General features: G+C 40.4%; 2 protein-coding genes and 1 long non-coding RNA gene across 6 annotated transcripts; 1 reads left to right on the top strand and 2 right to left on the bottom strand.

Moving 5' to 3' along the window:
* Positions 1 to 488: 488 nt before the first annotated feature.
* Positions 489 to 6,667, bottom strand: atox1 (antioxidant 1 copper chaperone). Its single transcript, XM_034118114.1, has 4 exons — positions 6,425 to 6,667; positions 4,293 to 4,368; positions 2,103 to 2,250; positions 489 to 1,169 (listed from the first exon to the last, which is right to left on the bottom strand). The coding sequence occupies exons 1-3, from the start codon at positions 6,428 to 6,430 to the stop codon at positions 2,126 to 2,128; spliced, it is 207 nt and encodes a 68-aa protein (XP_033974005.1). The 5' UTR covers positions 6,431 to 6,667; the 3' UTR covers positions 489 to 1,169; positions 2,103 to 2,125.
* Positions 6,668 to 8,192: 1,525 nt separating this feature from the next.
* slc36a1 (solute carrier family 36 member 1) lies at positions 8,193 to 50,313 on the top strand. Of its 3 annotated transcripts, none has more exons than XM_034117903.1 (12): positions 8,193 to 8,347; positions 17,352 to 17,433; positions 21,621 to 21,735; positions 24,946 to 25,036; positions 26,239 to 26,327; positions 27,189 to 27,278; positions 28,219 to 28,303; positions 34,385 to 34,612; positions 38,227 to 38,325; positions 39,600 to 39,766; positions 45,523 to 45,692; positions 48,040 to 50,313. In XM_034117903.1, the coding sequence occupies exons 2-12, from the start codon at positions 17,400 to 17,402 to the stop codon at positions 48,312 to 48,314; spliced, it is 1,443 nt and encodes a 480-aa protein (XP_033973794.1). In that variant the 5' UTR covers positions 8,193 to 8,347; positions 17,352 to 17,399; the 3' UTR covers positions 48,315 to 50,313. The 3 variants fall into 3 exon arrangements, with proteins under 3 accessions (XP_033973794.1, XP_033973798.1, XP_033973805.1); XM_034117907.1 differs by having other exon boundaries at positions 8,211 to 8,340; XM_034117914.1 differs by lacking the exon at positions 17,352 to 17,433 and having other exon boundaries at positions 8,211 to 8,340.
* Positions 50,314 to 51,443: 1,130 nt separating this feature from the next.
* Positions 51,444 to 56,047, bottom strand: LOC117472634. 2 transcript variants are annotated; one of them, XR_004554947.1, is made up of 3 exons: positions 56,008 to 56,047; positions 53,060 to 53,100; positions 51,444 to 52,659 (listed from the first exon to the last, which is right to left on the bottom strand). It is a non-coding gene; the product is annotated as an uncharacterized LOC117472634 (long non-coding RNA). The 2 variants fall into 2 exon arrangements; XR_004554948.1 differs by lacking the exon at positions 56,008 to 56,047 and adding an exon at positions 53,786 to 53,823.
* Between the last annotated feature and the right edge of the window lie 4,901 nt (positions 56,048 to 60,948).

The raw sequence follows: 60,948 nt of genomic DNA, 5'->3' as shown, positions 1-60,948 counted from the left end.
AAGAGGGACCAATGAAAACGTTGTCATGTTGCCGTTGTTCAGCATGGAAACATTCATTAGCTAACAATGACATTATTGTTCTATTAATATAAAGGGAGGTCAGGTACTCTTTAAAACAGCTGCTAGTTATGGGTACTTTTTACTCAAGTACATTTCAAAGCCCTCTTTACTTTGACTTGAGTAAAGAAGTTTAGTCAGTACTTCTACTTTCACCAGAGTATTTTTAAACACGAGTATCTGTACTTCTACTTGAGTAAAGGATGTGTGTACTTTGGCCTTCTCTGACCGCTGTACTCAGACCTCACACTAAAGGAAAACTTGATAAACTGAACTGCAATATAACTCTGTTACAAGTAAAACTCCTCAAAAAAGTCCCCTGAATGTTTCAAAACAAAAGTGCACAGTGTAATCACACAGCGCCTCCTGGTGGTTAAAGCATCAACTTATTATTTATTTTACAAACTTAAGAATAAAAACAGTACACACAGTGAGGCAGAAGTGACTTTATTTCCCCAGCATAAAGGCAGTTACTAAAGGTGAGGAAAGATGTCTTTATTACACAAAACAGAGTGAATTACGACTTCAGGTGGTTCATATAAAACCAAGGTGTGTTAGTAAGCAACATGATGGATACTGTATGACCTGTGTTAAGTGGACAGGAAGCAGTTTGTCCAGCATATGACTGAGTTTTCCTCGTAGTACACACGCCTTTCTATCATTTTAAATCCAATAAATGCAATAACACTGAAGGAAACAGAGGCGATAATTTGCATTAAGTTTTACAATCCAGGGAATGTGACTTCAGTGTGAAGGAAGTCCGTTAGTGTTTGTTTGTAGCTTAAAAAAAACAAAACAGAAAAATGGCATAAATTGACTTGATGTTTTTCCTTTTGCAATTAACTCACCAACATATCCTGCTATTTATCAAATATCTGAACAGTAACACAACACATACATCATTACAGCTAGCTTAAGGACATTTCTGTATATTGTAAATATCATTCCAGGAAACTACGGATTATCGTGCTGCAAATAAAGAGGGCTGACTTCATGACTTTGTAAACTCTGAGGTGACGTGGGGGTTTTTGTGCACATTAGCTTTTAGGGGGGGGGGTCCGTTAGACTTTTTCCAGCATAGATCTTCACTTTGCATCAGCAGACAGGATTTCCTAAAGAAAAACACACATGGAGGAAGTGAGCCGACATATTCAAGTTACATTTGTTAATTCATAGCAGATCAAATCCAAGTGAAAATAATTCGAAAATACCTTCTTGGAATCATGTTCACATATCCAGAATTGAATGTCTTATTTTCTGTTTATCTTGTGTATCCTGAGTGTGTAAAGTGCTACACAAATAAAGCTTTATTAGTACTATTATGTTCTCGAGTGAGGGAACAATGGAGCGTGAGATGGGCCGGAGAGTCGGAGCAGTGGGAGCGGTACTGCAGTCTCTTTACCGCACCGTGTGACGAAAAGAGAGCTGAGCCAGAAGGCAAAGCTCTCTGTCTACCGGGACATTCCCGTTCCTACCCTCACCTATGGTCATGAAGGATGGGTCATGAAGGATGGGTCATTACCGAGAGAACGAGATCGGGGATACAATCGGCCGTGATGGGTTTCCTCCGCAGGGTGGCTGGCGTCTCCCTTAGGGATAAGGTGAGAAGTTCAGTCATCCGGGAGGGACTCGGAGTTGAACCGCTCCAGTTGAGGTGGTTCGGGCACCTAGTAAGGATGCCACCTGGGCGCCTCTCTAAGGAGGTGTTTGAGGCACGTCCAGCTGGGAGGAGACCGAGGGGTAGACCTAGGACCAGGAGGAGGGATTATATCTCTCCGCTGGCCTGGGAGCGCCTTGGGACCCCCCAGTCAGAGCTGGTTGATGAGGGGAGAGGAACGTTTGGGGCTCTCTGCTGGAACTGATACCTCCGCGACCCGACCACGGATAAGATGGATGGATGGATGGATGGTACTATTATATCTTATATCTGGTAAAAGTAATTCTTGCAGGATTCTTTGAGTTTATGGAGATCATAAGCATGCATCAGTGGGAAAATAAACGTCACTCAGTGTGGACTTTAACACTTTTTATCCCCGTCATGTCACCTGTTCTTCGTGCAGCACGTCCTTCATTTGGTGCCGTTGTACTTGACGTCCTTCCCGCATTTCTTCAGAGTCTCAGTGAGAAAATCCACGTCTTTGTCGGACTCGATCCAAACCAGTTTGTTGGGCAGATCGATCTCAAACTTCACATCTGAGAGGACACAGAGGACACTGGTTTAATTTCATAAAGAAAGGGAACTCTAGCAACGCAAGGAGTCCCCAAAAGACGCTCTAACTCTGATGTTGCTTTTGTTTATATTTGATATAACTGTTTTCATTTTTTCATTTTATTTTTGATTGTTAATTCTCTTTTACCCCTTTTTTAACTATTGTATTATAAAGTCTGTACACACTTCTGCTTCTTTGACACAATACATTTTATCTATCTATCTATCTACCTACGTCATATTTCTGACCTTAACAGTGTGAGAGGATTTGAAGGAGGGAATGTGTTTAACAAAACAAGGTGTGTGTGTGTGTGTGTGTGTGTGTGTGTGTGTGTGTGTGTGTGTGTGTGTGTGTGTGTGTGTGTGTGTGTGTGTGTGTGTGGCTTGTAGAAAAACAGACGCTCCATTCATTTAAATGACTCAGCATCAGGTGACATGCTGCAGGAGAGATACACCCTTTAAAATATTTAAAACTAAACTTGAACTGGATTCTCCAAGAGAGGAAGCGATAGGTTCTTCTTCATGCTTCTATTAAATGATTTAACCTTATACAATATTGATCAAAGACTGTGAGGACATGTGTATTAAAGAGGCCTTATTCTGCTTTCTGTGGTGTTCTGCATCATGTAGAGTGTTATATACTGTATCTTTGTGTGCATGTAAATGGTCTGCAAAGACTAAAATCCCCTTTTTAGAAACTGATATTCTGTAATTGGAGTCTGAGAGGAAGACGCAGTGGAAATGAATTGCACATTTCTCAATAACACTTCCTCTTTTATAATCTGCAGTAGGGCTGCACGGTATTGGAAAAAACTGACATTGCGATATATTTTCTTCACCTGCGATAAGAAAAAATACAGGAATTGAAGAAAAGACAGTTTTTTTTGTCCGCAAACCATCCTTACTTGAACTTTAATGCTATACAATTGGTATTTTTCTAACTATATTTAACCGGATGAAGGATTTTAGTCACGGACGTCTGGATCTTAAGTTATCAGAGCAACAAGCTGAGCTAGCTCGGTTAGCAGCGCCGAACTGCCCTGGAGAAACACATGAAACTACTTTATTTTGCTTTGGAGATTTGGTTGTGATTGGTGGTTTGCTGTCACTCACTCAAGGACCCCTGACATGAGAGCCGCGCCAGTTTTCCTTTTGTAGCAAGCAGCAAAAGAATTGTAACATGACGTGTTTGAGTTCTTTTGCCTACTTAATATCGCACGTCCTAAAAAATAAATAAAATGCGATGTGCCTCTGCCTCCTTACTTGGTCGGGCCGCTCAATTGTCAGCTTCACAGACTATCGCGCATGCGCATATCGCGATTATCGTCACGACACGATATATCGTGCAGCACCATTCTGCACAGCTCTCCACTTTAAGATGTACTGGATTTTGTAATATATTCACTGTACTTAGTTTAAGATTTATGAATATTTAAACTCTGTGTGAATAATTATCTGTTTTAATCTCTTTATAATAGTTATGCACGCACGTAACACGTACATTAATCTTCTCTGTTTGCACAATATCTTTGACCTGCACACATACATGTAAATATATTTAACAATCCATACTTAAATATGTATATAGGTTCATTTAATTCAGCTACTTACCTGTATATCATTTTATCTTTAATTGTATTAATCTTGTGTGGATCTGTACTGTACTTTCGCTCTCACTCTGTTGCCGCTTAAACTCCTGAATCTCCTCACAGGGTCCATCTTTTATTTTCTTATCTTATAACACGTGTGTATTTTTATGTGTAAACCTACTTGACAATAAACCTGATTCTGATTGTGTTGGGATGATCACACCGTTGGCCATCGGGAGCAACTCAGGGTTAAGTATCTTGCCCGAGGACACATCGACATGTTGGCTGCACCTTCTGGTTGAAAGACGACCGCACTCCCTCACAGCCACAGTCACCCATTGCCTTTTCTACACTGTAGCTGCTGATCACATGACAATAAAGCCTTGAATCTTGAATCTATTGATCATATTCAGGGTCTCAGATTGAGTTCATCTCACCTCCCAGTTTGTTGAGGATCCGGGTCACGGCTCCTGAACATCCCTCACAGGTCATCGCCACCTCGAACTCGTGCTTCTGTTGGACACAGAATACATAATGAGCTGTAATTATGATTAATTAAATAAAATATAATAACTATTCCGAAAGTCCCCAAAATGAAAGTGATGGTAACGGTGTATAAATGTACAAAAAAAACAACAGTTATTTTACACATTTATTTATGTATATTATATATTTGTCTTTGGTGTTTTTAATTTGTTTTATTTCCTATTATTATTATTTTATTTCTTTCTTTCTTATTTTTATTCATTTTTTTTAATATATATTTATTTATTTATATTTTTGCATTTTTTTTAAATATATTAAAGTTTTTTTGTATCCGTTTTCTATGTTTGGACTATTTTAAATCGCACTTATTTTCTTAATTTTTTTACCTTCTTGGATTTATAACCACCATTACAATTACATGCATTACATCTCTATATAAACATTACCTGACACTAAAAAACCCTTAAAAATATTCTATAATTTAAACGGGATCTGCTTTAAGATCTGCTTGAAAGGAACTTGTGCATACTGATTTAAATTAAATGGCTTGAATAAACTGTATGAACATATCTTAGTGCTCTTTCATGTGATATAAACAATGTCTAAATTGTCCCACACTTCCACACAGTAGCTTAGGCCGCGTCCACACGGAGACGATATCAGTTGTATCCGCTAAAGTTCTTTATCGTATAGACGGTTCGTCCACACGAAGCCGACACGGAGCCGCGGCTTCGGAGCCCGAAAACATTACACTTTGATAACGGCTCCCAAATAAATGTGATGTCTACACGAGTATTAAGATTAGGATGACCCTTTATTGATCCCCCATTCAGTTTTTAACGGAAGTGATTGTTTACTGATCCTGATTCATGATATAATAGTTTAATTTGTTGTTGTTTTCTTTAACTGTGTTTATGTACGCTCCATAGACACCAAGGCAAATTCCTCGTATCTGTTTCTGCTTTCTGACATCAATACGAGTATCATTACCATTAATGTCATGTTACATTTAAATGAACTGAGATACTACTTTGAACTTTATGTGCTGCTCAATTCCCACCATTTACGAATCAAGCTGATGACTGGAATCGATGTTTGCCTCAATGAAAGTGATTGTTTACTGATCAGCTAGATAAACAACAACAGGAGATTGCATTATGTGAGATATCAGATGTCATGATATCTATAATGAAGAGAAATTAGATATCAATATGAGTATTATTACCATTAATCTCATGTTACATTTACTGACCTGAGGTACTACTTCTGACTACATGTTCTGTGCAATTAACATCATTGATCAATTATTCTAACTGTGGTTGTTTACCAATCAGCAGTATTGGTAGCAGTATTCAGATGCTTTACTTGAGAAAAACTACAAATACTATGGTCTTAAAATGCTTCACTACAAGTAAAAGTCTTGATTTAAAAAGGTCAAAAGTATTAGCATCATAATATACTAGAAGTACTTATTCTGCACAATGGCCCATTTCGTTATAATATAGAGTATTATCAGCTAGATTGACTTCAAGTATCAAAAGTACCCATAGGGCTGAATAGATATTATATTTTCATGGTTATTATATTATCCTGTTTTTTACACGTGGGAGCATTTCAGTATTGTAGTTTGTCAACGTGGACAAAATACAGATTACAGTATACTGCATTACTCAATATCAGCATACCATGTGTTTATAAGTAACTGTGAGAGTTAAAATAAATATAGTGTAGTAAAAGTATAAAGTAGTATTACATGGAAATACTCAAGTAAAGCACAAATACGTCAAAGTAGGACTAAAGTACAATACTCGAGTACATGTACTTTTCACCACTGCTAACCAATGTAACATTAGACGGTATTAATACTAGTACTGTCATATTACATTTCTCTATATTGAAATATCATGACATCTGATCACATAATGCAATCTCCTGTTCAAAGACTATAATCGATGTTTCCCTCTGTTTCAATGGAAGTGTTTTCTGATCAGCTGACAGAGAGCAGTCTGAGAGCTACAGCTACTGAGCAATGCGGAAAGGAACATCTGATTTAATTTGAGACATTAGGATGTTCTTAACTCACCGTCATGTTGGAGGAGAAGTTATGCAACCCGTGTGTCAGCTGTGGACTTTCCTCTGTGGAGATGTGGCAATAAGTTATTGAGAAAACCTGCAGATATGATCTCCGTTAGCCGGTGTGAAGCTAAGTGTGAAGAGAACCGGAAACAGCGTCGGGGGCGGGGCTTAGTTCATTCCTGAGAGAGACCCTAATGATGTAAATAAAGGCAAATAATTCGAACTGGGTAGTTTATTTAGCCCCCCAAAAAGTATACGCTGGTTTACAGGCGTTTCTTTCCCAATTCAAGTCAATGGGAAAAAGTATTTTTGAGCCAACATGACGTCACATGAGTTGTAGTACCACCGTTTGGCCGCTACGTTAATAAAAAAAATCAGCTTAAACTTTCCGGTATGAAAAATGCACATATTTGCATTTTAAAAACAACGAAAAGAACACAGGAATATTGATTTACTTGAAAAGTAATAATGTTCTTTTATAGAGACAATGTTAAGTATAATAAATACAAACTAACGGATTGAAATTAAAAAGACATACAGAACGCTTTGTTTTATTTTGAAGGGGAATCTCGTTTAACTTTTATTTCGGCTAACTTGACGCAATGAAACCTATCCTTCCGATCATTTGACTTTTATTTTAACACACATTTCAAACCCTTTGTGTTGTTCAGACGTATTTCATGCAGTTACTTGATCAAATTATATCGGAAGAATCGAAAATAAACGAATGAGAAACTGCGTAGATCTAAATCAGTGTATTCCGGCTGCCCGGGAACACAAATCAAGCGCACCCAAACGCACGTATTTCCAAAATAAAAGCCCTAGTTATTTTACCATAGAATCAAAACTGTCTTATCAAAATCGTTTACAAAGTTTAATTTTGTTTTTGCTTATTTGCCATTATTCAGTTATACGTTTCCTGGACCATCCGTCACTCATTATTTATATATATTTTATATATAACTATTCCTGATATATGTTAGCTTACACAACACACTATATTTTTACAGTTTCAGTTCTGTGTACATTTGTGCCAAAATATAAAGATATTGTCAGTGTTGTCAGTACTTGTACTTCACTACAATTCAGAGTTAAATACATAACTAATCACAACATGTCATATCTATTTTTTCTGAAATGGACCAACATGCACAATGACTACTTTTACTTTTGGTACTTTAAGTATTTCTGGTATTTCCACTTTTACTCAAGTACAAGATCTGAGTACTTCTACTTTTACTCAAGTACAAGATCTGAGTAATTCTACTTTTACTCAAGTACAAGATCTGAGTACTTCTACTTTTACTCAAGTACAATATCTGAGTACTTCTACTTTTACTCAAGTACAAGATCAGGGTACTTCTACTCAAGTACAAGATCTGGGTACTTCTACTTTCACTCGAGTAGGCTACAAGATCTGAGTACTTCTACTTTTACTCGAGTAAAATGTCGAAGTACTTCTACCTTTACTTGAGTACAAGATCTGAGTACTTCTACTTTTACTCAAGTAAGATCTGAGTACTTCTACTTTTACTTGAGTACAATATCTGAGTACTTCTACCTTTACTTGAGTACAATATTTGAGTAGGCTACTTCTACTTTTACTCAAGTAAGATCTTGAGTAGGCCTACTTCTACTTTTACTCAAGTACAATATCTGAGATACTTCTACCGCCTCTGTATGTTTTTAACACGCTAACGGTTTTCCGTTATTATTATCCGTATCTATGGCAACAAGACGTCGAACGCACACCTCCCCTCGGGTCACGTGACCTGCTCTGCTGCTGGCTCGCGGACAAACAACCGACTCCTCCTGCTCTTCAATCTGTAATTCAGCCAGCGGCATGATAGGTAAATCAGAGGTCTGTGGCGAGGATAACCTCCATTAAAACCAGCCGGATACCCGCACAGAGATTACAAAGAGGTACGAGGTAGGTTGTTGTTTATTGTTGTTTATTTCGAACCTTTTCCGTGGCGTGTTTACGGTCTCAAAGATGGCATCGCAGAATGAAGCTAATGTTAGCCACATAGCTAAGCTGCTAGGTCGGGAAATCAAAACAAACTGGTGTTTCATTGCTACATTATTGGTTGTTTTTAGCTTTGTTGTTGCTTAAAGAGGACACATCCTGCTCCTTTTCAGGTTCACACAAGTATTCAGTGCCTCTGACATGTCTCCATGCTTTAATGTTCAAAATGCTCTTTATTTGTCTCATACTGCCTGTGCTGCAGCACCTCTTTTTACCCTCTGTCTGAAACCAGTTTGGTTTGCCTTTGCAGACCATTTACATCCACACAAACCTTTATAACACACTACAGAAACGGGAACACCAAAAAAAGCATAAAACGCTCCTTTAAGTCACCCTGGTAATTGCCATTTTTAGCTCACATCTTCCTTTCCTGCTACTTCGGGAGTCTTTGTCGGAGCTAACCAGAAATGAAATGTGTGCTCAGCCCTATTTACCTGCCTTTTAGCTCAATACATACATCATAAGCTCATTAAATAGTGTTTCTACTGATGTTTGCTTTATCAAGCTGTCCATTAAGAAGGCAGAGACACATCTCCTGGTCAAAGATTATAGTGAAACAATTATGAGATCTTCTGTTTCGGTGTGTGTGTGTGTGTGTGTGTGTGTGTGTGTGTGTGTGTGTGTGTGTGTGTGTGTGTGTGTGTGTGTGTGTGTGTGTGTGTGTGTGTGTGTGTGTGTGTGTGTGTGTGTGTGTGTGTGTGTGTGTGTGTGTGTGTGTGTGTGTGTGTGTGTGGTGTGTGTGTGTGTGTGTGTGTGTGTGTGTGTGTGTGTTTTAAGTAACTAAGTACAAGTAACTACTTAAGTGCAATCTTTAGCTACTTGTACTTTACTTGAGTATTTCCATTTTACGGTACTTTGTACTTCTACTCCTCTACAGTTCAGAGGTAAATGGTGTACTTTTACTCCACTACATGTATTTAATACCTTTAGTTACTTTACAGATCTGGATGAATGATGTGAAATATAATCAAGTGTTAAATCAGAGATAAGATAAGATAAGATGAGATGGTACTTTATTGATCCCAATTTGGGAAATTGTTTTTGTTGCAGCAGCATAAAAGACAAGGCATTTTACAATAAAACAAAACTACAAAATAAACAAGAATAGAAAGAGAAGTAAAATAAAATAGAAAATATACATGCAGATATTATACAAATATATATATATATATATATTCAAAAATATATGGAATATGGAGTATTACATATTAAACAGATTATATATATATATGAGTGAAATGTACAACGTGGTTTTATTTCTAGAGAAACTATGGAGCAGAGAGTTCTCTTCCAGCCAGAGGTGATTTGTTGTACAGAGTTATTGCAGTGGGCAGGAATGTTTTCCAGTATCTGTCCTTGTGACAGCAGTCTGTTGGAGAAGGAGCTCCGCTGACTGTCCAGCTGCAGGTGGAGAGGATGGGTGGGGTTATCTGACTGTCCAGCTGCAGGTGGAGAGGATGGGTGGGGTTATCTGTCTGTCCAGCTGCAGGTGGAGAGGATGGGTGGGGTTATCTGTCTGTCCAGCTGCAGGTGGAGAGGGGGGGTGGGGGTTATCTGTCTGTCCAGCTGCAGGTGGAGAGGGGGGGTGGGGTTATCTGTCTGTCCAGCTGCAGGTGGAGAGGGGGGGGTGGGGGGTTATCTGTCTGTCCAGCTGCAGGTGGAGAGGGGGGGGTGGGGGTTATCTGTCTGTCCAGCTGCAGGTGGAGAGGGGGGGGTGGGGTTATCTGTCTGTCCAGCTGCAGGTGGAGAGGGGGGGGTGGGGTTATCTGTCTGTCCAGCTGCAGGTGGAGAGGGGGGGTGGGGTTATCTGTCTGTCCAGCTGCAGGTGGAGAGGGGGGGTGGGGGTTATCTGTCTGTCCAGCTGCAGGTGGAGAGGATGGGTGGGGTTATCTGTCTGTCCAGCTGCAGGTGGAGAGGGGGGGTGGGGTTATCCATGATGGACAACAGCCTGTTCAGTGTCCTCCTCTCCACCACAGCTTTAAAGGGGTCCAGCTTGATGCTGAGGACAGACCCAGCTTTCCTGATCAGTTTATTCATTTCTTTAAATCAGACTTTAGTTCCACCTGGAGTAAATCCACAAGCTACCCTGCAGTATACAAAGTCATTCAAACTAGCTGCACCTTTTACCAGCTTTGAGAACACTTTCATGATCAATCATTATAAAACATATCATATATATTATTCTGAAATGGACCAATCTGCACAATGACTACTTTTACTGTCGCTACTTTCACTATATTTTTATGAGAATACTTTTCTACTTTCACTTGAGTAACATTTTGAATGAAGGACTTTTGCTGAAACAGAGTATTCCTACACTCTGGTACTTCTACTTTTACTCAAGTACAAGATCTGAGTACTTCTACTTTTACTCAAGTACAAGACCTGAGTACTTCTACTTTTACTCAAGTACAAGACCTGAGTACTTCTACATTTACTCAAGAACAAGATCTGAGTACTTCTACTTTTACTCAAGTACAAGATCTGAAGGATATTCTCTTGTTTCCATTAGAGGCAGTTGAGGTGTTCAGTTTGACCTCACCCTGTGCAAACATGTGCTGTGTGTTATCTTATCAGTAAACATTGGAAATTTCCGCCAAACTCAGGGTTAGAATGACATTAAGACCCTTTAATGTAAACGTCACTATTTGCATCTTATTTGTTTTGTATGCCTTGAACTCAAATATCTTTTTGCATTATTTAATAAGGGGGCCGTTGCTGAGAGAACACTACAAAGCATACTTTCCCCAAACTTCGCACGACATTTTGTATGTAATAAATACGTATATAAGCTTAGAAACTGAAAGTATTAATCAATAATACATTTATCCAGATGGTCAATCCACAGGAAATGAATCTACAGTTATTTTAAATATTGATTGATCGCATTCAATAAAGAAAAATGCTATTTCTTTCTGATTCTAGACGGTCAAATGTGAGGAATTACAGTTTAATCACGTTGTAAATTAAATATTTTAAGCATTTTATACTGTTGGTTAAACAAAATAAGCAGCATGAAAGCAACACTTTTTCCATTACTTTCTGAATTGCAAAATGGTTTAATTTAAATATAATGCTTTAGTTTAAAGTCATATTTACTGAATAATAATCACTAGCTGCCGCTCCGATAAACATCCATCATCATACAAGAAAGAAATGCAACATTTCAGCAAGAAAATAGGCCTCTACAATAGTTAAACAAATCCAGTAAAAATAGGCTAAACTCAAATGAAAGAATAAACAATTTAGGTTACACTATAGATTAAGGTTCACATATCCACCGGCAACTAGTTGTTCTTTAACATATTAGAGTCAAACTACTAGCTTATTGGTTATGAACAAGACTTCACTTTGAAATGGGGAACATATTCTGAGTTAGAAAAACGTCATTTTGACACAATTAACACTTTTAGTTTCATGTCTTGTTACATAAGAATATATTTGTTAGGTGATATTATGAGAGAATGCCTTATTAGGCCCATATTGAGCATATTAAGACCCAAACTCATGTACAACAACGTCCCTAATTACAATAAATAAGCACTAATTAGAGGGTTATTAAGGACAAACTCTTAACTAGAACTTGTAGAATATGGTCTTGTAGAATAAGGCATTAATATGCGTTTTATAACGACTAATAAAGAGCCAATATACTGCTAATATACATGTTAATTAACAACTAGTTGATGGCGAATATATGTGCTTTAAAATAAAGTGTTACCACAACTTAGATTGTCTTTCTTTCATTTTGGTTTTATTATAACTTAACGTTTAAAAACCACGTCTCGACCACGTCTTGTTGTCCATCTCTGTGTTTCCTGAAAGGCTGTCTTTTACAGACGCTTGACTACAAATGTTCCTTTTTCACCCAAAACAAAAGACTGGCTCTAACAATAACCTTTCAATTTGAGATTTTTCCCATCTATGTTTTTGATAAATAATTGGACATGGCATTCAGGGTCGCCAAAGCTCCACATCTCAACAGCTTTTTGTTTCAGTTTATGTGCCGGTCATCATGCGGCCAGCTGTTTTCATTTCCTCTTTGCATGGTTAGTCTGCACATGCCCCGACACATTGAGAAATCTGCTGAGTGGCTCATCATTTAGAGCAGGGGTGGGGAGCCTCCGGGCCGTATACGGTCCGCGAGACCATTTGATACGGCCCTCGAGGTAATTTATAAACACACGCAATAAAATTAAAAATTAAAATCTAGACCGCAATAGAATTAAACAAGTGACTGATTGTTTTTCCTGGCCAAGGTCAGGTTCCTTGAACACAACACGAGCGTAACGTGTCATCACGTGGTATATCTCACGTCACGTCTTCAATATTAAACGAGACTGTCATTGATAGGCGTGTGGTGCAGTGGATTGTGCGTTGGTGTTGGGATCAGGGGGTCACAGGTTCAAACCCCACTGCAGTCAGCATGTCGTTGTGTCCCTGAGACACTTCACCCCAAAGTGCTCCTGTGGGGATTGTCCACAGTATTGAGTATGTAAGTCGCTTTGGATAAAAGCGTCTAACAAGTGACATGTCATGTAATGTAATGATAGCAGCGAACTTAATATGGCGAGTATTAAAAAGAGAAAGGTGGATGCAGAATGTCGGACTCTCCAGGAGGAATGGACGGATGATTATGTTCACCTGGTTTTGCTGTGTTAGTTTCTGTTGTGTTTGAGTTTAGTATCCAGTGTTCCTCAGTTTGTTGCATTTAAGTTTTCATTACATTCCTGGAATTCAAGGTACCTGCTATGAGTGTCTGCATGTTGGTCCGTACGCCTTTTACAGACTCTCCAAAGCATAACATGAAAACATTGAACATAAAACAGAAAGATATCTGGATTAAGAGGTTGCTTTTTCTCTGCACAGCATGAAAGAAAGGCGAAATGAATGCATTTTTTTAAGCAGAGGTTGAGTTCAATCATTTCTACGGCCCTCGGAGGATGTTGTGAAAATTAAAATGGCCCTTGAGAGGAAAAAGGTTCCCCACCCCTGCTCTAGACCCTTCTTTAAAATAAATCACCTTTTTCTTGATGCTCACTGAACCTCTTCTGAACCACGCTCATCCTGAGAGCAGCTGCCAGGAGAAATACTTGTGTTTCACTGTTGTTATACACACGAGTGACCTTGTAGTTGTTCTGTAAAATATCCCAAGATGCAGTAGCACTGATAAAAGCAGAGTAAACGCCTGAACCTTGAACTCAAAAACACCCGTAAACGTTTTGTTTAGCTGGAAGTCTCAAGTCCATGCTTTCCTGTAAAAGAAACTGTCCACTTTCACGAGATGTCAACACCGAACAGTGACAGTGTGACCGGAAGATAAGGGGGAAGTTAGATAAGATAAAGTCATGACGGTTACATTTTGGTTCCTAAAAATGTGGGCGAATGTTTGCAATGACTCAGGGGGTGGACAGCAAAGCCTCGTGCAAACCCTCGAAATAAAACCTAATAAAAAATAAGGAAAACTGTCTTTAGTTGCAGCCCTCACTTTGGTATTTAATGATTTAACAATGTCAAGTGTACCACCATATATTTATCAAGAGTTTGTGCAAAGTCTCAAGGTTCAGAAAATGTGTTTCAAGCTTAGAAATGTGCTTGAGTTTTACATTTACTGTCCATGCGATCAACACACATTTTCACTATTAGGAATAATGTTAATAAAATCCTGTGGTTATGTTGGTTTTTGTGTCTCCTCACCCTAGCAGAATTGGAGCTAACTTAGCACTAAATAAGCACAATTATACAATCAAAGTTAATATATGAACAGCTGGTAAAATATGCATTGATTGCTTAGGATTACATTTATGGTAACAAACTAAATGGTGTATGTGAAATATTTAGTTTTGCATTTTTCTGCACGAGCCCTTTATATCACCGTCTCCAATTTACTATGACATTGAAATGAATTCCTCTGGATTATGGGTCACTGATGGAAAGATGCGGCATGCTTTTTATTTCTTTAACAGCCAGATCAGAAGTCCTTTTATACGTCCCACAGCGTGGATATATTTGAACATTGTAATTATTGTCTTATATCATTTATTTAAAGGTAGGGTAGGTAAGTTTGAGAAACCGGCTGGAGATACACTTTTTGTTATATTCCATGGAATGCTCTTAACATCCCGATAGCAATGAATATCTGAAGTGCTTTGACAAAAAATCCATTAAAAAATATCATCTGTGGAAGCTGTGGTACTGTAAAAAGCACGACCAATCATCTGAGCCGGCCCGGCTAAAATAACTGGATGGCCTACCTGCCTGTCAGCCTTCCATCTGTGCACAAACTTATCTGGTGTCCTCATTGGTCATGTGCGCGTTCGTGTGTGTTGGAGGAGGGGCTCTGTGAGGAAGTGGCAGATTTTCTCCGGTTGTGTATTTTCAAATTCTAGCTCACTCGACCTGGTTTCTCAAATTTACCTACCCCACCTTTAAACAAGCCGTTGTAAAATTGACGTCATAACCGACCGCAGCTGCTCAGACAGGTTTTTATAGAAATAGATCAGGACAAAAAGAGAGAGAATCTTTTTTCCTGAAACTTTCAGAGTCTCTTTCCACAGAGGGGACACATGTTGATGAAGAAGAGACATGAAGAAGAGGGGACACATGTTGATGAAGAAGAGACATGAAGAAGAGGGGACACATGTTGATGTAGAAGAGACATGAAGAAGAGGGGACACATGTTGATGTAGAAGAGACATGAAGAAGAGGGGACACATGTTGATGTAGAAGAGACATGAAGAAGAGGGGACACATGTTGATGTAGAAGAGACATGAAGAAGATGGGACACATGTTGATGTAGAAGAGACATGAAGAAGAGGGTACACATGTTGATGTAGAAGAGACATGAAGAAGAGGGGACACATGTTGATGTAGAAGAGACATGAAGAAGAGGGGACACATGTTGATGTAGAAGAGACATGAAGAAGAGGGGACACATGTTGATGTAGAAGAGACATGAAGAAGAGGGGACACATGTTGATGTAGAAGAGACATGAAGAAGAGGGGACACATGTTGATGTAGAAGAGACATGAAGAAGAGGGGGACACATGTTGATGTAGAAGAGACATGAAGAAGAGGGGACACATGTTGATGTAGAAGAGACATGAAGAAGAGGGGACACATGTTGATGTAGAAGAGACATGAAGAAGAGGGGACACATGTTGATGTAGAAGAGACATGAAGAAGAGGGGACACATGTTGATGTAGAAGAGACATGAAGAAGAGGGTACACATGTTGATGTAGAAGAGACATGAAGAAGAGGGGACACATGTTGATGTAGAAGAGACATGAAGAAGAGGGGACACATGTTGATGTAGAAGAGACATGAAGAAGAGGGGACACATGTTGATGTAGAAGAGACATGAAGAAGAGGGGACACATGTTGATGTAGAAGAGACATGAAGAAGAGGGGGACACATGTTGATGTAGAAGAGACATGAAGAAGAGGGGACACATGTTGATGTAGAAGAGACATGAAGAAGAGGGGACACATGTTGATGTAGAAGAGACATGAAGAAGAGGGGACACATGTTGATGTAGAAGAGACATGAAGAAGAGGGTACACATGTTGATGTAGAAGAGACATGAAGAAGAGGGGACACATGTTGATGTAGAAGAGACATGAAGAAGAGGGGACACATGTTGATGTAGAAGAGACATGAAGAAGAGGGGACACATGTTGATGTAGAAGAGACATGAAGAAGAGGGTACACATGTTGATGTAGAAGAGACATGAAGAAGAGGGTACACATGTTGATGTAGAAGAGACATGAAGAAGAGGGGACACATGTTGATGTAGAAGAGACATGAAGAAGAGGGGACACATGTTGATGTAGAAGAGACATGGAGAAGAGGGGACACATGTTGATGAAGAAGAGGGGACACATGTTGATGAAGAAGAGACATGAAGAAGAGGGGACACATGTTGATGTAGAAGAGACATGAAGAAGAGGGGACACATGTTGATGTAGAAGAGACATGAAGAAGAGGGGACACATGTTGATGTAGAAGAGACATGAAGAAGAGGGGACACATGTTGATGTAGAAGAGACATGAAGAAGAGGGGACACATGTTGATGTAGAAGAGACATGAAGAAGAGGGGACACATGTTGATGTAGAAGAGACATGAAGAAGAGGGGACACATGTTGATGAAGAAGAGACATGAAGAAGAGGGGACACATGGAGAAGAGGGGACACATGTTGATGAAGAAGAGACATGAAGAAGAGGGGACACATGTTGATGTAGAAGAGACATGAAGAAGAGGGGACACATGGAGAAGAGAGGACACATGTTGATGAAGAAGAGACATGAAGAAGAGGGGACACATGGAGAAGAGGGGACACATGTTGATGTAGAAGAGACATGGAGAAGAGGGGACACATGTTGATGTAGAAGAGACATGAAGAAGAGGGGACACATGGAGAAGAGGGGACACATGTTGATGAAGAAGAGACATGAAGAAGAGGGGACACATGTTGATGAAGAAGAGACATGGAGAAGAGGGGACACATGTTGATGTAGAAGAGACATGAAGAAGAGGGGACACATGGAGAAGAGGGGACACATGTTGATGAAGAAGAGACATGAAGAAGAGGGGACACATGTTGATGTAGAAGAGACATGGAGAAGAGGGGACACATGTTGATGAAGAAGAGACATGAAGAAGAGGATTTTGCATGATAGGTGACCTTTAAGTAAAGAGTCAACCAAACGTACCTGAGCTTATTGCTACTTGTGGATATATGAATGTTTGGTTTCGACAGAACTACAACAGCGTTACAGAAAATTTGACTTTTTTCTAGTCACTCTTCCCCCTGTGAACTTCTTCATCTCTGACGATATCGATTCCTACTGACCACTCTTTAATTGAACTGATATCTTGTTCTTCTTTCTGTTCTGCTAGTTGTCGATGCTGGACTCCCTGATTCCCCGGTATTAGGATCTGAGAGACATGATGGCCTCCAGCGACGTGGACACTAGAGAAGGTAAAGAAATCAAATGACATTCTCTTTTTGGGTCACTAATGGCGCGTTTCCACTACTCGGCCTCGCTCGGTATGGCTAGGCCTCGTTAGGACTGGCTCACTTTATGGCGCATTTCCATTACAATTTAGGAACTGGGGTAGTATCTATGGTAACGCAGTGTAGGCGGAGCCGTGACGTCATCTTCAATGAGAACCCCAGAAAAACAACACAGCCGTTAGCTGTTAGCACTCAGAGCTCACAGCTCCTTATATATGTTCAGAAACTAGACAAAAGTTAAACAAGTACAAACCACAGACTGCCTGTGTCATGGTGAATACAGTCACTGCTTTTATTTATGTCTGTATAGGCCGTTGTTGTGAGTGTGGACGGTCGGAGCATATACTGCGTTAGCTTAGCCAATCTCCATCTAGAAAGCACGCATTTTAAAAGGTTTTTCGCCTGCCGTCTGTCTGCAGACTTGTCAAAGCATTAATTCATGGTTTTTACTAACCGGTATCAGTATGTTGTTACTTCGGCATCATTTTGAAACGTGTATTACAATTAAATCACGGACAAATATGTCCATCTTGTTGTAGTTGTAGCCCCCTTGCCAGCGATTCTCTCTCTAGTTTAGCATACTCAGCCCGACTCAGCCTCGTTGTCTCTGGCCCTAGACCCACGATTTTATGAGGCCAGAAAAACTGACTTGGTGAGAGGAACATAAATGATGGATAATTGGAATATACTGTACTTTGGTTATAGCTAATGCAGTATAATATATTTCACTTTATATAATGTAATGTATTGTAAAGTGGGATCATATGTAATCCCCAATAGAAGGTAGACAGCTTGGGGGTTGTTTGGATCCGCTGGCGTCTTGTTTGGCCGGAGATCTGAACAGTAACATTAAATATTCAACATGTTGTGATAAAGGCACCGTCTGTATGATCTGTGGTTGGTTTTGAATTAGCTTTGCATCGCTGTTTTGCATTTCTCTGTAGTCTCATGTTGTTCTTTTTGTGTCTCTTTGTAGTACTTTAGAGTTTCTTAGCAATTGTTTATATATTCCTCTGTCGTAATTTTGTGTTTCTTTGTCGTTAGTTTTAGTCTGTGGTAGGGCTGTGCGATTATGACAAAAATCATAATCACGATTATTTGGGTCAATAATAAATTATTAAATACGATTATTCATTGACTTTGAAAACATCCATTTATTGAACTTTAAAACAAATACAAATAATAATTTGAACAGTATCTTTTTAACTGTTGATTACCCTGAACGTATCATTCAACTGAAAAACTTTAAATAAATAATATCAAAATAATAAATACCAATAAACAAGATCAACAAATATTTTGGAGCGCACTTCCACAAGCTACTAAACATATATAAATATGATAAATACAAATAAATTAGATCAAATATGTTGCACTGTCACAACCAAGCAAAGCAAAATAATCGTTTTTTTCGATTATGTTGTTTTCGTAATTGTGGCAGGTCAAAATCGTAATTGCGATTAAAATACGATTAATTGCACAGCCCTAGTCTGTGGTTGGTTCCTCTGTGTTTGTTCAAAGGTTTGCACGTGATTTGAAACTAATGTAAACTCCACTGAAGCCTGCAAAGTATTAAAGTGTCAGATTATTAAACACGTCTACACACCAACCCAAGCACCGCTGCACGGCTTCTTATCTTTTTAAAGGTGTTTTCTTTCCTATTTCAAACTTATAAACAGACAAACTAAATAATTGCTATCATGTGTTAGTCAGCTGGTTTGCAAGAGATATTTAAGATGGAATTTCTGTCAAATTAGGGACTGTGCCTTTTAATAGCTGTGGGGATTTGGTGCAAAGCTAAAAAATGTTGACTAAATAAACGTTACTGTAAGGCATGAAGTGACTGAGTTGTATTTTTAAAAATCAGCTCTGATTGTAGTTCTTATCTTTAGACAGACATATACATTACTCACATTTATGATATGGTTGGGTTATAGTGTTCTTAATCGTCGTTTACATTTGCTCTCTGTTGCAAAGTGCACTACGTTTGTTTTATGACCGTGACAGTGACACTCCTTCATCAAACATCAGGAGGAGATTGTTTATTTAGCGACAATAAACTGCACTGACCTCAACTTACACAAACTCACCTCTTCAAACTGGCTTTTACATTACATTACTTGTTAGACGCTTTTATCCAAAGCGACTTACGTACTCAATACTGTGGGCAATCACCACCGGAGTCTCCCCTGATCCCAACACCAACGCGCTACCCACTGCGCCACACGCCTCCCTCCTTTTAATGTGTGATTGCTGTTTTATTGCTCGATTTTAATGTGACTTTTACTATATTTATTTGTTGTCCGTTTTTACTCCCTCTGTAAAGCGACTTTGAGCACCTGTAAAAGGTTTTCCAAATACATTTATTATTATTATTATTTATTATAAACGTCTTGAACCCTAAGCAATGTAATATCTTTTAAATTCTACACATGTTTTTATTAATTTCAAGGTTTTCTTAAAGGGCCCATGTCATGCTTTTCTGGTTATCACCCGTCCCCTTGTGTTGTGTAGCTTCTGCATGTAAACGGTCTGCAGAGTCACAAACCCTCAGAGTACACCCTGTAGCGAGTAAAACTCTAACACAGAAAAGACCTGTCTATGCTGCCCCAGAACGCCTCGTTGGACATTTCTCTTTTTCTTCCTGGGTACAGTGACGTTACGTTACACACACACACACACTCAATCTTTTCTCAGCTGCAGCTCCTCCGATTTCTCCTGCCTGAGACGGCGGGACTCGGCGAGGCGGTGTGTGAGCAAACACACAGACTCCCAGCCAGGCTGCGGGTGTGTGTGCTCGGGCTGGGTTTCGCTGTGTCTCGCTGTCTCTCAGACGGCCACTGGGCTCACAGGGAGGGGGGGGGGCAGGAGCTCCAACAAGCCGTTTAGGACAGAGAGTGAATACACATACTATACAGAGATGCTGAATGAGAAAAAGTGAGTTTGGAAAATTGCACAATATAAATCTATTCTATTAGACCTCAACAATGGAATTATGATCAGTAGAAATGGCCATTACATTGGACCTTTAAACCCTTTTGTATTGCCGTTCAGTCTTTCGAAGTTTAAGGAAGAGGTGAACAGAGATCAGAACAAAAGTGCATTTTGTTTTTTCTGAGATTGAAGTCCAAATTCAGCGAAAAAAGTCAAATCTGAGAAAAAAGTCCGAATTCAGACAAATCTATGGCCGCACAATTAGCATTTTCACTGTGTGAGGAAGCGCACACACTCCCTCACCAACATTTTGGCTTAACTATTTGTTTGTTAAGAAAGGTAGTACATGTACACAGTTGTCTTTATTTCAGTTAAAGATAAAAACAGTTTAATTAAATAAAGTGCATCTAAATGAATTTGTCAGTCTTTAAAACTATTTACATGACATGTCACTTGTTAGACGCTTTTATCCAAAGGGACTTACATACTCAATACTGTGGACAATCCCCACAGGAACAATTTGGGGTGAAGTGTCTCAGGGACACAACGACATGCTGACTGCAGTGGGGTTTGAACCTGTGACCCCCTGATCCCCCTGATCCGATCACCAATGCACTAACCCACTGCGCCACACGCCTCCCTTAAAACACACAATCACAAAGTATAAGAAGAATGTGTGTTTGTTCCTTGCTGGTGAACGCAGCACCAGGCATGACGTTTTGTGTTCCTGTAAAAGAATATGGAAGGCTAAGAAATAAAACGCCTGTTTATTTTTGAAAGAAGACCCTCTCTCCACGTATCGTTTTGTCACCTGCACCTCACGTTGTAACACACTGCATTCAGATACTTGTTGGTTCTTCCACCTGCTGCAAACAAACCTGAATTAAGACAGTGTTAAAAAAGCAGACTAACAACTGCAGGAAACATTTGGTTCAACCCTAATTTATGGTCATCATTCATGTGGATAAAGTCCAATACAAGTCTAACAATATTGATTCATAAAGCTAAATTCTCAGTCCGTATGCAAGTGTGTGCAGAGGCTTGGGAATTAAGTAAATGTGGTAATATCATGAGGAATGTTTGAACAAAGTGGTAAAGAGAGAAGATGTTATCGTCATGACGTTCCCACATATTATCAGTGCTGTGCGACAAAAGGCCTCACTCACTTTCTAATCTTTGCCCGTCTCTTCTCCCCTCTTTCTTTCTTTTGACTTCAGGTACTTTGTTTTCAGACCAGAATCCCTCAGAAATGGACGCTCTGTGTCCCTCTCCTCCCGGACCGACCCGACCCCAACGCCTCTACGAGAGGATCGGAGGACGGGAAGGAACCTCGTAAGTATTTTAAAATCTAATAGTGTTGTGCAGGGATTTTGTAGGCGACCAGGAAGATAGCATCTCCCTGGTTCCCTCGACAAAAAGCCAATAGGATTTATGATACTGACACGTTTAGTTCATTACCTTACATGTTACATTACATGTCACTTGTTAGACGCTTTTATCCAAAGCGACTTACATACTCAATACTGTGGGCAATCCCCACAGGAGCAATTTGGGGTGAAGTGTATTGCCCAGGGACACAACGACATGCTGACTGCAGTGGGGTTTGAACCTGTGCTCCCCTGATCCGAACACCAACGCACAACCCACTGCACCACACGCCTCCCAGTTCAGCAGAATAATCTCCACACATTAACACCACTTTATGATTTCTGAAGTAAAAAGCTCACATTAGGCTATAAAGGAACTACAGCACGGTCACATGACTTCACGTCACCACCGCTAAGCTAAAGGTGGCTAATGTTGGGTTATAAAGGAACTACAGCACGGTCACATGACTTCACGTCACCAACGCTAAGCTAAAGGTGGCTAATGTTGGGCTATAAAGGAACTACAGCACGGTCACATGACTTCACGTCACCACCGCTAAGCTAAAGGTGGCTAATGTTGGGTTATAAAGGAACTACAGCACGGTCACATGACTTCACGTCACCAACGCTAAGCTAAAGGTGGCTAATGTTGGGCTATAAAGGAACTACAGCACGGTCACATGACTTCACGTCACCACCGCTAAGCTAAAGGTGGCTAATGTTGGGTTATAAAGGAACTACAGCACGGTCACATGACTTCACGTCACCAACGCTAAGCTAAAGGTGGCTAATGTTGGGCTATAAAGGAACTACAGCACGGTCACATGACTTCACGTCACCACCGCTAAGCTAAAGGAGGCTAATGTTGGGCTATAAAGGAACTACAGCACGGTCACATGACTTCACGTCACCACCACTAAGCTAAAGGTGGCTAATGTTGGGCTATAAAGGAACTACAGCACGGTCACATGACTTCACGTCACCACCGCTAAGCTAAAGGAGGCTAATGTTGGGCTATAAAGGAACTACAGCACGGTCACATGACTTCACGTCACCACCGCTAAGCTAAAGGCGGCTAATGTTGGGCTATAAAGGAACTACAGCACGGTCACATGACTTCACGTCACCACCGCTAAGCTAAAGGTGGCTAATGTTGGGCTATAAAGGAACTACAGCACGGTCACATGACTTCACGTCACCACCGCTAAGCTAAAGGAGGCTAATGTTGGGCTATAAAGGAACTACAGCACGGTCACATGACTTCACGTCACCACCGCTAAGCTAAAGGTGGCTAATGTTGGGCTATAAAGGAACTACAGCACGGTCACATGACTTCACGTCACCACCGCTAAGCTAAAGGTGGCTAATGTTGGGCTCTAAAGGAACTACAGCACGGTCACATGACTTCACGTCACCACCGCTAAGCTAAAGGAGGCTAATGTTGGGCTATAAAGGAACTACAGCACGGTCACATGACTTCACGTCACCACCGCTAAGCTAAAGGTGGCTAATGTTGGGCTATAAAGGAACTACAGCACGGTCACATGACTTCACGTCACCACCGCTAAGCTAAAGGTGGCTAATGTTGGGCTATAAAGGAACTACAGCACGGTCACATGACTTCACGTCACCACCGCTAAGCTAAAGGTGGCTAATGTTGGGCTATAAAGGAACTACAGCACGGTCACATGACTTCACGTCACCACCGCTAAGCTAAAGGTGGCTAATGTTGGGCTATAAAGGAACTACAGCACGGTCACATGACTTCACGTCACCACCGCTAAGCTAAAGGAGGCTAATGTTGGGCTATAAAGGACTACAGCACGGTCACATGACTTCACGTCACCACCGCTAAGCTAAAGGTGGCTAATGTTGGGCTATAAAGGAACTACAGCACGGTCACATGACTTCACGTCACCACCGCTAAGCTAAAGGTGGCTAATGTTGGGCTATAAAGGAACTACAGCACGGTCACATGACTTCACGTCACCACCGCTAAGCTAAAGGAGGCTAATGTTGGGCTATAAAGGAACTACAGCACGGTCACATGACTTCACGTCACCACCGCTAAGCTAAAGGAGGCTAATGTTGGGCTCTAAAGGAACTACAGCACGGTCACATGACTTCACGTCACCACCGCTAAGCTAAAGGTGGCTAATGTTGGGCTATAAAGGAACTACAGCACGGTCACATGACTTCACGTCACCACCGCTAAGCTAAAGGTGGCTAATGTTGGGCTATAAAGGAACTACAGCACGGTCACATGACTTCACGTCACCACCACTAAGCTAAAGGTGGCTAATGTTGGGCTATAAACTAACTACAGCACGGTCACATGACTTCACGTCACCACCGCTAAGCTAAAGGTGGCTAATGTTGGGCGTGATGAAGTTTACTCGTCTCATTTAGACACTTGTTAGCAACCTCTGTTTTTAAATTCACCAGTGGGGTATTTACTGACGTATTTTATGTCGTAGAACAAAACGTTAAAATGTCTTCATCTTGTTTTGACCACAGACCTTATTTCAGGATAACAACCAAATCCACATTCTGAAAACCATTGACATTGAGAATGGAAACCGAACTGTTAAAGTGCCGAGTCATTTCTGGGTTTTAGGACCTCCTGCACTCTATATGCACTAAACAGCCATTATTCTAGTTGAAATGAATACGATACGATAATACTTTAATGGTCAGATCAAGCCTGAAATGCTCCTTGCATCACAGCAGCTCCATGTGTAACATCAACATGGACACATATCAAGACACAACACATGAAAAACTAACAACAAACATTTAACATAACAGCAGGATCAGTGAGAGAAAAGCTGCTCAAAGAGCCTTCAGCGTGCATCTGATCTGGATTCAGCTCTGTGTTTACTGAGAGCACAAAGGATGCTTCAGGCTGACTTTATTTAATCTCCCATTAGATGCTAGCAGTTCATATTCTCTGTTCAGAACATGCGTTGGGTCCCAGATGATGTTGTTGGACAGCCTTACTAGGTTATTATGGTCTGCTGAGTCATAGAGTCTCTGACAGGGTGGACCAACAATCTTTGAGCAGATTTTTAACAGGTGGAGCAGTTTTGATTTTAATATAATATTAAATTATAATAATTATAATAATTTAATATATTTGGCCTGTTTCTAACGCAGATGTCTCTTTCCTCCCCAGTTTTTGCCAGACTCTGATCCACCTGTTGAAAGGGAACATCGGTACGGGGCTGCTGGGTTTGCCTCTGGCGGTGAAGAACGCCGGCCTGGTGGTGAGTACACTCAGATTGTATTATCTCATAATTACACGGGGTCACATGACGGGTCTGGAGACACATAATTAGATTCTGCTGAGCGTCCTGTCAGATGTTCACGGCCTCATGCAGACATCAGGCTTTGTTCGTCAGCTTCATATTTGTGGGAGGAAAGTACATTTGGAAATCGTTTATATTGGCTATACTTTTTGGCCTTTTACATTCAGCTTCTGTCCTGTTTTTATGGGGTTTGTTTTTTAGATATCTTAAAAGGAGTGAGATGTCTTTTGAATTAAAGACATCAGGAACAATTCATTTCCTGGATAGGCTTGGAAAATCCGTTATGAGGGAAGTTAATTGTACTTGAAATGTCTTTCTGATGTTCCAGCAGCATTGCCTCCACCCTGCTTCACAGCATCATGTAGAGAGCTGTGTCTGCGGTGTGAAAAAACATAATTACACGTTGCACCAAAGTGAAACATTGCTTGGTCCAAATTAAGATTAAAATTAGAGAGGACTTTTTACCCTTATAAACATCCTTTATCCTTTTTTTATCCTTATCTTAAAAATTCTAAAAGTTAAAAAACAAAAAGTAATGAACTCTACATCTATAGTTAAGGTTTTAAATCAATATTAAACATTTTCCACTGGGTTTTCTGATGGAGAAAATGTAATGTTGATATGACCGCACATAGTCCCTCGATCCCTTAGCAACGGTCTGCTCTCCTTGGCAACAGTCTGCTCTCCTTAGCAACGGTTTGCTGTCTCTTTAGCAACGGTCTGCTCTCCTTAGCAACGGTTTGCTGTCTCCTTAGCAACGTTCTGCTCTCCTTAGCAACGGTCTGCTCTCCCTAGTAACGGTCTGCTCTCCTTAGCAACGGTCTGCTCTCCCTAGCAATGGTCTGCTCTCCTTAGCAACGGTCTGCTCTCCTTAGCAAGGTCTGCTCTCCTTAGCAACGGTCTGCTCTCCTTAGCAACGGCCTGCTTTCGAAAAAAACAACAGACCTCTGGAAGGTTCAAATTTGACCAATCGGAATGGTGTATTAAACTAATCCTTGTAATAATAGAATATAACACAATCCCTGTAAGATCCTCACTTTAACTGTACCCTAGAAACATATCTATAGACAAGATGGGTTTCAGTAATATGTTAGATTAGTATTAAATAAATAAATGTAATTTTCACCTGATAAATCTCTGACTTCCTGTTTGTTTTTCAGCTCGGCCCCATCAGTTTACTGTGTATAGGGGTGATAGCGATCCACTGTATGACGGTGCTGGTGAAATGTTCCCACTACCTCAGTATAAAGTGAGTACAAACACACTTTACTATGTGTGTGTGTGTGTGTGTGTGTGTGTGTGTGTGTATGCAATTAATTGTGTCTCACCTCTAATAATATGCTGCTTTGTTGATTTATTTATTTATTATGAGTATGAATTTGTTATAACATTAGTTAGCTGCGGTTAGCTCTACAAACAGGACCTAATGTGACTACCTGCTAAATGTTTGTGTTACCAATACAAATACAACCATTATGTTTTATAGCTGAACCGATGTAGAAGTAGACTATGACCCATTATGTGTTTTATTGACGTTTGAGTGTCATCTGAGGTGACTAACGCGCTTAAGATCAGATCAGATTTGTATTAGTGTGTGTACTCTTTGCCCTCTTCACACTGGGATGCACTCATCCTGCTCCACCCAGCATGCAAACAGGATTACACAGATACACAGTGTGGATAAAGAGCTAAAAAAAACAAGCTTCAGACACGGCTATTACAAAGACAAGAAGTCACTTATCATTTGGAGAATTGTAGAGGGAAATGCCCATGAGAAAACAGACGCTCTTCCTGCTTTTGAGGATTCATTATTACAGAGTCATTGCTTCCTCTTATCGATAAAGCATTTAAATAAAAACTTGGGGGGCAGTTCCCATCTTTATCTTACTTCACTGCAAAGACATTTCCTACAACTTCCATTTTAGGCTTTTTTTTCATTGTCTGTGAGTGTCTGATTGAATACAAACAGATTAAAAACATTGATAATATCCTCATATTAAAGCAGAATCTGTGTTCAGAGGTTGTCTCAGTGGCCGTGTCTTTAACTCAAAGTGATAATATAATTAAAATAGATGAATGCAAAGTCAATAACGGGTGTGATGTGTTTCAGGGTGAACAGGGCGTCTCTGACGTACGGAGAGGCGATGCAGTACGGGATGGAGAACGTTTCCTGGCTGAGGAGACACTCGCAGTGGGGAAAGTAAGACACATGTTCAGAGATGGCAAAAGTACACACATCCTGTACTCAAGTAGAAGTACAGATACTCGTGTTTAAAAATACTCTGGTAGAAGTACTGACTAAACTTCTTTACTGAAGTCAAAGTAAAGAGGGCTTTGAAATGTACTTCAGTAAAAAGTACCCATAACTAGCAGCTGTTTTAAAGAGTACCTGACCTCCCTTTATATTAATAGAACAATAATGTCATTGTTAGCTAATGAATGTTTCCATGCTGAACAACGGCAACATGACAACGTTTTCATTGGTCCCTCTTCTTTAGAGAAGACCAGGAAATGATGGATACACGGATCGTGTTCAAATCAATAGGCACGCAATGACTCTAAATAATAATGATCACGCCACCAGACACACATTCAAACTAAAGGAACCAGCCTGTTTGGGAAATGTAAGAAGTAGAAAGTACAGGTATTTGTGTTCAACATGTAAGAAGTAGAAAGTACAGGTATTTGTGTTCAACATGTAAGAAGTAGAAAGTACAGGTATTTGTGTTCAACATGTAAGAAGTAGAAAGTACAGGTATTTGTGTTCAACATGTAAGAAGTAGAAAGTACAGGTATTTGTGTTCAACATGTAAGAAGTAGAAAGTACAGGTATTTGGGTTCAACATGTAAAAGTCAAAAGTCTTCAGAAAAATAAGTAGTGGAATACCAGTACTGATACCAGAAAAATGTACTTAAGTACAGTAACGAAGTATTTGTACTCCAATACTTCCCACCTCTGTTCCTAATACAGCAGTCAGTGTGTCATCAGGGTAGAAATACAGCTTCAGAAGCTCTCCCAAACAATGCGTAATGTTTATAGGGCTTTTATATTGTTTAAGAATTTCCTAATCATTTCTATAAATAAGATAAATTAGTATCAAAAATCATAACGTAATACATGTTGTCTTCCTCCCTCTCAGAGTGACGGTGAATGTGTTTCTGATCATCACTCAGCTCGGATTCTGCTGTGTCTACTTCGTCTTCCTCAGTGACAACATCAAGCAGGTACACGCACACACACACACACACACACACACACACACATCAGAGTAACATTAAGTACAGTCCGCGGCACTGTGAGTGCAGACGTAGATGTGTCCCATTATCATTCATATCATATCACATCATAATGTATCATATATTTCCTTATCTGAGTCAGCTGAGCCGTATCTGGCCGTGCAACACTCACAGTGTCACATACTGTATGCAGAAGTATTATTTTAAGCAACACATTAAGTTGACGAAACACTCGAGTCAAATGTAATTAAAGTCAGATCGTGTCTTAGACGGGGCAGTGATTTCATAAACCTGTTAATGTACGCATTCAAACACTTTCTCTGTTACCAGCTGTATTCACCTTGCAGGTGCAGCTATGTGGCTTTGATCCTGGATAAAGTGTTTAAGTCATGGATGTTTAAAGTTTAACTTCTTCATATTTGTCTAATATTATACTTTACTTTTCATTCAGGAAGTACGACGCTGCGCTGTCAGTACGCTTGTCCATGTTTGTGATTGGTCAAATGTTGCTAACCCCGCCCCTTTCATGTGAACGCGCACATAACTAGATAGGGCAAAGCTGGCTTGAGTTAACGAGTCGATAACCAGCGTTGTAGGACCGCTTAGTGAGAGCGCGTTTGTTTTGGATTAGGTAAGCCGGGTAACTCAAACATATCCAGGTTAGGTTGAACCGGCTTCGTAGTATAGGCCTCTGGTCTGGAGGTCAATGGTTTTCTGAATGTGTTTTTGGTTGTTATCCTGAAATATGATCTGAGATGGTTTAACGTTTTGTCCTACGACACAAAATAAGTCAGTCAATTCCCAACTGGTGAATGTCTGAAGCTTCTAGGTGTCATACAAAAAACAGTGGGTTCTAAGAGGTAGAAAGTAAAAGACACTAGGGCTGTATCGATTATATCGTTATCGTGATATGAGGTTAGATATCGACTTAGATTTGTCATATATGTCTCCTTCTTGTGTTGAATGCTGGATTAGAGTAAAGTGATGTCATTTCCAACTTCTCTTGTTCATGTCATTGTCTAAGTATTCAATAAAAGCACCAATAGCTAACCCAACAATGTCGTCAAAATATCAATATCAAGGTTTTTGATGCTTACTTTCCCGGGTCGTTCTCCAAAAACGTAATCACAGATGTGGATGAATGATGTGAAATATAATCAAGTGTTAAATCAGACTTTAGTTCCACCTGGAGTAAATCCACAAGCTACCCTGCAGTATACAAAGTCATTCAAACTAGCTGCACCTTTACCAGCTTTGAGAACACTTTCATGATCAATCATTATAAAACATATCATATATATTATTCTGAAATGGACCAATCTGCACAATGACTACTTTTACTGTCGCTACTTTCACTATATTTTGATGAGAATACTTTTCTACTTTTACTTGAGGAACATTTTGAATACAGGACTTTTACTGTAACAGAGTATTCCTACACTCTGGTACTTCTACTTTTACTCAAGTACAAGATCTGAGTACTTCTACTTTTACTCAAGTACAAGATCTGAGTACTTCTACTTTTACTCAAGTACAAGATCTGAGTACTTCTACTTTTACTCAAGTACAAGATCTGAGTACTTCTACTTTTACTCAAGTACAAGATCTGAGTACTTCTCCCACCTCTGCTGCCACAGTTTCCCTTTAAATGAAACCTTGAATACTCTACAGGTAGATGAATACAGGTTTCATCTTGTCTTAAAGCCGCTTCTCAAACCTCTCTGTGAGACTCGTGAACAGCTCGAGTTGTGAACCTGCTTTCTGGCGTTCCCTCCGTGTGCTCTGGTCACATGAAGGTTATATGGCAGCAGAGTTGTGTAAGAGTGTTGCTCATGTTTGTACATGTACTCACAGAGAGAGTGACTCGGGTCTCAGTGTTTACTTACACCACACTGGATAAATAGGTCACCAGTAGAAGAGGGGATTCACTTGAATAGAAAACATGGCAATAAACAAGCCCTTATTTTACATGTTACCTCATACAATGGAGTAAAGCTTAAAAAAGAGTGATTATATAGACAAATAAATGTCTTTTGAGCAGTGTTCATTAAAACACAAATCACCAGCTAGCTTTTATTTTCCATGACTAAGAGGACACCTTTAACTGTGATTATGTTAACATGCAATATTTGACAAAGACACACTGAAATGTAGAGAAATCCAATTTTCTTTTTCCATTTCAATGAAGTAGTTCTGTTTCCTGTTCATCAAGACATCACACAGAGACCCTGTTGCATTTGATTATAACGTGTGGTGGGTTTACAGGGACCGTTGCAGAAACCAAGCAGCTCTTAAACATCAGATTTAAAGCAGCCTCCCTCTCCTCTGTCATCATCCTGTTGGACCTGTCTGCTGCATTCGACACGGTGAACCATCAGATCCTCCTTCGCACTCTCCAAGAATCTGGAGTTTCAGGCTCTGCACTTTCCCTCCTCACCTCATACCTCAAAGACCGCACCTACAGGGTAACTTGGAGAGGGTCCGAGTCCGACCCTTGTCAATTAACTACAGGGGTCCCTCAGGGCTCTGTTCTTGGTCCCCTCCTCTTCTCCTTGTACACAAACTCTCTCGGATCAGTCATTAGCCTGCATGGTTTTTCATACCACTGCTACGCTGACGACACCCAATTAATTCTGTCCTTTCCCCGCTCAGAGACCCAGGTCGTCGCACGCATCTCTGCTTGTCTAGCAGACATCTCTCAGTGGATGTCTGCCCACCACCTCAAGCTCAACCTTGATAAGACTGAGCTGCTTTTTCTTCCGGGAAAAGATTGTCCCACTCTTGACCTAACAATCAACATCGGCCCCTCTGTTGTTTCCCCGACTCAGACTGCAAGGAATCTGGGTGTGGCCCTAGATAACAACCTGTCCTTCACTGCAAACATCGCTGCTACAACCCGATGCTGCAGATACACTCTTTACAACATCAGGAGGATACGTCCCCTCCTGACCCAGAAAGCGACGCAGCTTCTGGTCCAGGCTCTCGTCATCTCACGCCTAGACTACTGCAGCTCCCTCCTGGCTGGTCTACCTGCATGTGCCATCCGACCTCTGCAGCTCATCCAGAATGCAGCGGCTCGTCTGGTCTTCAACCTTCCTAAATGTTCCCACACCGCGCCGCTCCTCCGCTCCCTTCACTGGCTTCCAGTAACTGCCAGAATCTACTTCAAGACACTGGTATAGCGTACCATGCTGTGAATGGATCTGGCCCTTCCTACATCCAGGACATGGTTAAACCATACACCCCAGCACGTGCACTCCGCTCTGCATCGGCCAAACGGCTCGCTGCACCCGCACTGCGAGGGGGACCCAAGTTCCCATCAGGAAAAACACGTGGGTTTGCTATCCTGGCTCCAAAATGGTGGAGTGAGCTCCCCATTGACATCAGGACAGCAGAAAGCTCACACATCTTCAGGTGCAGACTGAAAACTCATCTCTTTCGACTCCACTTTGAGCGATAGAATTACTAACAAAGAATTACTAACAAAGCACTTATATACTAACAAAGGACTGGCTTATCTAAAGCCAGTGGAGTAGCACTTGAAATGTTTTGGCTCTATGAAACCAGAGGCCTGTACTACGAAGCCGGATTTTCTCTTAGCCGGCTGACTTCAGGGAAAACTCGGGCTTTCCGGTCCTACGACGCTGGTTCTCTTTTTAGCGGGCTAGATCTCCATGGTAACTTATGCTGAGCGGCTAACCTCCTCGGGAGGAGGTTAGGTTGCAGGCTGAGATCAACTCAGTGAAAGCACCGCCTGCTGACCAATCAGAGCTCCGTGTGCGGAGTTTAAAGCGATCAAGTCATATTACAGGATAGAGGAAATACAGAAAAACTGCCGTTGCAGGAAAGACGGCCGGCAAAAATCAACTGACTGTGTGAACGTGAACATTAATAGAATATCCCCTCCCATCTTCAGAGCAATCTGACTATTATAACATTAGCGTTAAGAAAGCTTACTTAAATATCTGCCACAACATAAGTAACCGGATCAGAGTAACATTAAGTACAGTCCGCGGCTCTGTGAGTGCAGACGTAGATGTGTCCCATTATCATTCATATCATATCACATCATAATATATCATATATTTCCTTATCTGAGTCAGCTGAGCCGTATCTGGCCGTGCAACACTCTCAGTGTCACATACTGTATGCAGAAGTATTATTTTAAGCAACACATTAAGTTGACGAAACACTCGAGTCAAATGTAATTAAAGTCAGATCGTGTCTTGGACGGGGCAGTGATATCATAAACCTGTTAATGTACGCATTCAAACACTTTTTCTTTTACCAGCTGTATTCACCTTGCAGGTGCAGCTATGTGGCTTTGATCCTGGATAAAGTGTTTAAGTCATGGATGTTTAAAGTTTAACTTCTTCATATTTGACTAATATTAAAGTTCACTTTTCATTCAGGAAGTACGACGCTGCGCTGTCAGTAGGCTTGTCCATGTTTGTGATTGGTCGAATGCTCCAGATACCACCCCTTTTATGTGAACGCGCACCTAACTAGATAGGACACGGCTGGCTTGAGCGATCCACTTGATAACCAGCGTCGTAGTACAGTTTAGCCAGAGCGCGTATGTTTTGGATTGGGCCAACCGGCTAACTCAAACATATCCAGGTTAGGAAAATCCAGCTTCGTAGTACAGGCCTCTGATGTACTTATATGATTCTGTTTTCTTCAAGTTTGTATCTTCCTGGTCGAATGCACTTATTGTAAGTCGCTTTGGATAAAAGCGTCAGCTAAATGCAATGTAATGTATTGTAAAAAACAAAATTACAAAAAATAAACGTCCCCTAAAGTTTTTCGGGGAGTTTTATTATCTTTAAAATGTTTTATTTCTTGTCCGAAAGATGCTTATTCTAAACGGTGGTTATGAAACATGTTAATTTGCCGCTGTATTTACACCTCATTCGGCTGTGAGACTACAGATGGATTAAGTGGAAGTGTGTAGGGGTCGATTTGGAATTAGGCCAAAGGGCAGAGTAACTTAGTTGATGGGGAAGTAAAACAATGACATCATCAGAGCCTGAGAAAAAAACACAAGGTTATATCTCGACTCAATCTAACATAGTTCCCGTTTTCCTTTGCTAAGATAAGACAAAACAGGATGAGGTGGACTGAATAGGAGAAACAACAATCTCTTAAACGTTTCCACTTCTTGTACAAAAGCATTCCACCTATAGCTTGTCGTGGCTAACCTTTGACCTGTGACCTTATTGCCACCTATTGATCTGATGTCATGCTAACATCTGGAAACTTTACTAAAAGTCTTATTTTCTGACCTGTGATTTCAGAGTAGTGTCTGCTGTACACTTGCGTTTTTTTGGGGATAATGTCAAGAACACTTTGGATCGTTTGTGTTGTATGCTCGTCAGTTGGCCTTGTTGTGTTGTACCGTCTCTCACCACTAGATGGTGCTGTCCGTCTACTATAGTGGTCTCATTCTAACAGTCAAACTTTTTTATGAGTTTGTTTCTACTTTTAAACCTGTTTTGAACAAAAGAGTGTTCCTGAAGCTTGAGTAGTTCAACAGAAACTCAACCATTTTAATAAAAAATCTCTTCATCACAGACGTTTTTCTTCTGCTTTTATATCATCTGTGAGAAATGAACATCTGGTGTAGTGTAAACAAGACAATGTACTTGAGTATGAATGAAGTATGAATTTGAGGGTCTTGTACCTAAGAATTTCCTTTCAAGCTACCTAAAACGTACTCAACTACACCTCAGAGGTACATTTTGTAATACATATACTGTTACTTCTTGACATTTATCCGACAGCTTTAGTATCTTCTCAGATTACAGTTTTCCATCCCGTTCCTTTCTAGAGAGAACATTCATTTCTAGATGTGTCGATCTTAAACTGAATGTTTATTTCCCTCCTTATGCTAAATAAATGTGTGTTAAACAAATCGGATCAGATTTAAACTACTTAATAGCAACATAACGAAGAACTGAATCCCTCAAAAGACATATGAAATGTGAAAAACACTCTTCGTGCATCAGCAGAATAATTTCCCTTCCTTCTCTCTTTCGTTAACCCTTCTCTCTCTCCCTCTCCTCCCAGGTGGTGGAAGCAGCGAACACCACCAGCTTTAACTGCCACATGAATTACACCAACCAGACGCAGGTGCTGGTGCCGAGCTTTGACTCTCGCCTCTACATGCTGTGCTTCCTCCCTGCCGTGGTGCTGCTGGTGTTCGTCCCCGACCTCAAATACCTGGCTCCTCTCTCTCTGGTGGCCAACATACTGATGACTGCCAGCCTCGTCCTCATCTACTTCTACTCGCTCACGGTGAACAAAGCATTTCATCTCTACTCTCTTTTCTCAGATGCAGGGAATTTATCTGAATTTATTCTCAAGTCGGAATCAAATCAGAAATTTGATTTTTTTTTTCTTTCAAAATGTCTTTTTCAGTAGAATCCTCAAAATTCTAAGTTTTTCTGAAAAATATGACATCACCCCCAAATTCTTGCTTTTTCCTAAAGTTCTATCTTTTTGTCTGAAAATCTGACTTTTTCTGAAAAAATAGGACCATTTTTCTTTTTCAGAAAAATTAAGAACATTTGACTTTTTCAGAAAATTTGACTTTTTTAGAAAAAATCTGAAAATTTGACTTTTTCAGAAAAAATAAGAAAATGTGACTTTTTTCCAAAAAATCTGAAAATCTGACTTTTCCCCCAAAAATCTGAACCTTTCAGTTTTTCTGAAAATTATGACTTTCCCCCAAAATTCTGGCTTTTCCTTCAATTCTATCTTATGGTCAAAATATTGTGACTTTTTCTGAGAAATTAGGAAAATGGAAAAATGACTTTTTCCAAAACAATGAATGTGTCGTTCTCAAAAAATATCTGAAAATTTGACTTTTTCAGAAATAATTTAAAAAATGTTGCTTATATCTCTTATCTTAGGGATGGTAAAGATGGGTTCTGCGGAAACGTTACTACTTTTAGCCTAGAGTTTTTTTATTTTATTTATATATTCATTCATTTAACAGGGACTGTCCCTCTAGCACAGGGATGGGCAACTTTGATGGTGGTGGGGGGCCACATAATGTATGTACTGGCCACCAGGGGGCCGCAGATTCACTTGGAACACACACACACACACACACACACACACACACACACAAATTCCATGTATTGTATGTAATTATTAACAAATATACTAAGTCTGACATCTTCATTGACATTTTATAATCTTTCAAGGAACATCCTCCAATAAGCTCACTAAACAAATATCAGTTCAGAGAAATGTTATTTAATTTTTACAAGTGACATGTTTGTATTGAACAGGTTATTTAACAGTGGAATACAACTATTTTAAACTATTGGAAAGCACGGAAAATGTGTGTGCATTGAGATAACCATTAAGATGACCTAAACATGAAGTCATGAACACTACCCAGACATTAGTTGTCTAACTTGAACCTAAGACACTTGTAGCCTGTCTCTGCATTCCCCTTATTCCACAATAAGGGGAATGTCAACACAGACACCTGCCAACCCGCACTCTGCTGTTCCTCAGCGCCGCTCCCCTCCCTCCCGCTGAAATTATGAAGTAAAAGCGTATAGTAATCATAGATAACACGGCAGGGTCCGTGACAGTTTGTTTTCATCTGATTTCAAATAAACAAAGTCTTGGTTTTTAGAATATTAAACTTGTTTCGCCAAATTCAGATGATAAATACAACTTTGAAGCTTGTAAAGGCATAATTACAAGCGGTAACTTGACGTCACAGCAGGCATAACAACAGCCGGTGTTTCTTGTGAGTGTTTCCCCGGGAAACAAACACAATACACACAAACGCCTCACAGATTATTTTTGCGGTATTTGGCTGCCGAACGAAATCATGTACGCAGCTCGCGACGTAACTAGGAGTCTAGTGGACGGTATCAGTACTACAAGTAAAAATAAAAATATATATATATTTTTTAACCAATTACGTTGTTTATAAATTAATCTGAGGGCCACAAAAAGAGGAGGTGGCGGGCCGCCATTTGCCCATCCCTGCTCTAGCACATTCATCAACATTTCTGTAAATGTTTCAGAGTTAACCAAAAGGCTATTTTTCATCTGTAGTCGCTGGACAGATTTTGTAAGTCGCCACACATAAGATCCACACATGAGCCATTTCATTGTTTGATAGCAATAAAAACATCATTTCATTCTTTCATTGTTGTGACGATATAAATATTTATCTTGCAATCCAGGAAGTCAGCATACAAGTAAAGTATCAATATAAACTTTCTCTGAGTCTGACCGATGCAGGAAAGAAGGACCTTTCTCCACTGTTATACCTTCATCAATTCAGAGAAGATTTTACAATAGCCGCTTTCACACCAAGTACTTTGCCGTACTTAGTTCCCAGTACTTAGTCCCGCTGAACTCTTTAGTCCCGGAACTGTCCTAGTAGATCGCGTTCACACCGGAATAAATCCCTGAGGGAGGATTACGCAAATGAAGCCGCTGACGTCACTTTTTCTTCTTCTGCTTTGGGTTTACTGGCAGGCCGCAAACAACTTCACGGCGTCGTATACTGCCACCCGAAGTCCCGGAGTCCCCCGGACTTCGGGACTTCGGGTGGCAGTAAATCGCCACCCGAAGTCCCGGGTAAATCGCCAGAAGCACCGACACCTCCTCATCACTCCACCGTTCCCACGTTTTATTTTGTGTTGCCATAAGTTAGTCTCTCTCCGTTGGTGCGCTGGGCTAATGCTAATGCTAATAATGCTAATGCGAAAAGGTTAGCATGAACTAAGTTCTAGTTCCAGATCTTTTTGGTGTGAACGCAAAATCCCAAGAACTATCGGAACTATTCCTGGGAAAAGTACTCCGGTGTGAAAGCGCCTACTACATCTGGGAGAGAGTTCTTGGTTTACGAAGAAACACGAACAAGTGAAATACTACAAAGTCCCCAGCCATTTATAATAACATACATACAAAAAACAGGTAACACGTCGCCTTCATATTACCCTTCTTGCTGCGATTCTGTTGTGGAGATATCCAGCATAACACAACAGGAAAGAATGAAACAGAGAGGAATCAATAAAACACAAACACAGACATAGCTGATAAGTAATTATTATTTAGTTGTTGCAACAAACAAACAATAATGGGAAGTACATCACCTGCTGCCACAGCAGCCAATCGTGGAAATGCTCCCCAGAACAGAAGAAACACAGGGCTAGATATACTTTTCTAAATGACACACGAACATGTTCCCCAAACATGTTTAACGCACACACATTTTATCATGCAGCCAACCACACAAATGTCACATGTTTTTCTCTCTGAAAGCTATACCTGTATATGTTTAAACGTCATCATCTCATGACATCCTTAGGATTAGTTAACTAACAAAGGTTAACTGTTTTTATAACCCGAGGCCTTCTCTGAACTTCCTATACCCTTGGTGTCAGCTCACTTAAAATGAATACATCTATTGATAATTCAGAACGACCATTGTCTCTCTAACTGTGTGTGACCCAACTCAGTAACACACATCATATGGAATACCATGTGATCATTAATGAATATCAGAAATACGCTGTATTAAACATTCTGCCATAACAATTCTACTTGATATTCAGTTTAAATGTGCAACTCATTTGAATGGCTGTTGTCAGCAGCTGTAAGTCAAGCTTCATCGTGCTATATTTTGGTTTATTTTGCAGGAATGATTGTTCCTTCAAAGACCCATATCATCAGTTTATGTAATTTGTGAGACTTGGTCAACAAACAGGTCACAAGGTGTTATTACTTGGGCCTTTTGACTGCAAAAAAGATCAGATCAGATGTGTCAAATCAAATCAGCCAGTCAGAGAAGAGTCTATCATATAATATGATATTGCTTTTGCAAACATGTATATTAAATATTCTTAATTTTCCTCGTTTTCTCCCTGTAGAACATCTCGTACCCCATCGACCTCCCTAAAGTTGGAAGACTCAAAGACTATCCTCTCTTCTTCGGGACGGCCATCTTCGCCTTCGAGGGAATCGGAGTGGTACGTTAACAAAAGCACATTTACATCCTGTATTAACGTGAAGTGTGAATCCGGATACCTTATCTCAGGGGTGTCAAATTCAATTTAATTGCGGGCCACATCAGCATTAAGGTGCAGTTAATGCGCCGGTTGTAACTTTAAGACTTTATAAATATACGTATATCAATCTATAATATATATAAAATAATGTATTATATGACATTATTGCCTCTGCATTGGATTATTATCAGATAGGGTAATAACTTCATAATTAACTACGTCTGAAAGCAGAAGTCTAGGGCAAATAATTGCAAGTCTCTTCAGTGGCATGTTTAAAAAATGAGATGCATTGTGGGACATGTAGTTTATTGGCAACGTGAATCTGTAAAGTGGCATGTAAACGTATTATATTCTTTCCAAGCTCTTGCGGGCCTCATTAAATGAAGTCTATCTCCCTATATATACGCAATCAACAGACCCATTTATACATATGCACACATTAAGACCTAAATAAAAGCACAACAATCAATATATACAAAATAACAGTCACTTCAATATCTTTGAGATTGCATTTCTACCTGATATTATAATCACTTTCCATTCTGTCTGCTCAGTCAACATACATTTAGTCTTCATTATAAAGTCCATGAAACGATATTATTAATCCATAACATCCTGTTTTGAGACGTTTATATTTTAGAATAGTTTATTTCTACTCTTTAAATGTGTTATGTGCAATGCCTTGTTTTGTTTTATGCTGCTGCAACACAAATGTTCCCATATTGGGATTAATAAAGCACATTATCTTATTTTAAGAAGTGACTTTTCTCTCCCCTGCTAAATGATCCTTAAACCTTGCTTTACATTTGGTCTTTTGTCTTATTCCTAGTCCTAGAAAGACAAGGTAAACTTAACTAATGTGCATTTAAAAAAGAGTAATAGTTTCGGCAATAACTAAAAGGTGCCATGGGGTCAGATTAGGATGTTCCAAAGGGGGTTCGTTTAGCATGAAACACTTGAAATAACTAAAGGAGAAACAAGAACATAGAAAGAAAGTGAGGTGAGCGATGATTGAGTCAGAGCTAAACATGTCAGATGAGTGTATCTCACTCTGCACTGTCACTTTCATTCATGTTCCTTTTATTACCTTTGATTTTAAATGAGTGTTTTATAATATGTTTCTTAATGCTCTTGATGTCTTTCAGCACTTTGAATTGCCTTGTGTTGAACGGTGCTGTATATAAATAGCCCTGCCTTGCCTTATTCACAGTGTGTTTGTCTTCTTGTGTGTGCAGGTTCTTCCTCTGGAGAACAAGATGAACCGGCCTCAGAGCTTCATCCCTGTTTTATATTTGGGGATGGGCATCGTCACCTTCCTCTACATCACCCTCGGCACCATCGGGTATTTGTGCTTCGGAGACACTATCGGAGGAAGCATCACCCTCAACCTGCCAAACTGCTGGTACGATAATAATAATAATTAAAGCTGCAAGCAGCGTTGAGCGGGTCTTCGACGCTCCGCAGGCTGTTGTCCGCACGTCGAGGTATCATGCAGGAGTTTTCCGGACTCGGCCGTTTGCAAACGTGGGAAGTTTCAGGCCGATCGGACAACGTAAATGGGAGTTACAGCAGTATTATACAGTAAACATTGTGTTTGATGGCGAGTGATCTACTGCCATGGCAACGGCATATGATGACATCCCATAATTGGCGTTGAGCTGTTGAGGGCCGGACCATTAACTGTCATCTGAAGTCTGGTGCAGTTTGGATCATTTTCCATTGACTTAAGACAACTTCATGTTTTTTGGTGAGGGATGCGTTGCCATGGAAACGGCATACGGTGAGATCTCAGATTTCAGGTAGAGCTGTTGAAGGCCGGACCATTAACTGTCATCTGAAGTCTGGTGCAGTTTGGACCATTTTCCATTGAATTAAGACAACATCGTGTTTTATGGCGAGTGATGCGTTGCCATGGAAATGGCATACGGTGAGATCTCAGATTTCGCGTAGAGCTGTTGAGTCATGGACCAGTGATATAAAAGTGAAGATTGTGGGACGATGGGACCGTGTCGATTGGATTTACAGCGACACCGTGTTTTATGGCGAGGAATGCGTTGCCATGGAAACGGCATATGATGACATCCCAGAATTGGCGTAGAGCTGTTGAGGGCCGGACCATTAACTGTCATCTGAAGTCTGGTGCAGTTTGGATCATTTTCCATTGAGTTAAGACAACATTGTGTTTTTTGGTGAGGGATGCGTTGCCATGGAAACGGCATATGATGACACCCCATAATTGACATAGTGCTGTTGGGGGCCGGACTAGTGGCCATGATCTGAAGTCTGGTGCAGTTTGGAACATTTTCCATTGAATTAAGACAACATCGTGTTTTATGGCGAAGGATGCGTTGCCATGGAAACGGCATACGGTGAGATCTCAGATTTCAGGTAGAGCTGTTGAAGGCCGGACCATTAACTGTCATCTGAAGTCTTGTGCCGTTTGGAACCTTTTCCATTGAATTAAGACAACATCGTGTTTTACGGCGTGGGATGCGTTGCCATGGAAACGGCATACGGTGAGATGTCAGATTTCACGTAGAGCTGTTGAGTCATGGACCAGTGATATAAAAGTGAAGACTGGGGGACGATGGGACCGTGTCGATTGGATTTACAGCGACACCGTGTTTTACGGCGTGGGATTCGTTGCCATGGAAACGGCATACGATGAGATCTCAGATTTCACGTAGAGCTGTTGAGGGCCGGACCATTAACTGTCATCTGAAGTCTGGTGCCGTTTGGAAGCTTTTCCATTGAATTAAGACAACATCGTGTTTTACGGCGTGGGATGCGTTGCCATGGAAACGGCATACGGTGAGATCTCAGATTTCACGTAGAGCTGTTGAGTCATGGACCAGTGATATAAAAGTGAAGATTGGGGGACGATGGGACCGTGTCGATTGGATTTACAGCGACACCGTGTTTTATGGCGAGGGATTTGTTGCCATGGCAACAGCTTTTGAGGAAAACTCACTTTTGTCATATGAATGTGTTGAGGGCCGGACCATTAACTGTCATCTGAAGTCTGGTGCCGTTTTGAACCTTTTCCATTGGATTTACAGCGGCACCGTGTTTTATGGCGAGGAATGCGTTGCCATGGAAACGGCATACGGTGAGATCTCAAATTTCACGTAGAGCTGTTGAGTCATGGACCAGTAATATAAAAGTGAAGATTGGGGGACGATGGGACCGTGTCCATTGGATTTACAGCGACACGGTGTTTTATGGCGAGGGATTCGTTGCCATGGCAACAGCTTTTGAGGAAAACTCACTTTTGTCATATTAATGTGTTGAGGGCCGGACCATTATCTGTCATCTGAAGTCTGGTGCAGTTTGGAGCATTTTCCATTGACTTAAGACAACATTGTGAAGTTTGGTGGCGTTGTGAGCATGTCAGTTTGAGTGATGACATCATCGTATTCCATGGCGGTTGATGGGACTAGCATCGAGCGAACGCGAACTTTGGCGCCAAATAACGGCTGCGCCGTGCGAAAGAAAAAAACTTCCGTGATAACTTTTAATTGCCCATGTCTCGAGATGCTACCCGACGAATTTCGAGTCGTACGGATAAAGTCCCTGGGAGGAGATAGATTTTGCGCGGAGGACGAAAAACGCGATAAATGGCGTTTTTTGACGCCTTTTTCAACGCCAAATTCAAAATGGCCGACTTCCTGTACGTTATTTTATACCCCTCCAAGAGGCTTTTTTGTTTGTCTCCGCACCTTAGATAGGCTTAGCGAGTTTCGTTCGGTTACGTGAAAGTTAAAGTAGGGGGAGTTAACGTTAAAAACGGAAGTGGGCGTGGCTTACGCAATTTTTTACGTAATATTCCGGAACCAATTAAATATCAAAATTTTGCGCACTTCTGACGCGCGTGCACAATTTGGTGAGTTTTCACATATGTGGCGGGGGTCAAAAGTGCGCGCGATGTTCTAAAATAATAATAATAATAATAAAAATAAATAATCGGACCAATATCAATAATGTGCTCGTTTACAGTGACGTGGGCTACGCCCACGTCACTGTAGGCCGTTGGGCTACCTACTGTCATGATTTAGGCCACTTTTAATGGGCTTTTACCCGTCTTTTCCCCTGTTTTTAGTGGGCTTTGCATGGTTATCGCTCGCTTCGCGAGCGACTAAATTGATCGTAACGATATTAATTATGCGAGTTGCAGTCACGTGGGCTTCGCCCACGTGACTGGGCTCGCGCGGACTATCTGCCGTCACTATTTCCGAACCTTTTCTGTGCTTTTGCCGGTCGTTTTCCTTGTTTTTGGGTGTTTTTAGCAGGTTTATCGGTCGCTGCGCGACCGATTTCAATAGGGTCTTCGCCGACCTATGGTCTCAGACCCTAATAATACAATACAGCTTTATTTATACACTTCTTTCACCGAGGGCCACATACAGAAAAATATACGAAGGGCTGGACCATTTACTAGAGGTTTATCGCCTCATAAGTTCAGTTATAAGTTGGACAAATCAATCAAATGTAGGTCAATGATGCTTAATACTTGAACATGCTTTTAGAAACACAACAGCCTAAATCCCAGCTCTCCAGAGGGTTTACTTTATTTAGTTATAAGACGTGTTGGCAGCTCATCCCTTAAAACAGAGGCTTCAGATTGCTTATAAAAAGAGGAAATATGAAGGTTAGATTTCAAGCTTGTTATGGAAATAAGTTATTGGGCTTTTTCTAATCAACTAAGATTTGTTTGACATTTTTCCCAACTTTAATTGAATTAATGTATTTGAAAAGTGGGCTTAATAACACATGAATACTACTGTGTAATATATGTTTACATTTATATTTAAGAAGTACAATATAAGACAAGTTTCATTTGTGGGCCGTCTTACATTATACTTTTTTGAATTAGCTGAGGGCCGATTCAAAATGGTCCGCGGGCCGCATTTGGACCCCCGGGCCGTAGTTTGGGCACCCCTGCTCCAGACCAAAGTGCTGTACAGTCAGATAAACAAACAGCGCTGCTCAGCCCACACACCATAAAACAAGAACAAGTAAAAACAATAGACAATTTAAAAGAAATAAAAGCAACAATCTAAAAGATGTCAATACGCTAATCATTCTTGCTTCGTAGAGCAGGGGGAAAACGAGTCGATTCAGCTGGGTTTCATACAGATTATAGCCTTTGCAGACCATTTACATGCACTACAACAGGGGTATTCAACTAAAATTCAACGAGGTCCAGTTAGAGAAAATCTCCCCATGCAAAGGTCCGGAACATCAAAATGTCTAACTTGCTTTATGAGTTAGTGTGATATATATTGAAGTAGCTGTAGCTTTATCAACGTCTGCATGTCATCAACAACTGACTGCCAATCAAATAAAGAAAGTACAATTCATAAACAACAATATTTATTGTCAATAAACATTGAACTATACAGATATACAGTAAATACTGTGGATATGTGTAATGTTCCTCTCGGGCTGCATTTAAAAATAAAATAGAGAAATAAATAAAATAGCTTTTGAAAATATGTGCATCTTAAAAAGTGCTTAATTTTAGATAAATAAAATAAAGTGTAGCAGCAGCTTGAGTTTCCCTTTTTCTTTGTTAACCGTTTCACATCATGACTTAACAGTTTCAGCCGATTATAGAACATATCAGTCTTTACACATCATAACAATTGAACAGTTTTAAAGTTTCTCTTTCTTTTCCTCTTTTATTGCAGTCCCTCACTCACTTTTCTTTAATTCAGTGCGAGAATTGAGCTTGAGCTTGTCCTGCCAGGAGTTTAAATCTGGGCTGAAATGGTGTCAGGGCCATTCTCATACACACATGCAGGTGCTCATTGGTTAGCCTCGGTTAGCCTGCCCTGGAACCATATTTAGTTTTAATTTTGATCCTGGTGGACTGATCATATTGGGCTCTGAGACTGCTTATTCTTTGTGACCTCAGTTCTGACTTGAGAGGGAATGTTTGGTCAAACACTTTGGGTTTTGTCTCATAGTGGCGTTTTGGCACTTTTAATGAGCGCCACGGTCTCTGAACAAATGAGACACACTGGTTCTGTGCTCCCAGTGGGCAGGATGAACATGAATGAGTCCACTCCCTGTCTGCCGCTAACACGCCTGTTCACTCTCCTCTTCGCTTCTCTCCCTGTATCGCTAATTATTCTCTTCACTCACTTTCCTCTCCGCTTCTCTCTGCCGCGCTCTCATCTCTTCTTCTGTGTTTCTCTCCCTGTATCGCTCACTCGTCTCTTTCGCCCCCTGTCGGCAGCGGTTAAAATAGAATCGCCCCGTCAACATTGAAATCCCCTATTAATGTATTGATTATAGGTCCGGGTCCGTATAGGTCAGCGTCTGGGTCCGGATCCGGACCGCGGTCCGCCTGTTGCCGACCCCTGCACTACAACATATATAACACACTACAGGAGAGGAGAAACACCCAAAAAGGAGAGTAGGGACCTCTTTAAACATGGCCAAAGAAAAAAGTGTGGGTTAATATGAATAACATTTGATTCAATTGACTTAATCAGAATAAACAAAAAGTGCTGTGTAGCAAAGATACACTAAGATACACCTGAACATCAGCAGGAGAGGACTCTTTAAAGTAGAGACACTACATACTGATATACACCTGAACATCAGCAGGAGAGGACTCTTTAAAGTAGAGACACTACATACTGATATACACCTGAACATCAGCAGGAGAGGACTCTTTAAAGTAGAGACACTACATACTGATATACACCTGAACATCAGCAGGAGAGGACTCTTTAAAGTAGAGACACTACATACTGATATACACCTGAACATCAGCAGGAGAGGACTCTTTAAAGTAGAGACACTACATACTGATATACACCTGAACATCAGCAGGAGAGGACTCTTTAAAGTAGAGACACTACATACTGATATACACCTGAACATCAGCAGGAGAGGACTCTTTAAAGTAGAGACACTACATACTGATATACACCTGAACATCAGCAGGAGAGGACTCTTTAAAGTAGAGACACTACATACTGATATACACCTGAACATCAGCAGGAGAGGACTCTTTAAAGTAGAGACACTACATACTGATATACACCTGAACATCAGCAGGATGCAGGAGAACAGAAGAAGAGCTTGAAAGCTGATTTTTCTGCCACATAACTCGTTTATTTGACTATTTCTCGGCTCTTTTTCCAGGACGTACCAGGGGGTGAAGCTTCTCTACTGTTTCGGTATCTTCATCACTTTCGCCCTGCAGTTCTACGTCCCTGCGGAGATCCTCATCCCCCCCGTGTTGGCTCGTGTGTCGGTGAGATGGGAGCGACCCGTGGACATGTTGCTGCGCACCGTCCTCGTCCTCTTCACATGTAAGTGCAGGGTTCAAGTTATGTGGGAGCCAATACATTACTAACATATAAAAAGACAAGGCAATGCACACAAGATAAGTTAAAACACTAGAAATAAACAATCCAACATATTTCTGAAATAGAATAGCATTAAATATTAAAAAATATACATGTGGAAATACAAATGTACAGTAACAAATATAATGCAGGATATTATTGTGCAAGAAATGGATTATCCATTATTAAATTGAATATAAATGTACAGTGGGAGTTAAGTTATATTTTATTTTATGTTATGCTACGGACAAAATTCTTATTATTCCATCCAGTTATTCTCCTCCCACATTCAACATCGCAGAAACTCCGTTCAAACATCAAAACGTTCAGCTCGGTCGGGAATCGGGCGCTATTACTTTTATCATTCATAACTTTCATAATTCCAGAGATACATCCCATAATACATCACATTTTTAACATTTTAACTTTAACATTGCGCAGCTCGTTAAGGCAGAGTGCGTGATGTCACAGCTAGAGGGTAGGAAATCTTGAAATTTGCCTTCATATTTTTTTTTAAAACTACCATAATTCCCAAACCCTACATTCCTGACACATAATTGTTCATGACAAACGTAGGAAAACATCTCGTAGCTTGAAAAATGACAAATAATTAAGCAAAAATAATTAAACAAAATGCCTCTTGAGGGCATGAAGTGACAAAAACGTTCAACATGTCTCCATTAAAGCCCATTGTAATTTCAGGCAGATATTTCCTCACAGCAGCAGCCGCACACCTTTAGTTAAACTGCCAAAAAGGCCACATTATTAACCCGAAAGTACACAAAGATTACATTTCATATACTCAACTTCCTTGATATGCTTCACGCTTTGAAATTTCACAGATATCTGTTATCGTTCTTCCACAAAACGTTCACATGTAAGAGGTTCACCTCTCATTCAGAACAATGCAAACCTTTCATCTCTACAGAGCTCGTTAGCTCAACTATAAACACCTGTGTAATGGAACACGATGATGTCATCACTCCAACTGACAGCAGTCAGTTCTAACTGTTCATTCACATGTAAGAGGTTCATCTCTCATTCAGAACAATGGAAACCTTTGATCTCTGCACACCTTGTTAGCTCAAATATAAACACCTGTGTCATGGAACACGATGATGTCATAATGTTCGTGTTTGAGCTAACGACGTGGTCACTGGAGTTTAACAGACTGTCTGAGCCTATTCTTTTCTGTCTGTTGGAGACTTCATACTGACTTCAACATGTTCCACCTATTTTATACATTATTGGTGACACACAGCTGTCGTCGTTAGCTCAAATATAAACACCTGTGTCATGGAACACGATGATGTCACATTGACAGGTTTGGTAATGATGCAGCCATCAACGCATCTAAGCGTATTATGGGGTGTCATCAAATGCTGTTGCCATGGCGACAGACCACTCGCCATGAAGCACGATGTCGCTGTAAGTCCAATGGACACGGTCCGATCGTCCCCCAAACTTCGCTTGTATATCACCGGTCCCGCCCTCAACAGCTCTACGTCAATTATGGGGTTTCTTCAAATGCCGTTGCCATGGTAACACAAGGCTCGCCATGCAACACGGTTTTCTCATAACTTCAGTGAAAATGCTCCAAACAGCCCAAAACTTCACAGGTTTGGTAACGATGCAGCCATCAACGCATCTAACCGTATTATGGGGTGTCATCAAATGCCGTTGCCATGGCGACAGACTACTCGCCATGAAGCACGATGTCGCTGTAAGTTCAATGGACACGGTCCGATCGTCCCCCAATCTTCACTTGTATATCACCGGTCCATGCCTCAACAGCTCTACGCCAAATCTGAGATCTCACCATATGCCGTTTCCATGGAAACGCATCCTTCGCCATAAAAGACGATGTCGCTATAACTCCTATGAAAATGTTCAAAAAGTGCTCAAACTTGGGGGGGCGTGGTCAGCAGAATCAGACCCGTAGACAGCAAACAGCACATAGAGCGAAATGAGGCATGGCTAAAATGCATGATCTGTTTGGTATTTTGAAAACAGAAACGTATAAATATACCTTATATAGGTATGGCCCTACAATATATCATTTAAATATAGCATGATAGGTCCACTTTAAATAAACATCTTTTATTAACCGTTGATATGGTGTGTTTCCTCTTTGTTGTGGCCTTTTGAGCCAGGTCATAACACTGAACATTTCTGAACATTTGACTTTTTATAGTAAAGATGGGTTCTGCGGAGACGTCTCTACTTTTACCCTAGAGTATCGTTGAGTTTCACCACAAAGTCAGAGATAAAGTTATGAACAATATTCTCTCCTTTTCCTCTTCTCCTCCAGGCGCTCTGGCCATCCTGATCCCAGAGCTGGACCTCGTCATCTCATTGGTCGGTTCGGTCAGCAGCAGTTTTCTGGCGCTGATCTTCCCGCCCATCCTGCAGATCATCACTTTCCACACGGAGGGTCTTTCGCCTCTTGTCACCATCAAAAACGCCGCCATTAGCCTCATCGGGCTCATCGGCTTCATCACGGGAACTTACATCGCCATCGAGAAGATCATAGAGCGAAACGGACTCAAAAGCACCGAGGCGTTTTCCTCCTTCATGGTGCAGTGATGACCCGAAAAGACATTTAGAAAACATATTAGGGCACATTTTTTATTTCATTTGATCCTTCCACTTGCTGCTGTTGGATATGGCGGACACTGCTTTTTTTTGCATTAATCTATCGTGTGTTTAAGAAGCTGTGAGAATTTGTATTTCATCATTTCATTGCTGTAACAAACTGCCACATTTCATTTAAAGTCCTGGAAAGTCGTGCAAACTTACAATAACGTAATAATAATGATAAATTCATTCCTTCAGGTAGCTTCGAGAGATTTTAGGTAGAGGTATTTAAGAGGTAGTCTATCATTTTGAATATATTAATGTTTAATCAAACTACCTCACACATTTGTTTATTTAAATCTGGACTATCAAAACGTTTTCCACATTAGTTGTTGACATTTAGTTTCCTGTAGATCTTTTAACCACCTCCTCATTTAGAAGAAAATCAACATGTTTTGTTGCACTTTGATTTATGTCTTATTCAGTAACGGCGCGCTTCTTTGACATTAGACACATCAGGAAAACTCTAAATCAAGTATCTGTATTTTTAGGGAATAATGGGGTTGAGTATCATTAAATTAAATAAGAACTAATTGGAAAAAATAAGAGCTTTTTGGGGAATTATTCAGAAGCGAGGTGTTGCAATAGTCCTTGAAAGAATGGAAGTTAATAACATTCACCAAAGAAAATAATAGGAGTCTGAAAAGACATCATTTGGACAAAAGGTCAGATTTCGAATTTAAAGTCAATAATTTGGACCAAAAGTTAGAACTTTAATAAAAAGACAGAATTTCAGAAAGAAAAACTTTTTCCCAGAAATATACTTAAAGTGTTAAATGTGACTTTTTCAGAATAAATTGAAGCATTTAACTTTTTCAGAACATTTTGAGAAAAAGTAACTTTTTCTTCATTTCTTTAAAAAGTAATAATTTGGACAAAAAGTTAGAACTTGAAGAAAAATCCAGAATTTTTTATTTTTTATTTTCAACCCTAATCCTCATCCGTAGATATTAAAAAAACCTTTTAAATGATTTCTCTTTTGTCCAACACATTAAAGTTACATGACAGCATTGTTTGTGTTTCTAGTCTCTATAAGGCACCAAAGATCACGTGATGCTGGAACCTGAGATCTGGATGAAGTCGAAAATACGATAAAAGGGAAAATATATTATTCATAGGATTTAATAAAAATAAATATGAATAATTATAATCAGTGAGATCTCCCTGATACTCGACCCTAGCAGAATGAACCGTCACTAAACAAAGTAATAATGCAGTCAGACTTTAGGAACCGAGTCGTACCGTCTTTATGTCGGAGCTCTCCTGTGTTTCTGATTCTTTTGATCACATTTTTTGGGTGTTTTAATGTATTTACAAACATTTCTGACTGGCTTTGTTGTTGTTTGTTTTATTAAACAGCATGCATTTGAAACACCTAACCTTGAAAATGTTATTTTCTTTGGGTTTTAATTGAACAGAGAGGCTCTGCATGTATTATAATGTAATGTATGTAATATAAAACACATTTTAATGACACGTGTTAGTTATTGTGGGTTTAACCGCAGACTCACTGCTTCTGTTCAGACGTCTCCAGTGTTATGTGGCAGTATACAAAAGGCTTGTTGATATAAAAGCCTTATTCATAAATAATTTAAACCAGCTGTTTGTGTATATATCCATTTGTTGCATATGTAAATGTCTGCACACTATTTTTTAATTTAATTTTAAATACCAATTGTTTTCTTTTATTCTGGAGTTGATGTGCTAAAATTGCCACTTGACACTTTAAGGGGGAGAAGCATTATGATGATGATGAAGAGGATGATGAAGATGATGTGCAGCTTCCCAAAGAAGACTAATTTAAACTTTCATTTAGTGCTAACTAACGATTTCTAGTAAATAAAGTCATTATTTTCCACCAAATTAATTGTTTAAACCCATTTTAGAATCATCAGTCAAGCTGTAACCTACATCTGTTTGATATTTTAATAAATTAATGACAACTTTATTTTCATTCCCTTTCATTTCTTTATTCCTATATATGAATAAATACATTTGAAAGCATCTGCATGTGTGTCTTTTTTTAGGTTGCTATGGAAACGATCTCTTCTGTTTTTAAAGGGACAGTTCAACCAAAACAAGGATTTAGAAATCCTTTATTGCAAAAACTCATGCATTTGCAACGTTTATCCTCCACTCCCCATGAGGGTGAAACACACAGATGAGCTCTGAACAACGCTCACAAAGATTTTTCAAAAAAAAGTCACATTATTAAAAATAATAATATTAAAAGTCATTATTTTGAGAAAAACTGAATTTTGAGGAAAAATATCTAATTTCTTATTTTTCAGAAAAAGTCAGATTTTTTTTGAAAAAGTTGGAATTTTGAGAAATAAAATCAATTTCAGTTTTATTCTTAAAAAGTCATGATTTTGAGGAAAAACATAATTTTGAGAAAAAAGTCAGATTTTTGAGAAATAATTTCCAACTGACACGTCAAGGGGGACCAGCTGATGATGATGATGTCTTTAAAGGGACAGTTCAACCAAACATTTTTATTTTTCCTCAGAGACTGAAGCAAGGTCAGACCCAGACTTTCCATTTCTACTTCATTCCTCCTCATATTTTTCATCGCCTACCTTCATCTCATCCGTCCTCTCCCTGCCTCTCTTATTCTAATCTCCCCTCTTCCTCCTCCTCTTCGTCGCTGTAACTCTGCAGCACTGATCTGTGCAGCGTCCCTTCTAAATGCTGCAGAGCCTGTGAAGACTTACTGGAATAGAGAGTGGTCTTGCTCAGTACTGGAGACAACATATGGAGCAATACTCTACTTTTTCACGTGTCAAAACCAACAAACCTTTATAAAGAAAAAGTGTTCTCGGCTACATGAAGGCTGAGATATCTGTAGACTTTGGTTCAAACTGTGGATGTGAAACCAGTCAGGAGATTCTCCACATTTGAGATTGTCAGAATAAAAGTTTAGGAAGCTTTTTTTGTGAACTTTCCGAGGATAAAATGAGACTTTAATGTCTTTAGCTTGGATCTATTAGATTAGCTAACATGCAGCCTGTCTCCTTTGAACAATTAACACAATTAATCTTCTTTATTTAAAACAATAATAAAAAATGTTAAAGCCTATCTCATTCTGTTGTTTTTTATTTTTCTCTTCTTACATATAACCATTACAAACAATTGTGTCATTTGTATTTGCATACATTTAGCTTTCCATTTCTGAAAGGACAAACCCTTGTTATGCATTGTAGAAACGCAATAAAAACATGTTTGATCTGAAAGTTACATGAAATCAAATATCCTCTAAGATTATGAAATACACAGAAAACAAACTCCAAGATTTATGGATAATTCATGAGGAAAGCACTCGGATAGAAACATTTGAAATATTTGTAAAAGAACATTCTGAGTAATTCTTATAGTTTCATTTTTATATTCCACAAAGTATCTGCTTTGACTGCAGTCAGAGAAACGATGTTTACGTCGTCTTCTCTGTTTCTCGTGAGGTCTCCCTTTCTGCTGGTCTCTTGTTAGCAGACCCTTCACGCGGTAGCAGAGTGTTATACAAATATCACTCGTCACCGGCTTGAGCTTCAATATCAGGATCCATGTATTTATTATCCTCTCAAGAATGGAAGTAGTCTTCACACACAGAGCTGCGTGGGACAAATAGTTCCCAGAGTAGAGTCCTTGATATGCTTATATACAAGAGAGGGAGTTACAGTCAACAAGATGGAGGAACACTGGTTCAAAGCAGTATTCTGACATTAGTTCAGATTAGCTAAGGCCTGCGTAAGCAATACACATGACAGTCATATGTCTATCTCTCTAGGGGCTGTGTCATCATGCCAATCTGAGGAACATAGCTATCATAACTTCAACACAGTGTCTCATGAGCGTCATCCATGTAGTCAGACATCCGGCTACGTACACAGCTACGTAGGGCCTCTGTTATCATGTGCTACTCTGATACAGAAGGAACATTCAGTATTTTCCCAACACAGAGCGAACAGTTACAGGAGGCGTAGAGCGAGGGATCATTGTCCACTAGTTCATTGATCGCAGAAGGTGTCGTGCTTAAGGACAGAAAAAAACTAAATGGGTCGCGAAATATACTTTGGCGGCCGTTAATAGACCTGTATACAAGTAGAGTCTATGTGTGGGAAACCCTGCAGTCTGAAAGCATCCATTTTAAACTTTAAACATGATCTTTAATAATTGTGTAGTTTAGTTTAACTTCACGAGGTCGACCGGTTGGACTCTGGTTCTGGACCAGCTTGCAGGCCTGGCTCCAGGAGTTCTTGGAGAGAAGGACCGCTTCCTGCCGCAGGACTCAGAGTTCCTGAACATGGAGAAACAGCTTCAGTTATTATGCTCCAAATATCTGGATCAAAGTCACAGAAAGAATGTGTCTGCAGCTCAGAGAGTCCTGCTGGGAACACAGAGATGTTGAGGAGCCCAAAGTGTGATGATAGAAATGTACAGTACGGGTCCCCAGCACATAGAAGCTGCCGGATGCTAACCTGCATATGTTGGGAGAGCTTTACAGATCAGGAGAGGAACTAAGTACATTTACTCAAGCACTGTCCTTAAGTACCATGTTGAGGTACTGTGTACTTCTACTCCTCTACAGTTCAGAGGTAAATGATGAAGAGAGAAAAACAAGAGTGTTGTTTTCCTCTGAGGTCATGCTCCATGAAAGAGTTTCATATCTAGATGAATGGAGGATATTCAGTACTCACAGGTCTTCTGGATCTTGGCTCTGAACGTCTCTCCTCTGATCCTGTAGGGATGAACACAACCCAACAGTTTTAGATCCAGTTTAAAATAAGTGTTTGTTCTTTGAGTTAGTCATCTTCAGAGTCCTGACTGATCTCATGCTTTACATCCCATCATATCTTCTCTGCAAACACTACGACTGACTGCTCTCAGCTGCATTACAGGAAGTAACCAGTCATTAGGCTAGAAACTAAAAACATCCCATAACAAACAGACTACCTTTTCCACTCTTCAGTCAAATCCCATGTGTCTGTGAGAGAGTTGATTACTAAATGTTAAGTCAAAGTCAACTTTATTGTCAATCTTCCAGTTTGTGTGTACAGAGAGATCGAAATACCGTTTCCCACAATCCAGAATATAAAAACAAATTTATATAAAAATATGTGTGCAAATATTTATATATATTTACACAGAATCAAAGACACATTTTTACATGTGCACACATTAAGACCTAAATAAAAAAATACTATAATCAATATATACAAAATAAAATGACAGTGGCTATAAATAAATAATAATATATATAAATGTGGCTTTGCATTTTCAGCTGGCCTTCTATAGTTGATGGAAGAATGAAAGAGCCTGCAGTCAGTGGGTAACATCACTGATCTGTTGTGATTCCCCAGAGAGAGAAACACCTCCCTGTGTTTCATACAATACTGCTGAACCAGCAGAGACCCCTTACTGACCTGAGGGTCTCCAGTCTGCAGTCTGGGCTCTTCAGAAGATCTCTCAGCTTCTCTCCTGAATCCTTCAGAGCGTTGCTACTCAGGTCCAGATCTCTCAGATGGATGTTGGACTTCAGAGCTGAGGCCAGAGCAGAACAGCTGATCTCTGACAAACTGCAGCGACTCAGTCTGAATAAAGAAAACATGATGAGGATAAAAATCAGTTTATAATCCAGTCAGATGTTCAGGTCTGAAATGTGCAGCTCATCATTACTGCGTCCTAATCAATGATCTTTCCCTGAATAACAGTGACCGTCATTCTGTTATTGAGGATCATCATTATATCAGCCTTCTGTTTATTATCTGTGAAAACACATCTAAATGATTGGGAACTAGGGCTGCACGATTAATCGAATCTAAATCACGATATCAGCTTGTGCGATTACATAACCGCAACAGGCTGTGATTTAATGAAATAAAGAAATGTGCGTGGTGTAGAGCCGATGAATGGGAGTCGGAGGCGGTGTGTTTAATATGGAACTACACACTTTATTTTCCATTTAACTACACACACAAGAACGTGCTAGCTGCATGCTACTGTGAAGCTGGAATGCTAACAACAGGAAACCGGAACACTGAAGCCTCATCTCAATACCCCTCCTCGACTCCTCTCTTCCCCTCCTCCGGGACTTGACCCGGAAATCGATCAAGACACGCCATTTTCTGTCTGACGTCCCAATAGCTGAAATGCACACGGAGGAGTCGAGGAGGGGTGAGGGAGGAGGGGTGAGGGAGGAGACGAAAGGGAGGATACAGGAGAGCAGACTACGCGGAAGCCTTTTCACTACTTGCGTATAAAAGCCCCGCCTCCACCTTCACAGCTGGTCGATTTCAAGAGAGGAAAACGGAGAACTGGAAGAATGAGTGGAAAGCGTCACATAAATGTCTAAGTGCTCACAGCTCCGTGGGAATTATTATGTGCAATTCATTTCTTAAGGTTATACTAACAATTTAAGTCATGTTTAATGATCTTGAACGTCACTAAAACATAGCTATTAAGAAAGCTATTTCATAAATGGCTAGATCTTGATAAATAACAATTATTTGTTTTGTTTTGTGTTAAAATATTCAGTAGTTAAATTATTTAAAATGCACAGTCCTGAATGTGTGTTTGTGGTGAATGTGGGGATCTACAGGACACACATGTTCAGAGTAAAGGCTTTCACATTATTATAATTGTATTGAAATGTACATTTTACACCACAACGGAACACAAAAGCAGGACCAACCATCATACATTGAGTTCCTTCAGTGAATTCAGTTGAGCCCGATGAGAGGGGATACAGCTGTGCACGTCATCATTAACAGACGTTGTTTAAAAGTGACGTTTGAGTGAACGAGGACATCCCAATTAATACCTGAGGACTCCTCTGTCCTCGCGTCACCTCCTCGTGTCTCTCGCTCGCATCTTAAGGAGGCGGAGCTAAGACGCAAGGAAGGGATGCGAGTGAGGGAAAGGAGGAGTCGAGGAGGGGTATTGAGATGAGGCTCAAGTGTAGCAGATCCCTCTGAAAGACGGTCGTACACTTGACTGATGATTTCTCATTTATTGAAAACTCCTAAAATCAACGTCAGAGCTACACAAAGACACAAAACAACAACTACAGTTAAGCTCCATCCATATTAGCATCACTTTAGCATACCATTAAACAAGTGAACCGCAAAGTTATAAAACAGTATGAACGAATCAGGACACATGTTTATATTAGTTAACACTAACCTTGTGCCTCTTGCTAATACTTTAATGTAAACTTTTTCTTTAGATATCGCCGTATTTAAATGTAGATATCTCCGTTAATGTCTGTACTTTATCTCCGTTCATCTCCGTCAAGTGTTTTTCTTTGGGAACAGTAGCTTCCTGTTAATAGCGCAAAGTCGCCTTCTAAATAAAAGCATGTCTAAATAAAACAGGAAGTTGAATTAAATTATAGAAATGTAAACAATAGCAATGAAAGTAACAAAAACAATGCTTTTCAGGTTCAAAAGACACAAATTGGGTTATTTACATAAACTATTCATATTGCGAATACATTTTTAACCAGGAAGGGAAGACGGACATGGATATGACCCATGTGATTTGCAATATCGAAATATATCGTATCGCAATACTTAGCATATCGTAGAATTGCAATACTATCGTATCGTGGGGAGCCTGGTGATTCCCACCCCTACCCCTTACTGACCTGAGGGTCTCCAGTCTGCAGTCTGGACTCTCCAGAAGATCTCTCAGCAGCTCCACTCCTGAACCCTTCAGAGCGTTGTAACCCAGGTCCAGATCTCTCAGATGGATGTTGGACTTCAGAGCTGAGGCCAGAGCAGAACAGCTGATCTCTGACAAACTGCAGTTCATCAGTCTGAATAAAGAAAACATGATGAGGATAAAAATCAGTTTATAATCCAGTCAGATGTTCAGGTCTGAAATGTGCAGCTCATCATTACTGCGTCCTAATCAATGATCTTTCCCTGAATAACAGTGACCGTCATTCTGTTATTGAGGATCATCATTATATCAGCCTTCTGTTTATTATCTGTGAAAACACATCTAAATGATTGGGAACTAGGGCTGCACGATTAATCGAATCTAAATCACGATATCAGCTTGTGCGATTACATAACCGCAACAGGCTGTGATTTAATGAAATAAAGAAATGTGCGTGGTGTAGAGCCGATGAATGGGAGTCGGAGGCGGTGTGTTTAATATGGAACTACACACTTTATTTTCCATTTAACTACACACACAAGAACGTGCTAGCTGCATGCTACTGTGAAGCTGGAATGCTAACAACAGGAAACCGGAACACTGAAGCCTCATCTCAATACCCCTCCTCGACTCCTCTCTTCCCCTCCTCCGGGACTTGACCCGGAAATCGATCAAGACACGCCATTTTGAAGGACGTCCCAATAGCTGAAATGCACACGGAGGAGTCGAGGAGGGGTGAGGGAGGAGGGGTGAGGGAGGAGACGAAAGGGAGGATACACGAGAGCAGACTACGCGGAAGTGTTTTTACTACTCGCGTATAAAAGCCCCGCCCCCACCTTCACAGCTGGTCGATTTCAAGAGAGGAAAACGGAGAACTGGAAGAATGAGTGGAAAAGCGTCACATAAATGTCTAAGTGCTCACAGCTCCGTGGGAATTATTATGGGCAATTCATTTCTTAAGGTTATACTAACAATTTAAGTCATGTTTAATGATCTTGAACGTCACTAAAACATAGCTATTAAGAAAGCTATTTCATAAATGGCTAGATCTTGATAAATAACAATTATTTGTTTTGTTTTGTGTTAAAATATTCGGTAGTTAAATTATTTAAAATGCACAGTCCTCAATGTGTGTTTGTGGTGAATGTGGGGATCTACAGGACACACATGTTCAGAGTAAAGGCTTTCACATTATTATAATTGTATTGAAATGTACATTTTACACCACAACGGAACACAAAAGCAGGACCAACCATCATACATTGAGTTCCTTCAGTGAATTCAGTTGAGCCCGATGAGAGGGGACACAGCTGTGCACATGTCATCATTAACAGACGTCGTTTAAAAGTGACGTTTGAGTGAAGGAGCAGCTTCCGGTTTCGCTATGAGTGGTCGCATTTTCGAGAGCTCCCGTTTTGGAGGTTATTCCTCACGATCTTTTACATATTTCATCCTCCTGACAATATGGATTATGGACTCCTACCTCAACTCATCAATGAGGCAACATCACTTAGAGAAGGAGAGTAGTGAAAGCAGGGATAAAATGAACCACAATGACTTTTACCTTCTCAACGGCTGGGAAAGGAAACACCTCGCTTTTGGAAGTGCAAGCATTCATGCATTATTAACTGCAAACCCGACGCGAAAGTACTTACCCCCGTCAGGCAAACTAGACCGAAGAAGTATGATCGTCTTGGTCTTATTGTTAGCGGGAGACATCCATCTGAATCCGGGCCCGGTGCAGACAAGAAGCCATTCCTGCAGGCTCGAGGAGCTAGCATCACAACTAGCATCACAACTAGCATCTCTTCCGCTACAGCAACAACTACGCGACGACAACAGAGACCATGGAGACAGCGGAGACCGAGGAATCAACGGAGACTTCGACATTCCCCCGGGGACGCCTCGGCAGACAGACACGCATGAGGCAGTGACGAGAGGAAGAGAACCGAGATCCGAGGGAACAAATATCCACCATGTTGTTAGCCACCCTGCTAGCATATCGACGGCTAAAGCTACAACGGAGCCTCCCTCCCCCCACCACCCCACCGCTCCAAGCACCACGGCAGGCCGCAAGCCGTTTGCTGTAACGGACAAAGACAAATATCTTCAAGCTGACGACATTATGCATTTAAACAACAAAAATGGACTACATATTTTTCATCTGAACACTAACAGCCTGAGACACAAACTGGCTGAACTCAGGCAACTGTTCATGAACGGTAAGGCAAGCATATTATGCTTTTCTGAGACCAAATTGGACAATTCCATTACAGATTCAGAGATTGAAATTGAAGATTATCTTGTAGTGAGAAGGGACAGGAACGTGAATGGAGGTGGTGTCTGCATGTACATACATAAAGACACCAATTTCAAAAACCGTACTGACCTGCATCATGAAAATATTGAATCTGTGTGGGTTGAAATTCTTTTTGACAATGCTAAATCTGTAATAGTCGGGACAATCTATAGACCACCGGAACAGAGTGACTTTTATGATACATTAGATGGGTGTTTGGCTGATGTGGGGGATGTAGAGACAATTATTATTGGAGACTGGAACACGGATATGCAACGTAAAGACACGTCCGTCTTCAAGTCCTTCAGTAGGATTTGTGATCTGCACGGCTTCAGCCAGCTAATCACCCAACCCACCCGGGTATGTGAAACAACACAAACTACCATTGATCTCATTCTGACCTCTGACAGGTCCAGGATCTCCAGTAAAGGGGTTATAGCATGCGGTTTAAGTGATCATTATATGATATTCTGTACCCGCAAAAAGCTAAAACAAAAGGCCGGCTGTCACAAAACAGTCATATCTAGAGACCTCAAAAACTACTCTAGCGAGGCCTTTAACCTAGAACTGGAGAGCCTGGACTGGTCAGATGAGCTCAGTGGTACACAAGTTGAAGAAACATGGCTTGGTTTCAAAAACAAATTCTCTGCCATACTCAATGATTTGGCCCCCCTAAGAACAACCAGGGTAAAAAATCGCGCTGAGCCGTGGATGCACTCCGGCATACTGACCGCCATGAAAACCAGAGACAAAAAATGCTCTGAGTTTCATAAAAGTCAGTCAATGCTTTCCAAAAGCAGGAGCAGTGAACTCCAGGCCCACGTGACTGAACTAAAAATTGAAAGAAACAGACTAAGAAATGACGTAAGCTCCATGATCAAAACTGCCAAAAAGAATTTCATCAATGACAAAACTGAGGAAAACAAAAATAAACCCCGTGAACTTTGGAAATTACTCAACCAGCTTGGCTGCAGTAAAAAACTCAAAACGAGATTTTCAAACGTAAACATAAAGACAGATAACAGGCTCATCACAGACAAACTGGATGTGGCCAAGTACTTGAACATTTTTTTCACAAACATAGCCACAACTCTTGTAAATAAATTACCCTCCCACTCAGGGCTTTTTGGAGTAGATCACATCATGACCTACTACAAAAACCTAGGGGTACGCAAAGATGATTTCAGTCTAGCAAGGGTAACAACAGCAGAGGTACTCATTAAACTGAGCGCCCTCAAACCTAACAAGGCCACTGGCCACGACAATATCCCCTCCAAATTCCTCAGAGACACAGCAACCGCCATCTCACCAGTCATAGCTCACATAATTAACCTCTCCATAAAACAGGGAAAAGTACCCAAAGACTTCAAAATTGCAAGAGTAACCCCCCTGCACAAAAAGGGCAGCAAATTGGACCCAGGCAACTACCGCCCTGTTTCTATACTTACCTCCATCTCGAAAGTCATGGAAAAAAATAGTATATGAACAGGTCGAAAAGTACCTCGCAGAAAAGAAACTAATCTATGAATTTCAATCTGGCTTTAGAACATCCCACTCCACTGACACATGCCTTCTTTATTTGAACGACCACATCAAACAAGAGGTGGACGAGGGTAAATACTGCGGCATGGTGATGCTGGACCTACAAAAGGCTTTCGACACTGTCAATCACCCCATTCTGATTGACAAGCTAAAAGCAATTGGTTTTGATAAACTATCGGTGAGCTGGATGCAATCCTACCTGGAGGGGAGAGAACAGATGGTGGAGGTAAACGGTACTCTGTCCCCCCCCCTCCCAGTGAGCTGTGGTGTTCCACAAGGAAGCATATTAGGTCCGTTACTGTTCCTAATTTATGCAAATGACATGTCATCAGCATGTGACTGCAACTTGTTCCTGTTCGCGGACGACTCAGCCCTGCTGGTCTCTGACAGGAGCAGATTGCAGGTTGAAAAAACCCTCAGCTCCGAGCTCGGCAGAATCTGCACCTGGCTCGCCGATAATAAATTATCATTACACCTGGGTAAAACAGAGTCCATTCTCTTCGGTTCGAAACATAATCTCAGCAAATCCGACGACTTCTCAGTTGCAGTGGGTGACATTATTGTCACAAGTAAGAAGGAAATTACATACCTAGGATCTATTCTTGAGGCAAACCTCTCCTGTGACAAAATGGCATCCAATGTAATAAAAAAAGTCAATCAAAGAACTAGATTCCTATACCGGATCTCCTCTCTGGTAAACAAAAGCACCCTGAAAACTCTGGCAGGAGCACTCATTCAAGGGTACTATGACTATGCTTGCACGTCATGGTACCATAGCACCTCCAAGGCGCTAAAAATAAAACTTCAAACATCGCAAAATAAACTGGTCAGACTACTGCTTGACCTTTCATCTAGAACCCACCTCACCTCTGCCCACTTTGACAACCTAGGATGGCTTAGAGTAGACGACAGAGTACAGCTACTTGCAATGGGCCTGGTCTACAAGATCCACTACACCTCTATGGTACCCATGTACATGTCAAAATTCTTCCCAAAGGTCAAGGAATACCATGATCATAACACCAGAGGGAGCTCCACAAATCATGTAAAACCCAGATTTGGCACAAAAAAAGGGGAATACAC

The sequence above is a fragment of the Trematomus bernacchii genome, unplaced genomic scaffold (genome assembly GCF_902827165.1).
Source record: "Trematomus bernacchii unplaced genomic scaffold, fTreBer1.1, whole genome shotgun sequence".
Taxonomy (NCBI): Eukaryota; Metazoa; Chordata; class Actinopteri; order Perciformes; family Nototheniidae; genus Trematomus; species Trematomus bernacchii.
The sequence above is the reverse complement of the archived record's forward strand: the minus strand, read 5'-3'. Positions and strand labels throughout refer to the sequence as shown.

Coding starts and splice junctions, on each gene's coding strand:
- atox1 (XM_034118114.1), bottom strand. Junction 2,251..4,292: donor GATCCTCAACAAACTGGGAG/GTGAGATGAACT, acceptor GTGTCCTCTCAG/ATGTGAAGTTTGAGATCGAT.
- slc36a1 (XM_034117903.1), top strand. CDS start 17,400: ATGATGGCCTCCAGCGACGTGGACACTAGAGAAG. Junction 38,326..39,599: donor CCTTCGAGGGAATCGGAGTG/GTACGTTAACAA, acceptor TTGTGTGTGCAG/GTTCTTCCTCTGGAGAACAA. Junction 45,693..48,039: donor CGTCCTCGTCCTCTTCACAT/GTAAGTGCAGGG, acceptor CTTCTCCTCCAG/GCGCTCTGGCCATCCTGATC.